We start from the raw sequence: 72,089 nt of genomic DNA on the forward strand, positions 1-72,089 counted from the left end.
ATTATTAATTCATCAGTGACCCATGCCTTAACACGGCTAAAAAATCTATGTGTTTTGAAAGGGGCATGTTTGTCAGCCACTGTTTTAACATTTTTATTCAGTTTCTCACATGCTTCATCAAGGTCATTATAATTATTATAATATGACCAAATGTCTAAATTCCTGAGGTCCTTCAGAAAAGTCTCTTCACTGAAGTTCTTGTAGCTACGAACCTTGCATGTTTTAGGTTCTAATTTTGGCCTTTTGAATTTTCTGATCACATAAACTAAATTGTGATCACTGATGCCCAAATCGATGACACCAGTTTTAGAAATACAAGAACTGTTAGAAAGTATCAAGTCTATAAGAGTGCTACTATTTTCAGTAACACGAGTTGGCTCCGTAATATGTTGTTTTAGGAAAAGAGCGGAGCATAATTCCTTTATTTTGGAGGAAAGAGCATTTTTGAAAGAATGTTACAGTTAAAATCTCCCAAGATAAAAACTTCTTTGTCTTTTGGGAGCTTGTTAAAACACTGTTTAAAATGAGTACACAGGTTTTCGGTACTCTGCAAATCACTACCTCCAGGTGGCCTGTAAACCCTACACACGTAAATAGGTTTAGTTTTTTTCAGGCACACTTTCACCCATAGTGATTCAACATTTTCGAAGTAAAGGTGTTTCAAAAGGTGGCTATCCAAGTTTTCTTTAACAAAAATCAGAACACTCCCACCTCGTCTATTCCGATCATTCCTATAACAAACATAGCCATCAATTTTAACGTCATTGTCAGTGATGGTGTCATCAATTTTGGTTTCACAGATGGAGAATACATCAAGTTTTGTTTGATGTAGCAGAAGTTTAACATAGTCTAGTTTGGATGACAGACCAATAATATTGAGATGGGCCATTTTTAAGCCCTTTCCATTTCTGATTGCCTCAAAATCAAAGTTTTCATCAATAGTAATATTGATGTTGTCCGGAATTTCGTCACCAAATGACTCCTCATTAGCAAAGGGCAAATTACGAGAAAGACAGGGACTGCACACGAAAAACAGTTTATCTTCAGGAGTCTTCATAAATTGTTGATATTTTCTATCAGAAATACGCTCACATTTTTTATGAGCCCATAATCCACACTCGTCACAAGAAAGTGCTTTGTGTGTTTTTGCCACAGGTTTTAAGCATGAAGCACAGGGATACTTAACAGGACCTGGGTTGAGGCAGATGTCCCCTCACAAGAGGATTAAAAAATAGAAATACTTGTGCCTGCCTGGCTTAAGTTTTGATAAAGCCATTAATTTTAATTGGAGAGTGAGCTGGCTTTCAGAAACTCTATTGCAGGCATCAAGTGAAGAGATAGAAAAGAAACTGTTGGGTAAGTTATTTTTGAACGAAGGTTGTGTATTGCTCAAAAATACAACGAACACAAAAATCAGTTTTAGCGTAAATGTGGGGTTTTCTACCTGAGTAAAGTTATTTTTAAGTCGTAGGGAGATCATTCTACGGTTATGTGCTCTTCCAAAACTATGTTTGAAGGATCTGAGGCAAGCCCATTTCCTTACGATGTTACACAGAAGCAGCAGCAGGAACCCACGATACAGCAAAGCTACCAAATTAGATGATAGATGGATAAAAAAAAAACTGACTGACTGGGATAAAAACAATTTATTAACAAAAGCAATAATTTAAAAACTAACAAAACAACAAATTAAAGAAATGAAAAGATATAAATGAAGTAAAGAAGGCAGTACAAAATGTAAAAATCAAAAACGACTTAGCCGTCAACGCAGGAGCTCTTCAAGCTTTAGTCTTCTTTCTTCTTTCTTCGACTTAGCGCGCCAAGACCGGAGCGTTTTAGATACGTCCGACCTCAACGAGAGCTGAGCACGAATGAATGATAAGAACAGAAGTCATAGGTTAGAGCTAGCCATATGGGATGGGAAGCAGGACTTGGAGGCTAACATTAGCTAGCTAACAGTAGCTAAGACACTTAAACTGGGAACACTTACCTAAAACTAAAGCTATTTATGCTTAGTAAAACACATATAAAGAGAAGCAATAGTAATGTAAAACTAATAACACTATAGTTCAACAAACCAAAGTTTTCCGTTTTTTAGTCAGCCAACAGCTTTATGTAGCATTGTGAAATTTAGGACAATACATTAGTTACGCGCCAGGGCACATAAATTATGCAACAAAACGTAAACAAATATGGCTACATACGCGGTAAAACATAAAACTGTGACTTTTCCTTGGAAATGCGAGTCTGCTTTCTCCACCGACATAAAAAACCAAACGTCTAAAAATATCAAAGTTCTTACTATTTGTGATTTCAAATCCACTTTAAACTCTAGCCTTTGTTTCCCACTTCCAACTTTACTTTACATTTAGCTCCACTTCTCACTTCACTTTTCTACTTCTTCACTTGGTCTCTTTTCCTTTTAAATATATAGCTATGCTTTTTTAAACCACTTTTTTCCTTTCTTTCAAGGTAAAGGGATCGTTCTTCTGTGCTTTTTTTGGTGGCCTTTAATTTCTACTTCTAATTTACTTTACTTCTCGCTCGAGGTAGCTCCACTTTCACTTCCAACTTCACTTTTCTACTTCTTCACTTGGACCTTTGTCTTTTTAAATATGCTTTTTTGAACCACTTATTTTACTTTTTTCAAGATCATTCTTTTGTTTGTTTTTTTGGTGGCGAGAGGACACCATTTTTCGAAAGTTAGCCGTTAAATTTATTTCAGCAAATCAAAATGAGTCGTTTTCATCACCTGATGTAAACAAAGTAAACCCGCTAGCAAAATGGACATAATTTTTTCGGCGACTTCAAAGAGAATTTCGGCATCATCAAAGGAAAATGACGATATCAACTTTGCCTGTCACAGACAGACGGACACACTTTGCGTATTATTATATAGACTAGTCGATAAGGCCCGTGGAGAGAAATACACTGAGGCAGAATAAAAATTTTGATGACGTCAGCAACCCATCCACAAAAAAAAATTAGAACCTTGTTTTCACGTTGCATCTATTGTGGAGAGCTTAGAGCGCTGACCAAGAAAATGTATATCATCATGTGCTTTTGATGGGCGGTTAATGAGATATAAGGGTTTAAAAATTTTGCTGACGTCAGCAATGGCCTGCCAAAACCTAAATTTTTTTTTTTAAAAAAGTTTGTATACCTGTTACCTTTATCGTATATATCTTGAAACGCTGATCAAGAAAATGTATAGAATGATGCACTTTTGACACACGGTTGCAGAGATATTGGGGTTTAAAAGCTTTTTGATGACATCATCAACCCGTTCATTCCGAAACGGATTCGGGAACCCAGGTTTGGGAAACTTACCCAAATTGGTCCCAGGTGGTCCCTAGTTATCTACGCGGTGAAAAATCATTGACGTCACCACCTTGTTTCCAAGTTATTTGGCCTAAAAGTTTTAAGTGCACTGTAACGGCTTCATTAATTTAATATAGGATATTGACGTTAAAGTAGTGTTATTGACGTCGCACCGTAACGTCAGAAAATTTAACATATTAGACATGCATTTTTCGGTTACTTTAAAGAAAATTTCGGTAAGATCAAAGGAATATGAACATATCCACTTTGCCTGTTACAGAGACACAGAACTGGCGTATTATTATATAGACTAGTCGATAAGGCCCGTGGAAAAATCCACTGAGGCAGGATAAAAATTTTGATGACGTCAGCAACCTACCATTAATAATTTAGAATTTTTGTTTTCACATTGGATCTATTGTGTAGAGATTAAAGCGCTGATCAAGAAAATGTATATGATCATGTTCTTTTGATATGAGCGGTTAATGCGATATAAGGAGAGGCTTAAAAATTTTGCTGACGTCAGCAATGGCCTCATCAAGATCGAAAAATATTTTTATAAATTTGTATACCTATTTCCTTCATCGTAAAAATCTTGAAACGCTGATGAAGAAAATGTATAGAATGATGTTAAGGATGTATTTATATAATTGCAGAGGATCGAAATTCATAAAAAGTAACCAATCAGAAACGAGCTAATAATTACAGTTAATTACGGTAATTAACATTTTCGGACCTAGATAGGTAACTACTTCTTCTGTAGGGCTGGTAACCAATTCTTAGGAAGTTGATACGAGATGCTGTTTATGTGTTTGTTTGTTACGTGCTACACTGTTGATGGTTTCTTTAATCTTCCTGGCCGTTGTTCTGGATTCTCTGTCAATGATTTTCTTCTCATCCCAATTAAACTGATGACTTCTGCTCCAGCTGTGGTCAGCAATTTCGTTTTTCTTCACATCTCCGTTTCTCACTGGGCGCATATGTTCTTGTACTCGTTGCTTAAACTTTCTTTTTGTTTCGCCTATGTACACTGCATCACAATCTAGCTGCCTATTTTCAGGGGCGGATACAGGATTTTTTTCTCCTTAGGCGGATTTGCGAAGCGAAGCGAAGCCCACGCGCAATTTTTGCGTAGCAAACATTGCGCGTGATAAAACAGCTGGGGGTCTTGGGGGGTGCTGTAAGCCCCCCAAGTGGGGTCTGGGGCGAAGCCCCAGAAGCTTTAGCTTATTTATCTATTTCAGCACTCAAAAATGCAGCAGACAGGACCTTCACATGTCCATTTCTTATATGTTATTGGAAAAAAAAACAACCATAAAATTCATAAATAAAAGCCAAATAATGTTTTCAGAAAAATTAAGGCTAAAATTAGCCAGGCAGCAAAATTTCTTCTTTATTCCAGATTCACATCCAGATAAATGAAATCCAAAAATAACATTTTTTAAAGATTAGAGGATTAAATTAATAATCCAGTCAAAATCTTCTTTCTTCATTCAAAATCTTTTTTCTTCTTTCTTCCAGATTATTATTATATAGACTAGTCGATAAGGCCCGTGGAGAGAAATACACTGAGGCAGAATAAAAATTTTGATGACGTCAGCAACCCATCCACAAAAAAAAATTAGAACCTTGTTTTCACGTTGCATCTATTGTGGAGAGCTTAAAGCGCTGACCAAGAAAATGTATATCATCATGTGCTTTTGATGGGCGGTTAATGAGATATAAGGGGTTTAAAAATTTTGCTGACGTCAGCAATGGCCTGCCAAAACCTAAATTTTTTTTTTAAAAAAAGTTTGTATACCTGTTACCTTTATCGTATATATCTTGAAACGCTGATCAAGAAAATGTATAGAATGATGCACTTTTGACACACGGTTGCAGAGATATTGGGGTTTAAAAGCTTTTTGATGACATCATCAACCCGTTCATTCCGAAACGGATTCGGGAACCCAGGTTTGGGAAACTTACCCAAATTGGTCCCAGGTGGTCCCTAGTTATCTACGCGGTGAAAAATCATTGACGTCACCACCTTGTTTCCAAGTTATTTGGCCTAAAAGTTTTAAGTGCACTGTAACGGCTTCATTAATTTAATATAGGATATTGACGTTAAAGTAGTGTTATTGACGTCGCACCGTAACGTCAGAAAATTTAACATATTAGACATGCATTTTTCGGTTACTTTAAAGAAAATTTCGGTAAGATCAAAGGAATATGAACATATCCACTTTGCCTGTTACAGAGACACAGAACTGGCGTATTATTATATAGACTAGTCGATAAGGCCCGTGGAAAAATCCACTGAGGCAGGATAAAAATTTTGATGACGTCAGCAACCTACCATTAATAATTTAGAATTTTTGTTTTCACATTGGATCTATTGTGTAGAGATTAAAGCGCTGATCAAGAAAATGTATATGATCATGTTCTTTTGATATGAGCGGTTAATGCGATATAAGGAGAGGCTTAAAAATTTTGCTGACGTCAGCAATGGCCTCATCAAGATCGAAAAATATTTTTATAAATTTGTATACCTATTTCCTTCATCGTAAAAATCTTGAAACGCTGATGAAGAAAATGTATAGAATGATGTTAAGGATGTATTTATATAATTGCAGAGGATCGAAATTCATAAAAAGTAACCAATCAGAAACGAGCTAATAATTACAGTTAATTACGGTAATTAACATTTTCGGACCTAGATAGGTAACTACTTCTTCTGTAGGGCTGGTAACCAATTCTTAGGAAGTTGATACGAGATGCTGTTTATGTGTTTGTTTGTTACGTGCTACACTGTTGATGGTTTCTTTAATCTTCCTGGCCGTTGTTCTGGATTCTCTGTCAATGATTTTCTTCTCATCCCAATTAAACTGATGACTTCTGCTCCAGCTGTGGTCAGCAATTTCGTTTTTCTTCACATCTCCGTTTCTCACTGGGCGCATATGTTCTTGTACTCGTTGCTTAAACTTTCTTTTTGTTTCGCCTATGTACACTGCATCACAATCTAGCTGCCTATTTTCAGGGGCGGATACAGGATTTTTTTCTCCTTAGGCGGATTTGCGAAGCGAAGCGAAGCCCACGCGCAATTTTTGCGTAGCAAACATTGCGCGTGATAAAACAGCTGGGGGTCTTGGGGGGTGCTGTAAGCCCCCCAAGTGGGGTCTGGGGCGAAGCCCCAGAAGCTTTAGCTTATTTATCTATTTCAGCACTCAAAAATGCAGCAGACAGGACCTTCACATGTCCATTTCTTATATGTTATTGGAAAAAAAAACAACCATAAAATTCATAAATAAAAGCCAAATAATGTTTTCAGAAAAATTAAGGCTAAAATTAGCCAGGCAGCAAAATTTCTTCTTTATTCCAGATTCACATCCAGATAAATGAAATCCAAAAATAACATTTTTTAAAGATTAGAGGATTAAATTAATAATCCAGTCAAAATCTTCTTTCTTCATTCAAAATCTTTTTTCTTCTTCCTTCCAGCTTGCACATCAGGTAATATAACCAACCATGAACAAAATGAATCTGTCATGAAATGAGTCAAATTGATCAATTGTCAAAACCAACCAATGAATAAATGAATGAACAACAATCAAAACTGAAAATTTTAAACTAAATTTCAGTACACCAGGTCAACATGAAGCATAAAAAAACATACTCCCTTATATACCAACTTACTTACCTACTTCCCTTACCTACTTACTATACCTACTTCCCTTACCTACTTCCCTTACCTACTTACTATACCTACTTCTCTTGCTTACCTACTTTCCTTACCTACTTCCCTTACCTACTTACTATTATCATTGCATTAGGGGAATACTCGCACCCACCAGGCTGACTTAAGACAAGTATTATCATTGCAGCTAGCTGTTTTGTTACCTTAACTTAAAGTATAACCGTCTTTAGACAAGTATTATCATTGCAGCTAGCTGTTTTTTTACCTTATTAACTGAATATTATTTATACTACTATCATGGATGTATACAGAATTTATGAAAATAGCCTAAATCTTATCAATCACATCTAAAAAATTTAACAATCAGATGAAAAGAAAAAGGGCGAGGGGAGGGGGGAGAGAGAGAAAAAGAGCAGAGAGGTAAAAAAGATAACGGGGTGGGGGGGTAACATGGTAAGTACTATCTATTAACATTTCTTTATCATTAGTTATATATCTCAAAACATGTCATGTCTTAAAATTTTAGTCTTCTGTTATCAATGGAAAATTTATTTATAACTTCATTTATATCAACGTTTATTTCTTTATGGATGTGGAGAAGAGCTAAGCCATTTAGTCTATCGTTAGACATAGTACTGCGGTTATAATTTTTTAATCGTCGTAGTGCAGAAAAGGACCTTTCACATTCACATGAGGTGACTGGTAATGTGCCTAAAATTCTTAGGGCCACAGTTATATTTTCAAAGCCAGGAAAATGAATTAATTTAAGTGTAGAGGAAACATTATCTGGTGCATCAAATCTGTACGAAGTCCAATATTCTTCCCACAAGTCCATTTCAGCTTCAATAGCTAAAGAATTAGGCATGTCTTCTTCGTAAAACTGAACAAAATTTCTGAAGTTATCCTTCCAAGATTTTTGGTGATGGTGATGGTAAAGAAGAGAAATCATGTTGGATGGAATTACTGCAAGACCAGCATAAGCTGCTAAGGAACTAGGTTCAAATCGTTTACTAAGTTCAGTGCTTAGGTGATCTAGAATTGGAATTGTTAAGCTGCGCAGGTAGTAACTAGATATAGTATCAGCTGATACATTACTTCTATGTACCTGCCGAGAACAAACTCTAGGTCTATTTTCTTGCACACGGACTGTAGACGCTAGGGAAACAGCCTCTTTGTACCAATTGTTGTGATAATCATTTGCAGAAGCTCTTATAGTTAAGGACATATTTTTAAGACTTTGTATAAGATGCAAGCTCGATAAATGTGTTTGTTTATTGTAGTGAACCCCCTTTTGTTTATTGTTTAAAAGCTTAATAGCGCTTTGTCACCACAATACAATTAATTTATTTTTAAACATTCCTTAGGGATTATCAACAAAAGTAAAAATAGATAGTTACTTCAAAGCGACGAATGCTTTCTCTTTTGCATACCCAGGAATAAAATGTTCAACACTGAAATTTCTGCTTAACAACTTTTTCTCAATCTTTCTCCAATGATCTAATGTTCCAAAATCAGGAAACTCTGTTATTTTATCTTTCAATATCTTATAAAGACTTTTACATTCGCAAATATCATTGCTTTTTACAGCAAGCACAACCCGATCCCGCAAGCTCCCATCAGAAGACATGTTGGATCAGAAAGAACTTCAGAATTGCAGTTGGCCGAAGCTGGCCGAACCCATTAAACAGACCGGCTACCGCAAGGCAATAACAATAGGAAGAGTAAATTATTCCTACGCACCCATCCCCTAATATCAATCTTTCTTTCACCGTAAATTTCGACTAAAGAGAGTCCAAAAGTCCACACTTCGGCGAGATTCTTTTTACGTCACAAATTCTTTTGTTTTAACCAGAGTCCAAAAGTCCACACCTCGGCGAGATTTTTCTCGACGTCATAATTCTTTTGTGTTTCTTTTGTTTAAGAGAGTCCAAAAGTCCACACCTCGGCAGCCGCCGAAGTCGACTGTTTTTACGGCAGAAAACAAAGGAATCGAGAGAAACAAAGTCAGCGAAATGCGGCAAAATGTAGTTCGACTACCGTAAGAACCATAGTACTTCGGCAAAGCACATCGAAGGAGAGTCGAGCCTCGGCAAACACTCCTGAGTGGAGATAAGAATATTACCTCGGATCCTGGGCGCAAAGGAATCTTATTAAACGCTTATAATAAAAATTATGCGTTGCTTTAAATCAATTTCTATATTTAGATACACATGATTTTCTCATTAGCAAAATTTCTCCTTAGGCGAGTGCCGAAGTGGCCGAAGTCTAAATCCGCCCCTGATTTTGATAAAAATAAGTTCACAAAAAGTTGCAAAGTATCAAATTTTTGTAAATCTTGAAGACTTTTTTCCATCAAAAATTTCTCTCAATGTACGCAAAAAATATCCAATCTGTATTCACATACATACCTGATTCCGTGTTGTAGTAAAAACTTCACTACTACAATGAATGAATTCACTGTTATCCGTAGACCTTCATATGTTTGCCATGAGATGAACATATTAGATTTGGCTTGATCCGAAAAATTACCAGGTCTGGTCTCGATAGATTCCTTCCATTGCTCGAAGTACGACAAAAAATTCTCCAACCAAGCAAATCTCTCATCATCTACCGATTCATATGGTCGTCAAAATGGTTTCCGTTTTAATGCATGCTCTGTTTTATTTTTAACATTTAAACAATCAAAGAACTTATCCATTTTCAAACAAAATTCTGCAGTGCCAGATGCTTCAGCTGGACCAAATTGGTTCAAAACATTTCCAACAGTTTCACTCAATACTTGGGCTGCAAGTCGGACTCTCATGACAGAATATGGTGTAAGATTGACATGATCCTTTTTCAATTTTGGCACCAACTTCAAACCACTTTCCAAATCTTCATAATACAAATTTGAAATGTGTGACCAAAGAATAAAACATCCATTATTCCACATGAATCTTGTTGCTCTACCTGAACCAGAATTTGAGAGACAGTTTGTAGTTGTTTTGATAAGATGTGGAGTGTCTGCAAAAAAGTAAATGAAACATTCCTCCTTGCTAAAAACATTTTTTGTACGATAAACGACATCTTTTCCGGTGTTTCTAGTTAAATTCTTGTGCATTCTAAAAATTTACGGTTATATGAAGCACCGTAAGCAGTAGCAGCAATGACTTTCAAATTTATACCTTCAAGATAACATACAGCTCTCAAAAATATTGGCATTATTTGGGCAGATGTTGCTCCAGTTGTTGCAAATGTACATAAACAATAAGACAATGGGTTGACAATACTTTTGACAAGAAATACCAATACATGAGATGCAAGTTCTTGAACATTTTGTAAGGTAGCAAAGTTAGTATGTATATCCCCTAGGTCAACAAAACCTATAAGTTCACCGGTATGTTTATCCCACACTAAATCTTCCTGGATATTCATTTCATCAAATAAAAGTAAAATATATCTCTCAGGATCAGTAAAGTTACCAGTTTTTTGTGTTAACTCTTGAATTATAGCAGAATTGAAACCACGTGTTGGTCTAATGTAATTCTTATAATCTCGAAGTGTACGTAAACTTGGTAGAACTAAAATCCCAGAGCCAGTTTTCGCATCATATCGCAGGTCATTATAAACAGAAGATGACTTTACGGCTAAGTTAAGACAATATTTTATTACCATGGGATGATAACGAACACTACTAGCACACGAGGAATTAACATAATTTTGTTGTTCCTCCCAAAACAATTTCATAAAATCAGGAACTTCTTTTTTGTCAACACCAGAAAATAATGTTCTAAAGTCATTATTCAATTCATTACTAATTGACTGACTTTCTTTTTCCAATGCACTTTTCATTCTGGTCAAATCTTGTTCCAACTGCTTACAATGCAATCGCTGTCCTTGAATATACAATTTCAAACGTTGATTTGAGGTGTGTGTTATCGGAGCATTTAGTTTGGCCGGTTGGTTTGAAACAACAGATTTTCGATTTTTTTTATAGGTTATATTCATATTGAATGACTCACAGTTACCATTTGGATTGCTAAGATTTACCAAAATGTTACAATTGTTGGAACGATAATACTGATCCTGATGCAACCTTGATTTGAATAAGGATTTCTGATAAATGTTATATTCAAAATGTTTTGGGACAACATGTTTCTGAAAGTTTACTTCTTTGTCAGGATCTGGTGTTTCAATACCATGACATATGTTGTAACTATTCAGCTCAGCAATAAGGTTTGACAGGGTGACATTATGAAAATGACCGGTCATTCGATAAATAAAATTGACGCTGTTCAGGTAACATCCAACCATAAACTCTTAGAGAATATGATAGTGATGTATCAATAAAAATTTCATACTTCGGTAATACATGACAATCAGAGGTACAAATTACAGTAATAACATCTTCTTCACATTTGATATTCCAGCAACTAGCCAAAGATAATTTTTTGATTCGATGTGTGAAGTCAAGAAAATTTTTATATACAGACATGGGTGGAGAATTAGGAGGAGATAACTGTTGTAAAACCATAAATTCTTCACGTTTCTGAATTGATGTTGGAGATCTGATGGATGATGTGAAGGTACTGCTAGAGCTCACACTTTTTTCAGGAAGGTTCAACGTTGGTAAAGCTCCTTCTTTCAATGCTTTTCGTGTTGGATCTAAACAGACAGGAGAATATAGCAAGTTAAGTACAGCAGCCCCAGCACAAATGTGCATTTTTGCATGCAAGTCTGTTGGCAGAAGGTTCTTTTGCCTGCAGGGAAACCAAGGAACAGCATAAAAAAGAAAACAAAATAGTTCTACTTACACACATAATAGTCGTCCTCCGTGAAGTGTCTTTCACATATATACAATTTGCGACTTTAATTGCGATCTCTTAGAGATTGGTCTATCTCTCTGTACTTCGTAATAACATTGATGAGATCTATCTTTTTTCTTATGACTATGTAATACATAATTGCAAATTGTAACTTTACACATATTTTGAAATTTCTAATTCTTTGAAAAAAGGAACAGTGCATAGAAATTATATATAGCGTATTCAAAAAATCAATAAAAACTGTAGTTTTTCAACTTATTATTTTCGTTACTTTCACATTTGTCTTAGGCTCTATCTATAAAATTGGATCCTGGAGACCCTTTTTTAGATCTTAATTAGATATATGTACACTATAAATGCTTTTAGCTTTCTTCTTCTGTCATTTCCCTTAATCATTAGTTTCAAAATTTGGTTAAAATTTGCTCAAAAGACTTACCCATACATTTTTTGACTTTATAAATCTTGTCCGAAATTTTTCAGCTAAAATAAAAAATAGTATCCGAAAGTTTTTCTACGGAAACATTTTTCCCCAAAAGTTACGTTGTTAATGTACATGACAACGACGATAACAAGTGTCCTCAAGGTTGTGGATACATAAAGATATGCATCCATAAAATCATGTCAAAGTTACTCAGTCAAGCATTATTTCGAGTCTATTTCAAACGGAAAAGGGTTATTCAAGGCTAAACAATATTCTTAGAATTTGATTATTGTGAGCCTGAAAGTGTGCACAAATGTTGTTTTAACAAACAAATCTGTTATTGGTGCATAAATGCATCTGTTTTAAAACCACAAACGATAAGCCTCAATTGTCAATATCATTTTTGTGTTTGCTGGTCTTCTGTGCAAAGTCTTTGTAATCAAGTAAGCTCATGGCTTGACCATTTGGAATGATCGAATTTCACCATGACAAAAAAGTTCGTGTTCAGCCAAGATTTTAAATATTTTTTCTCAGTTTATTATTTACATTGAAAACAAATATTATGAAACTGTAAGCTGTATTCTGTGCACATATAACACTTTGATTGGCTAATAAATGTAATAAAACAGTTTGATTGGTTTAAAGAGTTAGACTTCAATGGCGTCATTGATGTGGACGTATTTCCTTATTAGATATTTAAAAGATTTTATGCAACGCAGTCTTCATGCTTCACGATTCTTCTCCTCTACACACACAAAGCAGAGATTTGACAGTAATCGAAATACAACATCTTAAAGTTCTTGGGGCTGATTCAGTATTGACTTAAAAGTTTATTTTTAACTTATTTTCATTAAAAAGTTATTTTAAGCTCAGCTTTTGTGACATGAAAATAAACACGGTCATTTTACTCACAAAGACAAACGAGTATCAATTTAACACCTGGTTTATACGTGCAGAGAAGAAATTTATAAAAAATATAACGAAACACGTCACGAATTTCCTTTCCAAACAGCTTATTTTATAAACGTGTGTTGTTCGATGTATGCGAAAGTGTTTTATTTCTGATGTAACTTTATTACGCATGTTTCTCTTGTGAGATATGATTGTAAAATATTGACGAACATGACAAGTTGTCATAAGCTCCTCATTACATTGATTTTTGTCACCTAAATGTCATTTTAGGCCAAAATTGTTCCGAAAATTAAAACTACTTTATTTTCGACAAAATTTGACAAAGTTACCAAAAAGATTACGCCGCACATGATGGTGACATCAAAATTTTGCTTTTTGTCACTTAAATGACATTTTAGGTCAAAATTGTTGCGAAAATAAAAAATTACTTTAATTTCGCCAAAATTTGACAAAGTTAACAAGAAAAGTATGCTGAACATGATGGTGACATCAAAATGTTAACTTTCAACTATGAATGATAGGCTGTATTTTTTCTTTTTTCTAGTAATATGGTTTTTTTAACTAAAGCTATTTCCTTTTTCGAACAATTAAGATCGTATATTATTTTTCTTTATTTTGCTTTTTCTAACTGAGTGACTTTCTTATATCCCGTTTTTTTTGTTGTTGTTGTTGTTGTTGTTTTTTGTTCTTTTTTTTTTTTTTTAGGGGGGGGGGGGGTTACTGAATTACTGGAATTCAAAAATTTTAGGTGGACCTTGTGGTCTTTCTTCTTCCTGTCAGTCAGTTTACTCCAGACTGACCTAACGAAAATTGAAATTTTGAGGAACTTTCTATCAAACTTTGTTGGCGAGCTAGTTTACGTATATTATACGTCTTGTTATTACTATTTAGCGAACCAACTTACCTCAATTGGAGCCAACGACCTCTGTTATCATCGGATAATATAAACGCCTTTATACTCTTTCTAACAAATTATAAATTCGATTTTTTCTTTTCCTACAAAGCTGGACAATTTTTCGCCAATCTAGGGAAATTGAAATGAGAACATTTTTAATGCGTGTTACAAAATGAGAAACATCCTGCTACTTTGTCGTTGCGCATAAGTACAGATTATTAGCCTGAAATGTGTCAGTTAGCATTATGTCCTCTAAAAATAACTTAATGGCTTGTCAAAGCTATAATTTAAGACGTTAACGCTAAAAATTCAAAAGGTTGGACAAGATAATGTTGGCATTTCGCCCAGATATGTGGTGTGGTTATGGAAAATAGAAAAAACAAACATTTAATTTTTTTTTCTATATGCACACGAAACAGTTTTGAGTGTTGTCTTTCATCAATTTGGAATGTAAATACAGCAACTGCAAGTGGAAACCGGTTTATGTTGTTATTAGTTAATCGTTAGTATATAAAAACCAGCCTTGTTTGTGGTGTTGAAAGTCAAATATTTGGTTTTGTTCACGAATGTTTAAAATAATTTGAAAAAGTTTAGAAGAGATTATTAAAATATTGTTGTGTTTTACCTATTTCAAAACTAGTGGAAATATAAAAATGGCGCTGGAACCAAATCCGATACATGGAACTAACGAAAGAATATCCAGGGCAGCCATTGAAGTTTCATTCGATGAGAATTTTGACGATATTTACAACAGAAGATTCAAAAAGTATTGCTTATTACTGGCTAAGGTATATATTTTTTTTATTTATTCTAGATCAGGTCAGAAATACATACAGTCTATGCGATCCATGTGACATTAATATCACTTTTGTCTTGTGTTTCATATTTCTCAGTCAAAGAATTCATAATAAAGCTAAAAATTAACATAACAATTAATATTGGTAGAGCAATTTCTCTATAAAATCCTTTGGATTTGGAAAAAAAATATGGTGGTTGCTTTATGCTCACGTAATATTTAAGTCATGCAGGGTTCTAAATTTTGGTTTTAGTATCAACCGCACCTCAAAACGCCAAACATTTTAAAATAATTGTGTTCAAATGGCACATCTTTCAAGAGAGCATTGTATATTTCTGTTAGATTTTATCAAAAACTAAACATTTTTTTTAATCAATACATGTTTCGACACGTTCTATTTCATATTCAGTCATAGAATCGTGTTAAAGGTAAAAATAAAAAGTTATTATCTGTTTCAATTCCTGGCATAAACAAATCTTGTCACAAAGAACATTAAAAGTTAATAATTTAACCAAATGTCTATTTGATGTTGATGCGTCGTGTAAAAAACTGTTTATAACAATTGATAAATGATCTTAATACAATCTGACTGTATGAAGCTCTCTCTCCATATATATGTTTATAAGCTTCACTGCACTGCACATCACACTTAGGTGGAGGATTTTTTGTAGTTGCATTATATGCTAATGAGTCGGCTTTTTTAATGTGAAAGCGTATAACACGTGTGTTGTCACCTCCTGGAATGTTTTATTAGAAGTCTCCTAGATAGTTTTGTTTTGGTTATACTAAGACGCATCACATAACAACCTTTTAAACTTCTAACGTGTGCATAGATAAAACATTGGAGTACTTTGCGTATTTTTAATAAATTATGTTTTTCATGATTGTAATTTTTAGATTCACTATTCAATTTGTTATGGGCGCAATTACATACAAACCCCCCCAAAAAAATTTATTTTTCAAACTAACAAGTAGGCTAAAAAACATATTTTTATACGCCAAATGAATTTCCATTTCTTTCATGCAGCCATAAAAACAAAAAAGAGACTGTGATCAATTAAAAACTTGAGACAGAAAAAGTTTATGCTACGGATAAATAATAATAACTGCTCTGGCAAATCTGGACCCTTATTGTCTGTGTTTACAAAAGCGCAACGAAGTTGATTTATAAGATTAGCGACACAATATTCAAATACTTCAGATTGTAAGAAAATTTGACAAGAAATTTATTTTAAGTTAATATTTTGCTTATAGAAAAATGAAATCATAACATTTGTGATTCTTTGCGTTTTCCTATTAATTTCAAAATCATTTTACAAAGCTATTAACCATTCGGTTTGATTATTTTTACTAGCGAACCTAAAAGTAATTTTTATTCAGTTTTATGTAGAGAATAAATACCTTCTTCACCGTTGAAGCAGTGAGGAGAACTAAAATTAAGGAAAAATTCCATTTTTTAAAAAATATACATCGTTGGCACTTTACACTTTCATTTTCTGTTAAACTACTGAGCATATTTCGGATCCATGACGTCATAAAGATTATGTGATTTTTTATTTATTTATACAAAGTATCGGTTTGTTGCTGACGCATGTTTACGTTTTCTCTCTAACCCTATTTATGCAAAGATCAACCTAGCATACTTTCAATAACAACATTAAAGACGATCAGTTTCGTCCTGTGAGACAATTTGATTCGCATATTTACCGTGTAGTGGACAATGACAAAATCTATGATCATGCGATAAAAACTGAGCAAAATTCCAGTGTAGAAAAACACCATTTTTGATGACTGAGAAATAAAAAAAAACACAAAAATACTCTCAACTGTCCTTAGAACGTCATAGACTGTTATCCCCCATAATTGGCTTACCACATGCTTGTCCCTTAAAGTTGCAACAAGTTTCTATACGCTCTTAAAGACAGTTCGTGAGCAAGTTTCTACTGCTGTGGGATATGTCACTATTTCTTTGCTGGCGTCAATTTACGTCGATGACATTTACTTCATTCGTAGAAATTTTGCGAGTGCGGTTTTGCGGAGAGATGCTTTCAAAAATGTGGTTTTGCATGTAGAAGCTTTCGCTAGAGTGGTTTCGCAAGTCGCAACTCTAACATAATTTTTATCTTTGAAAATAGATACTCGAGTGTGTACTGCAAAAGCCATGAATTTTCTTGAATTTTTCTGCACTGTGTTAACTTACAAAGATATGCAAGGCTTACAAATTTTCTATGCGATAAATATTTGACACAGCGTAACTCATTTGGAAATAGCGCCATTATGAATAAACTATATAAATGGTAAAAATGTTTGGCGCATTTTACAAAAACTTTGTAAACACTTTTCGTGAAAGGTCTGTCCTTCGTCCTATATATACTAGAGCAGATATCCTGGGGTAGGAGTGAGTTTAACCAGCTCAGATAAATTTTGAATGGCTCAAGTTATGTTAGTGAAACTTGATAGTACAGAGTATGGCACAAAAGACACTGACTAACGGATTTAATTTTTAGAACATGAGTTTTTATCGTTCGCCACTGTGTATCGACTAGATTGGTTTGCACATGAATTATGTGCACTAAACTATCCTATGCCATTAAAAATAATTCCTTTCGACACAATACAGAAGGTGAGTAAAAGCAATGCTAAAGAATAACGGTCTTTCATGAAAACACATTTAGCAACACGGTTCCTAAAGAAAAAAATGATAAAATTCACTAGTTTTAAATTGGTGTTAGAATCCAGCCACTTCCAGTTTATAAATCGGGTTAACGCTGCGTCAATGTCCATGGTCTGTTCCATAGAATGTCTTTGCCAAGTGCCTTATCTGTTAGTAAAACGATCCTTCTGAATACCACTCATCCATTTTGAAGAGATATTTTCAAACGCTTCTGTTTGTATATGTCTTGGAAATTATAGTTTTAATTTTTGTGAAATACAAATCGTTTATTGGGATGTGATCAATAGTTTTATGATAATTTGGGAAACAAACATACTAAGTTATCAAGATAAAAAACCATTTGTGGAAATGACGTCAATATATACTCAACATAATAAAAAGCTGAGAAAGTTCCAAGGGAATACTTTCAATAAAGTTGCTTTAAACGATTGTTGGATAAGTAACAACTCGTTAAATCTTAGCGATAACCCAAAATAGTCACTAGTTTAAATTCCGCCCGGTCCAAGTTTTCACTTTTATTTTTGAAACATGGATTAAGAACAAAAAAAGTATAAAAGCAAAATCTAGCAACACCTGTTGATATTACATTTCTTTCGTCTGATTTTGCTTTTTCCGGAATATGTTAAAATTAATCGTTGCATATTTTCAGCGGTTAAATATTTCAAGTATGATGTCAACCCCGCCTTGGTGTCTCTTTTTTGCATATCAGACAGCGAGACGAAAGTTCATCAATAAGTGCAGCGCGATAAGAGACAAATAGCCCTTGGAACGAGGTTGTTATAGTCCTGTCGTTGTCAAGACCACCGGCGCAAACTGGTGGTGAAAATTTTGATGCATATGAGTTGAATCAAAATTTTTATCAAAACTGAAAAGAAAAAAAAAAGAAAAAAATCGATTTTGATGGATTTTGATGAAGTTTGTTCTCAAACAAACTTTTCATCAAAATAGATTTTAGATTTTGATGCATTTGAGTTGATTTCATCAAAATTTATTTCTTATCCACCGCGTTGAGTGCAAAAATATGTAAGATGGAGTGTCTTTCGAATGTTTTACATTCGAAAATTCGAAAGATAAAAACAAAACAATTAAATTTTACTACAGCTTTATTGTCAAAAGCAGTCATGTCGTCTTCAGATAACGTGATTGTGGAAATCCAAGAAATCCTATCAGTAATGGGAATTCATTTAGAAAGAAAAATGACCTGAAAAAAAAAATCCCTCATTTGGTCTTCTTTTCACCCAATTTCGAGTTGGTCATCGAGTAGGCTTTTCGTCGCCTAAATCAACGAGCTCACTCAACAAAACCAAAGTGGCTAGCTCCGCCATCTTAAATTTTAAAAAGAATGAAACACCAATATTCCAATGTTTTTATCAAACTCATTTTGATGACATTGCAAATGACAAATTCGATTTCAACAAAATTTCGGATTTTGATCAAAATCTCATCAAAATCGAGTATCTTGATTTTGATGAGATTTTGATGCATTTGCGCCGGCCTATCTTAATTTACTGTAAGTGATAGTCGGTAGCACTCCAAGTTTCTAAACGAAATGGACTCGATTAAAGGAGGATATTTTTGTGGTGATAAAACAGCCTCATAGAAAATGTTATAAAATGGTTCTTGTAAAATTTTAACCTTTTGTTAATAAACTGGATCTTTCAAAAAACAGGAAATTTAATCGTCTTAACAAAAGTTGAACGAAGTTTGGTGTCGTATTTTGGGAGCATCAAAGGAAGATTTATTTCAATAGACTGGACTCCTAGCACTAACAACATTCAACTGTATTACGTAAAGCAGTAGCTTTTATAAGAGAGTATCAGAATCCAAGCAAAACACAAAAACAGTTTCAGAAGTGCGTACTTTGAGATATCCAATATTGGAATTGAGCACATGCTACTGTAGATATCTTTTCCAAATAAATCTTAATTTTTGCAGATTGTATATTTTTATTTTTTTAGGAAAAAGAACTACTGCGACGTATGGTAAGATAATCCTGCAATTTTTTTTATTCATAATATAATAGAGAAAGTAAGAAGGATTTGACAATTTTATAAAGAACACGAATGTCTTACTTTTCATCGCGATTAGATTTTAGACATTACATTTTTTTTCAAATCCAATAATCGACATGAGCGTATCTCAAAAGAAGTCACTCTAAAAAAACACGTTTTATATTAAAAAAAGAAGTCTAGGTTACTTAATTATTCGTGATTTAGGTTTAAAAGCTTCTTTAAAAGGGTGTCTTATCAAACATTAAGTATTTAGATTGCAAGCATCATTTATTTTTCTTAACATGTATGCATACTTAAAAAACTAGTGCCATTTGCGGTTAATGCTTTCTTTGAAATAAAAGGGGATGGGTTGGGGTGGGGGTAAGGGTGTTCTCTGTATTTTAACTTTCAATTATTCTTATGTGCTGGTTTTACTTCTCACTTATACTTTTAGGGAAAAGTTCGAGTACGAAGTTCTACTGTGGGACCAAAAGGTGTGTATTTTAGAAGCTCAGTTTTTATTTCTTTTTATAAAACAATTTAACATTATGTAAAAGATATTTGAAACTTTGTAACAGCTATCACTTTAAATAAGAAGAAAAATAGACACAATCCTATTTTGTATTTTGTAAACGTATATTCGACAATTTATTATGCGTATACATGCGTCTTTTTTTTTTTCATTTGTTTGTTTTTACAATATTTTTTCTTTTTTTTTTTAAACTGGGTCAATAAATACAAATTTTTATGTTTTTAAAAAGCAGTGGTTGTTTCACTGTGTCTGGTATTCCTTGTGATAGAACAAGCAAAATGATCCTCACTCAATGGGATTCGGCTTCTATGAAGACAAAGGGTAACTGATCACATCAGAGTGAAGATCACCCTTTTTCTCACGCATATTATGACAACAGACAAATGTTCATTTCTTTTATCAGCCATCAATCCACTAAAAAATTAAAAAATGATCTTGCTTCACGTCCATTACCACCCAAGTGCTAAATACAAGGGACGTGAAGTAACTCAATGATGCGTGGAGCTGACGCCCGTTTCTTTTCTTTCTTATTAAACGCATATGCTTTTTTCACTTTCACGTTTCGATGATTACACAGCCTAAAAAATGCTTCTGTTCAGAAACCCAAAAACTTTATGTTCGCGTTTTGAGTTTAAAATTGCCAGACTTGCCTGATCTATTATTGGAATAGCAAATATTAGTTATGCCACATGGAAATAGAAACAGGAAGCAATTTCTTCGTTAACTGAAGTCATCTAAGAGACGTTAGTAAAATCTTTTAAAAACACATGTTAAAATTATATTTTTAATTTATAAAGTAGCACGAAGCTTTTCGTAACTGAGTTGAGGACTTGAAAATGTAACTCAGCTACGAAAAGCTTCGTGCTACTTTATAAATTAAAAATAAAATTTTAACATGTATTTTTAAAACTTTTCTTATTTATTTGTTGGCTGATTTATCATAATGTTAGTAAAATCAATACAGTATTACGTGCTAGCACAAAATGTCATATTACTGGTGGTATATGGTATATTATGTATCTTTGAATTAAAAAATGTCAACTCACAAAATCACCAATAGGCTCAAACAATAATTTTTCAAACCTTGTTGAGAAAATAATTAGTACTTCACTTAAGTCTGATTTTGCAAGGTGTAAGGTTCTAAATGATTATTGGTTTTGTTTGATCACAGGTGGATTTTATCATTTTTCTACTGCAAAACGTGTTTTAAGGAAACGATTCCAAGAAATCTTGTTAAATCATGTTCCCATGTTTCTCTCCTTTTCTACAGAAAATGATTCATCACCCTTGGGTGAAATAACAGAGAACAACAATACGGAAGATCCACTTCAAACGCGACCGTTACTTACCGACGGCCGACGTGCAAGCTCTCTAAAAGACATGCGACATTTAACGCCTCCGAGGGCCACATTAACGTCTTGCCGTCGTTTGTCAACGAGTTATGAAGAACTGGATCCGCTGCCATTTAACGAAAAAGTAGGCGAAGAAAATTACCCACAATCCGTTAGGCATTCGTCAACAATAAGTCGGAGAAAACCGGCAATCCCTCATTCTCACAGCTGCGAAGGAATATCCTCAAACGATCAAGAAAAACCTGTCAGATTAAAACACGCGGAAAGTTTCGACGACGTGGCTGTTGGTCAAATGCTTGCACAAATGGTTAATCCTGACAGCAACGGCTTACGTAGTTACGACAGAGATTCGTTAAAGACGTCATCATCAAGAGATCTAACAGACCGGAATGTCAGAGACGTTGTGAAGGAATCTAAGGTATGGCTATCAAGTTGGAGAATAATATAAAAAGAAAGCAATTGAGATTTCAGTTTTTATATACATTGTTTGCACTTCTTCTTGTCAGACGAGTATTCACCTGCTTATTTGGTTTGTTGTTTTTTAAGTTTGCTAATGTGTTTATCTGCAAAACACGTCAAGTAAAAATGCTATAAAAAAAGACATATTTTAAGACTTTAACACTTTTTCAAAGCTAGCAAAATAGTAGTCACTGTGAGCCGCTTTTAGCTTTTAACTGTATCCTTCCTTATGTTTAAAAGTGTGCTCTAACTTTCTTTTACAAATTTTTCCACAAAAAGTTCTTCTACAACATTCTTTAGACATTACGCTCTTCCAGTCCATCATTAGAACGCAGGCTAGCTCAAGCACGCTTAAAAGCTATAAAACGAGACGAAACAATGCGCAGACTGGATGACGACTTTACTCGAGCAAGAGAGATCATGAACAGATACAAATCAACCGAGTCGTTAAATGGAGGTTTGTCAGCAGAAGAAGAGGACGATAAAAGAAGAACCTGGAGCAAATGACGAAATAAGAAAATTTTCTGCTCATCAGAGTATCGTTTAACAGAATTTATAAGTTTTTGCATTAGCTATAATACGAATTCAGTCTATAAGTTTTCAGGTTTTTTTAAGAAAATCACATTCTGAAATAAGGAGAATTTGCAGATGATTGAAAAAACTTCTTTGTTTTGCAGTATGCTCTGTTGGCGTGAAAAGAGGCCAACGTTAAACAGGAAAGCACATGGTTGCTGATCAAGCTTTTCGCCTGCGTCTCCTAACATAAGCATTTGAACAAAGTACGTGGTTCCTTAATAAAAAAAGGTATATTAAACAACTCAAAAATTAGAAATGTATAAATTATTAGAAACTAATATATCTTACATCTTTTATTAGCATTTTTATTTCTTTTTACTTATTTTCAAAGAATACTTGTGCTAACCTGTAATAAAAAAGTAAACAAGTATCTTAATTTTAAAGGAGAGGCGAACAAAAAATTATTTTTTAGCAAGATGAAAAAATTTATAGATTTCTTAATTCTAAAATCTACTAAGATAACTACTCTAATAAGAAATAAATATTTTTCACAACTAAGTATCCATATATCTTCCTGGCAACAATTTTGCAGAATTTCTATGGCTCTATGGGGTTGAAATAAGTAGGTTTATTTTGGATGTACTTACCAGTACACGTCAAGAATAAGATCTTTGACTGAAGATAACCAAGAATATTTTGCGTACTATAGTAGTAACAGCATTTTATAACCTTCGTTTTAACTTCTTTGAACTTAAAAAATATCTGTCATGACCAACAACAATATTTTTTTCATATTTTGAGTCCCTCTTCCACAACATTACTACCAACTTCGAAAGATGAAGTTTGTTATGATGAAATTGCGCCAAATCTGAATAAATATACAGACCGGACATATTCAACGACAAATCAAACGCACAATATGGAGGCTACATCTATATATTTACGAATCTTTATTTTCCCTATCATTTTTACTCACAAATTTGTTCAGTAAGTTCAGCATGTTGTTCAACATTTTTGCTATTTTGATCTTTAACTTTACCTTGTTTAATTATTTTGTGCGTATTGACTCGTGATCATCACAATAAGAAGAAATATATTCCATTGTTTTTTCATTTAGTCCCCGTTTAGCAAATGTGTAAAAATACTCAATTATAAATAATTCAGCACTCACAAAGATGTAAACAAAACTGGTATTTGTAACAGACTGATTTATATTTTAGGTCTAGTGCGTTGTCGTTCTGCAAAGTTTTAGGTTAAAATACCTTCTGCGAAACTCTGCAAATATTTTCATTCTTGGTCTTTGTTTCAAGACTTTCTTTTTTTTATGATGGCTGTAACATGTAAATTAATTTATTTTGACGGTCTGCTCCATAATAAATCAATCGGTCAAGCCAGTCGGTCTGGTCTTCAAAATCAACATCAACAACAATCAAATCATGAATTCTTATTCAGCAGCCTTGCCGTGTGCAGTTCGCCTTGCTAATGTTAACACGTTTTACCCGACCTCTTGAACCGACCTCTGTTTAACAATATTGCTTTTACTAGCCGGGAAACCCGGCGTCAAACCACCGGGTTAAGCCACAAGTAAAGGTGTGACCCGGTGTTGAACACTTTCTGGAGCGCTTAATAACAGCCGTAAACTGTGCCAAACGCTCAGATGGAGTGCTTTAGTGCAGGTATGCAGTATGTCGTAAATTGAGTGAAACGCATACACCATAATATTTTAAAAAAAGATAACTTTCCCGCAATGATAGCTTAAATAAAAACAGAGTTTAAAAACCGTTGTTACTGTACAATAGAAAAACGATCAGTCAGTATTACTTTATTTTGTGGAATAAAATTTTGTTAAAGTTAAAAATTTATTCGTGACACCGGCCTGATCGCTTAGTACAGTTAAACAGTGTTGCACAGCATATAGGGATAATACCGTTTTAAAATTTTTTTCTCGCTGACTCCCAAGACAGTTTAAAAATTAATTGTCACATTGGGCTGACCTTAGTATATAAACCGTGTTGCACATGCACATAGGCGTAACAGCCTTTTACAATAAAATAGTCTGTTTTTAAAACTGGACTAACCCCTTAGTATAGTTGAGCAGAGTTCAACAGGCATAATATCCTTTTCCAGAAAAACTTCATTGCAACACAGTTTAAATAAAAACACATGGAACAGCCTGTCGTTACCCATCCTAAAATAATCGCTCAGCCATTTTATTTGTAGAAAACGTTTTCAGGGAAATAATAAAAGATGTAGCTACCTAGCTAATTGCATTTAGCATAAGAATTATTGCTTAAGAATATTGTTGTAGCCACACTGCATCATCTTTATATATACTCTCACTTTTCAGCCAAAGATATGAGCTAGCTAAATGGCTACATCCTCGATAAAAATCTCTTTTACCAAATAGAATAGTAATAAGTAAGGCTCTAGCTAACTACCTAGCTAGCCTTAAAAATATTCGTTCCTAGCCAAAAATCCTAAAACTGGTGCGTTTAAGATCTGTATGTAGCTAAAAAACGTGACAATACTTTATCTTAACACTTTAGAACATAAAAAACAAGTATTGCAACAATAAAGAGCTTATAGAAGACAAAAATGTGAAAAAAGATCTACAAACAACACTTACCACCATCATTTTAATAACTAAAATGGCCGTCATGTTTTGTTCCTCATGTTTTTTCTTTGGCATGCCCAGGCCGCGACAATCTTGGATTTGTTTCAGTAAAACCGTCCTATTTGTTTTCTGTGGCTCCTGAGCGGAATCGGCGATTAAAGTCACGGGCGTAAATTATTATTAAAAATGGTGTATTAAAATAATGTATTCATTTTAATCTTGAATTAAGGCTAAAATACACGGTAAGTTTAAACGGACCGTTTAGTTGTAAGAAAAAACTTGTAAGTTTCGTTGCAGGTAATATACCTGTCTACACGCTAAGATAAAATGTATAATTTTTTAAAAAACTCTCTTTTTACAATAAATACCAATAATAAATACTGTTGCGGGTATTGTTATAGCAGCAGCAGGGCAAATGCTGAAAAAAAGCGGTTATGATTTAAAATTAAAAAAAATATGAAAAATATGCTCAAATCTTTAGTTTAAACAACAGCTCATTAATCATTCTGCTAATTTCAACAGAAAAAAACATAGCAAAAATTGAACTTGTCCAACTTTTAAAAAACTTATAAAACCGAAAAAGGTTGTGCATCTTTGCTGTTTAAATATACCGCGCATATACCGTTCCACTGTTGCGACTGTTACATATTGTTGAAGTAATTACTTTTCCAAGATACCTGAAATAAAAACAGAAATTACAAACTGTTGCAACTTTATCATAGCAAAAGCAATCGATGAATATTATTTTATTTTGCGGCATAATTTATTGCAAAAGTTAAAAAAAAAATAATCGTGAGACTGGGCTGAGCGCTTAATACAGTAAAATGGTGTTGCACAGGCGTATATAAATAATATCCTTTTTCTCGCAGACTCTGTTTAAAAAAACACATGAACAATTAAACATAGTTGAATTGACACATAGACAATAGTACCCTTTTCCAAAAAACGTTTATCGCAAATTCGGTTTAAATAAAAACACAAGAAACAGTTTGTCGTTACCCGCTCAGTTAAAAGTATCACTCGGCCATTTAATTTTGTAGAATAGGTTTAAAGTCATGATACTAACAATGGGTGAAGCTACCTAACTGCATTTAGCATAAGAATTTTGTTGTAGCTAGGTAAAAACTGTATTTGACTATACTTTCACTTTTTAGTCAGAGGTAGCTAAAAGAGGAGCCAGCTAGCTAGGTAGACCCAACTTCAACATAAAAATAAATAGCAATAAACCAAACTAAATTAAACATTAAAAGAATAGGGATACATGAAGATACCATACCTTTAAAAGCAGGATGCTGCCTTAAAATCTACGTTTTTAGCTAGCTAGAAACTTAAAATTGATTTGTTTAAGATTTATACATGGCTAAAAAACGTGATGAAATATTCAACTTAACATGTAAAAACACACAGAAAATAAATATTTTTATAGATACAAAGTATTCGGAGGGAAAAGTATCGAAAGGAGACCTGCAAACCTCACAACATCACTTCCAAACCAAAAATGGCCTTCAATCATGTTATCGTTGTTTATCCGATTCTGGCGTGATTCTGAAATTATTCCGAAATTAACCTGCGTTCAACCGAAAAACGGAGGTCCGTAAAATACGGGCCCCGAGATCATTTTCCAAAAAAAACAACCAAAAGCAACCATTTTGAACACACAAAATACGGCTATTATAATAGAGGATACCGTCTTTTACTTTTTGCTGGATTTAAGTCATATTAGTAGGCGGTTTAGGGCCGATTCCACCCTGCAATTTTTCGAATATAGCGCAGGAAGCTCAGAAGAATTGATAAGACTATTTTCGTGTTTATTAAATTTGCGTCCCTGCAACGTCGATGCAACGTCGTGCTGTATAAATCTGACGTCGGAAATTGCGACCTCTAACCGACGTCAGTTTAAAGTAGAAATGCAACGTGGAAATCGTGATCCAGTTGGAAAGAGCTTTCCAACTGACACAAAGACGTCTCCATTACGTCAAAAAGACGTCCTTCTATGACCAGGTAAAACGTTATTACGACGACATGTATTTGCTATAATTTCAATAAACGACGACGTCATTTACTGACGTCATAAAGACGTCTTTAAAAGGCATCATATGTGACGTTTTCAAGACGTTCCAATGAACTTACACGGCGGGCTATTTCCCGTGTGAAAATGCTTAACTCGTATTTTTCAAACGGCCTGGCTATTTTGTCAAGGATTGTTACATGGAGTTTGCGCCGCAATTCGACACTCCTTCAATTGCAACCTAGGTTTTCACAATAGCAGGTACAACAGCAGCGCGATGGAGAGATTTGTAGAAAAATAAAAATGGCTACCTGGCTAAACACACTGAAAGGTTGCTGCAAGTGTTTAAAGTTTTGATTTGGTATATAACGAGTAAAAAATGGATAAATTATTGTTATTTTATGGCTTTCGTAGCTACCGTTACTCATTATTGCATATAATAAAAAATAAAAAGAAGATGGGATGGAGGCAGCACAGCTAGCTAGCTGCCAGAACACACAGGACAGTCAAACAACAAAAACTACTTTTGTGACACATTGTATCTCAATATGAAGCAAATAATAACACAACAACTCTGTTTAAATAAAACATATGAACTATGAAAACTTTTTTTTAATAAAATATAAACTATCATATAGCTAGTGTTTTATAACATCTATTCACAGAAAAAAATGATGATGATCTAGAATTTGTTTTCTTTTGCAAGAGAAAATTTGGCATTGCCATGCTCATAAAAATAAAATATATTTGTATAAAATACATATTCTTTGATGTAAATATTATAAATTTTATGCTGTAATAGTCACCATACTTTCTATATGATTACGTCGTAAACATTTATGTACCAAATGTTCTGACAAAACATTAATTCACACACATTTATATTAAAAAATTGATTTCTTTGAGCTTTCTAATTGGGAAAATTAATATTCATACTCTTGCGAAAGACACTATCTCACTGATTCACAAATATACATTGCAAATGTTATGCAAACAAAAAGTATATAGCAGAATAAGGAAATAAGGAAAATATACATCTAACACGAACTATCAACATACTGAACTTTTAAACAAAAAACGGTGTCTAAATTTCTAAATCAGAAAAAACCTTTTTCATGAAAGCACTCTCACATAGTTGGCATTTCAAGTTATTTCTAACAAGCAGCAAGCAATGTTCACAACACATATCTCTCTCTGGTATGTAATCAGATCCTCTTGAAACATAGTGCAACTTATCGTAACCGTTTTCTCTCAGATGCAACAATTGTATGTACTCGTGACGGAAAATTCTTGGCCAGCGACATTGGAAAGTGGTATTGTTAGAATACTTTACAATCATCTGGTGCTTTTGCTCCCGCCCTTCCATACTATTACATCCAATTCCGAAACCGTAGCACAGCAAAGTACTTTCAGCATGGAAAGGTATGCAGTTACATAAAGTCCATAAACTGGGTGAGACGCTTACATCATACCAACAGCTTGACTTGAAAAGTAGTTTACATTGCTTCTTTAAATCTTTTAAAAGTTCCAAATTGAAATTCTCTACACGTACTGATAGTGAAATAATTTTTCGCAAACATATGAACTGAAAATGGATTTGATGCAGCCTTATTTTCATTTGTTCACTCTTCAATTCATTTAAAATAAGTAAATTTAATTCTGGGAAATGACAAAGAAAGGCTTTACTCTCCTTTCCACGAAAACGAAAAGTGAAACTACTTTCATTCTTAGAACTGCTTTCATTAAACCACCGGATAATTTTTTTCGACAAAAAATTACATCCCATTGCTGAACGTATAAAATTAACAAATTTAATTAAAGCATGTGAGGAAGGTATATCTTTAAATGCTTTGTAGGAATTCAATGGAGCAGTTGCCAAACATAGATTGAATAACTTCATGAAGTGCTCTTTGACGACATTGTTCTTCAGATGAAGAGGTTCGCCTTTTGCTTTATCAATATAATGGCCAACCAAGGGGACTTCTTCTTGTCTACCTTTCAAAACTTTAGATATATAAGATGTCAAGTTACTACGTTTCGTTGCACTATTTCCTTTGCATTTAACTTCGATTTCTTTTTTTTTACCTTCAACCTTTTTGGCATCACTTATGCGTTTGTGATAGTTGAAGGGCATCCATTTGTCACTTTGCTTGGTTCCGTATGTATATTCAAATTTGGCTGAATTATCTTTATTTACATTTCCGAACGTTGAAAAGTAGTAGGCTGAATTTGTTAGTTCCCCAGCCAAAAAAGCCAACATCTTCATATCGTTAGGTAATTCACCCAATAAAAATTCAACTTTGTAGGCAACTTCATCAACATAAACAGTGAAAACCTGACTTTCCAAAAACTTCACGTCCGACAACAACTTGAGAACATAATTGCGTACAACAGTAGAATTTTCCTCAGTATCACCACCAAAAATTAAAAAGTTTTCGGAGCTGCTGCATATCCGATTACCAACATTAAGAAAAGAGACTAAAAATGACATACCACAAATAGGAGCTCCATCCCCACCAAGAGCAAATACAAACAGAAAAGATTCAAAATCTTTTTTTTCAAGCATATTGAATGTTTTTAGTTTGTCACTCCGTTGACGATTCACTTTTAAATAGAATTTTGCCAATCGTAACAAAAATTCATCACACGATCTATAATTTCCTGTAACTGATTTTGTTTCATCTCCAAAGGTTAGAGTTGGATGTATGTCATGTAGTGTTCCTATATCAATGTTATTGATAATGGTTGCTAAATGAGGATACTGAATATAATTAACCACTGAATTCTGTTTATTCTGGGAAATTCTATTTGCCTTTCTAATTGCCATGTATTTAGCTTTCCCCATGACATTGTGGCTGTAAAAAACATTGAGAGAACGTAGTTTATTATCTTCTGAATTGTAAAATTCTTCATTTGCTATTTTGATGGTAGTTTCCTTTATCTGTTTTACTACAGATGATTTAGCATTCAATAAACTTTTTGCAAACATTTTTGAGGGGATTTTCGAACACAATGTGTCAATCATACCAAACATAACCGGCTGAACAGATTCCTTAGACCCTCCGTGAATGGCAGAACAAGCTTCAAATGTTTCCAGACGACGTGTATCTTTTGCTGATCTATTTAAATCACTAGATGATGGGAATTTACTACGCCTCTCAGCTGTTACCTTGCTGATGCTAAATTTGACTTCAGAGTCCACTCTATTCTTACTACACTCATAGTTTAGGTGTCTAACACGTTTTCTTTTTCTAGCTAATCTATTTCTTAACTTATCAACATCCCTTTCAATCAAAGTTATCTCACTGCTCAATGCTGCTAATTGTTTTTGTTTTTCCTCAATTAGGTTACTCTGATTTGAAATTTTCAAATCCATATCGTTGATTTTTTTTCTGTTTGATGTATATTTTCCTAACTGGGAAAACTTAATGTTTTGTGCCTTTGACTTTCCTTTAGGAGGCATGGCATAGAAATACAACAAAATAAAAACATTTAACTAGGATAAAAATCCAATTCTGTCAATAACTACATACCATACCATATTGATTGACAACTTTGTACGATGCAGTTATATTTAATGTCTTTGTTGACACTTTGTAATGTAAAATACATTTTTTTTCATCGTCACATATTATATCACCGACGGCATTGCTTTTAAACTTCTTTTTGAATATTTTATTGATATCAAGGCTAGACAAGTTTGATAAATGGAATTTCAATGACCCAAGATGGTGAAAAATAATACTAATTTCTTTAATGATACCACTTTTGTCTTTCTTAACAATCAATTCTCTACCGTAAGCTGTGCGGAAGTCGCGAATGGCTTTATAAACAGCTAAAAATATTTCGGAATGGACACGTTCATTAATGACAACTTTGAAGGGATTATACAAAGTTTGTTTTGCTTGAATTTTTCGATTAAGAGATGTTAAAATTGTATCGAAGTGAAACTTTATTAAATTGATGACGAGGATATTTTTTTCGTCCAACTCTGCATATGAATCAATTAAATCTGACATCATTATACATGATCTAAAAACATAGGTAATTATAAATATATATATTATATATATATATAGAAAAGAAAAGTTATTATCTGTCATTTTAGAAAAAGAAGATGAAAAAGAGAGGATATTTTTATTTACTATCTTAAGTGGATAAATTTTGGAGAGTATTTAATGGTGAATGACCAAAATGGAATACTTGGCGGGGATTTAATTTTGCGAATGATAAATTTTATAAAATTTGGCGAGGATTTAATTTGGCGAATACAAAAAAATGTTTATTTTAACGGAATTTATTTTGGCGAATGACACAAAGAAATGAATTTTTATGTCTTGGAATGTTTTAAAAAAAATAAGAATAAACGTATATATATATAAACACAAGTTCGTTATTTATAGGGAAAAAACATTTTTCTTTTCTTAATTAAAAAAAACGGTATTCCAATTCCAGCTCCTTTTAGATCGTTTATTCCTTAAATATATAAATTAGTGGAAATAGTTTTTCTTATGTGGTCCTTCTTTTATTGCCTGTAAGAATGCGCGTACATATACAGAACTTTGTAAACATTCGCTCATCTATACACAGAACTCTAGCTAGCTACGGTTTAACGCATCTATTTTGCCTAAAAACCCTAAATTTTTCCTTGTTACTTGTGGATGAATGAAAACTTGCGAAAAAATTAATACATGAGAAAATTTAGTCAGAATAAAGCATAGCTAGCTATAGCTATACAATGGGACAACACATCCACAAAATATTTAGCTAGCTAGCTAGCTTTAAAGACAAGTTTTAATTTTTTTTATATGGATGGGTTTCTTGTATATATTGTGAAAAATTGAGAAGTCGGCTATATGAGACCTAAAATATACTTATACTCATAGGACATAGCCAGATAGACCATTAACACACCTTAGTTTACAGAATATAATAAAAAAGAAACAATTTAAAAATGGCCGCCATTTCTTAATTCCTGAGACTGCCATACGTAGCTTACTACAATTTTCCCATACTTCCGTTGCTTTTATTTACCAAAAAAACTTCAAAATTAAAAAATGTAAAACAACAGAATTGAAGATTCGTCTTACAACTTGCGTTTTAATGCCTTCAAATAGAAAAATAATACCATTTAATACTATTCTATACCCAACAAAGTTTGTTACTGGAAGGGTAAAATTGAAAGAGGCACTATTTCAAGACAGCTAAAAAGACATTCCACGATGTTCAACATAAGCATGTTTATATTCGATCGAAAGAAAATTTATTCGACTTTCAAATTCTAGCGCTCGTAAAACCATCAGACACGTTTAAAACACATACCAGATAAAAGTATGGTACCATGTACCAAAGATATAATACTTACGGTCCTCGACCGTTTTTAAAAACCTACGGGCCGAAAAACGCGGACGCTTTTGATAAGCATTTCTTGGACCGTTTTTACCCGCCGTGTTAATGTTAAGTTTAAAAATTGCTAATAACTGCAGGGTTGCGGGTGATTCAGTGATGCCAGAAAGCTTCATTTTTTCAAACACTTTTTTACCTTTCAGGCCGTGCATTAAATAATTTGGCAACACTTCATCAGTGCTTAACTAAAAATTATACAGTAATTGATATAAAGAATTTCAAAATTTATAAATAAATTATATTTCAAATGCTGCCTTGTTCTCCGGATCTGCAAAATTCAGTCTATACAAATATATTCGGGTTAATTACAGTGTGAAAGTAATTCTGATGGTCGCTCTGACGTCCCTACCATCGAGTGTTGATGACGGCTTCAACACTTAAAAAATGATTCATGTGAGATGAATTATGTTAAGTTGCGTTGCAGACAATACAAGTCCTTTGGCATTCATTTTTAATCAATTTTTTCCGGATAGATAAACTGCGATGAGTTTTGGAAAAAGTGTATTTGCAGATAAAAGTTAATTCTCCTTAAATTAGCAATGCCTTAATGACCCATCGCAACGATACCTAATGAGTTTTCATAAAAGTAATCAGAAACATGCGGGCCAAATTTTTAGGTCTCATACCTCCTAGAGCGCCAGATATTTGATATTACTCTTAAATTTTTTATTCCTCTATAATCAGTAAAATATAACTTTTGTTAGCACTATGCTCAGAACTTGGAACTTGCAACTATTTCATCACAAAGAGTCATTCTAGAAAAGTTTTGAAACATTATAACCTGATTTCCCTTCAAATTTTCGGTCGGTCCTAATTTTTAGGCATTATGTCATAAGATACTTTTATTAAACTACCACAGACTTTAAACAGAATCTTAAAATTCGTTATAGAACTGGATCAGAGCCCGAAAGAATCCTGACATTGAGAAAGCTTACAGAAGTTATTGAGAGGTCAGGGGGTTAGGGTACGCAGAAATAAAATGAAATATTATTAGTTCTTTAAACTTGCGACCTTCCGACTTTTTTTTTAGTTTCCAATTCTTCTTATTTGTACATACCTCTTTCTTCTCAGAACATCTGAGTTTTAGCTGTGAACGTACTCCTAGTAATATTTTAACTGAATATACGAAAAAAGTAAATACACTTTGTGAATTGAGCCTCCCGAGCATAATGTTTTTTTACAGAGCACAATCATTAGAAAAATTTCAGAATTATATATTTGGCATAGTTTGGGAATGTAAATAATTTTTTTTATGCAATACGACCTAGAGCAATGCTGTGAAGTGATCAGAAAGGCCCTTGCATTTTAACACTTTAATACTAAGAACAAGGAGTGTAAAGTTCAACTTGTCAAACACACTAAGAAAGTTAATTAGTTAATGTATATCTTTATTCTGAATTCACATATGTGTAAAATGTGTGTTTTAAATACTGCTTAAACTACCCTTGTTGTCTCACTTCTCTCACTTCTTTCATTCCGACGAAAAATATTTTTAACCGTTTTTGTTTCTCAAACATCACGTGCGTGGATTGAGCGAAAACATTTTTAAAATGTTTGCTATGAAATGACAACAACAACAATAACAAAAAATGATGTCGATCGAAGATGTTGGACTTTATTTGGAATGTAGCCAAACCCACTAACGTCAGCAGGTCAACCAGTTCCTAGACTCTGCCTGTGTTTTTGTAGATAAGGCGCTCACTATTGCTATTGCTTAGAAAGTCAACAACATCGCTATTGTGACAGTGACAAACATTTTTAACCAGTTAGCTTGCTATCTAGCTAAAAATGTTAGTAGTGAAAGCGCCTTAAGGATACATGATAACACCTATTACCCATATGGAGATACTGACTAATTTTTTCTAAACTTCGAAAAAAAATATAAGAAGGAATATACTTTCCGAAAGCCAGATAAATTTTCCATCGAATAGTGTTATTTTGTCATCAAATAATGAGCTTGGAAGACGTAAAGGCCAGGATACACTTGTATAATATCATTAAATATTAAGTAGATATACAATAGGTAAACATAGGTTATTGAGATTTATTAACCCGAGGTGATTTATATTCAACGACGCGCAGCGGAGTTGAATATAATATCACCGAGGGTTAATAAATCCAATAACCTATGTTTACCTATTGTATATATGTTTTATTATATACCCAAAAGAGATTGTTATAATTAATATTACTTATTTTGTTTTGTGTTTGTTTTGTTTTCGTTTCATTATCACAGTTAATTACGATAAAAATTAATGAGGCGGAAAGGATAAAATCAAAACATGCGTTTACGAATGTTTTGTCAAAACTATTGTTACGTCACAAGCATTGAATAATACGGGTGGAATACGATTATTTATTCAATGGCTGTTTTTGCTTACGGGTATATAATAAATTCTATAATACAGTTATAATTTTTCTACAATATACTTATAATTTGTTAAAATATCGTTATAATTTCATTTAATTTCATACCATCGTTGCCACAACAACGCTAGCAGATAATAGATCTATTGTCACACAAACTAAAGGCATTCGAAACCAGATCACCACCAATATTATTAAAATCAAACTCGTTTGATTTTATTCAAGTATTATAGCCATGCAGCAAATTACGAGGTTATGACGCACATGCCAGGTGTTGAAATTATACATATTATAGCTATATTATAAGAAATTATAACCATATTTTAAACATATTTTAAGAAATTGATATTATAAGTAATATTTCAGTTATATTGTACAAGTGTATCAGGCCCTTAAAATATATTCGAACAACTTTTTCAAGTTCTGGTTCCGGAGCATAAAAGGTACATCATTTAAAGCATATCGTATAAAAAAATCACACAATTCAAATCTATTTCATTGAGTACTAACACGTTGTCTCGGTTTTGTTTTTTAAGGTCTAGTTTCGAATTTCTAGCTTCGTGCTTTTTTGTTGTACCCTTTAAGCAGACAGTGTGTGAGAGTATGCTGCGACCTTAGAATCCCGCTCACTGCCAGGCAGTATGTTAGTGATGAACAAAGTAGTTCTTCTTCCATGTGACTTACACGGATTATACTCGTCCAACGATCGGAGATCCGATCGGTGTTGAACATTTCCTGTTGAGAATTAAAAATACGCTCACTGTCAGGCAGTATGTTTGTGATGAATAAAGTAATTCTTCTTCAATATAAATTAAATTTTATTGAAGAAACTGAGAAAAAAATGTTGGTAATTATACATTTCCTCCTGCTAAAAATTTATATTATATTTAAATTAAAAAGATTTTCAATGATATAAAAATAAAAATTTTGTTTCATGTGTATTTAACACCAATAGCACTTTAAAGCACCTTAACGCTGTTAACACTATTAGTGTGAAAAAAGCCTAAAAAGTGTAAACTGATGGTGTTGATGTGGCTGGTTTTAGCGAAGCTGTAAATCTAGCTATAAGTGATTATTAGAAGCTGTTAATGTTGTAAAAGTTGTTGAAATTGTACAAGGTCATTATTAACTCAGTCTCGCTGATTTAAAAGTTTTTTTGTCACATTTTGTGACTGCAATAAAAAGAAAATTGCGACAAACCGCACAATTGATTGCTGGTACAATAATTGGGAAGTTATCCTTTTTTTTCTAAAACAATATTATAACTTCCGACAACAAAAAAAGATATAATAACTGCCAGGTAATCACAATGCGCAAGACTGTGTGTCTGATTTAACAATTTTCCGTCGAAGGATGAAAAGTCAACCAATTTGGACATTTAAGGCATTCTTCTTTTTTCCCTAGATTCAATTTCCCGAAACTTTTTACTTGTATTGTTTATGATTGCTGCGAACCATGTTATTCTAAAATAGATTAGCTTAAGAAAGACAAGACATTCCAAACAAGTCTGAGCTGTAATGTGAGAGTAAAGCGGTATTGTAACTGGCTAATATATTATATATGTTTGACATATATTTTGTAACAGCAGCTTGCTAGCTAGTCAACAGAAGTGAACGTATTTTTAAGGGAGTGGTAAAGTTTACATTGGGGCGTACATCGTCGTGCATTTTTCAGTGAGGTATTATAGTTAAAATTTTAATTGATTATACCACTTTTTAAGGAGAGATGATTGGGTGAAAAATAGTGAAAAAATCGCCGATACAGTACCTTTTAAATCGAATCAATAGCTTACATTATCTTATTTTCAGTGCCGTCGGAAGCTTAGCTCTCCTCCCTAACCAGTAATAAAAGGTAAAAGAAAGAAAATAGTTGTTTTCAACCTCTAACCCGCCCTACATAACTGCCTAAGAAAAATTTTCGAAATCTTTCGGCTGTGGACTATTTGTCAGGTGATGTTTTTTTTGACATGCCGAAAAATGGCTAAAAAAACAGTCATTTTGAAAAATTAAGTACAAGATTGGAGCGAAACATTTGGTTTCTGTTATCAATCATAATTATAATAATTTATATTTCGTATAGTGTTCAAAACACCAAACTGAATAAACAAAACAATATATATAACCCTTTATACCTTGGCAAAACTTTAAATACAACACCTCAAGATATTGACTGACCATGATTTTTTTTAAAAAATATACGAATGCCTAGATATCTTTCCAATCTCTTTCAAATAGCTTAAAAAGGGCGACGCAAGTTAAATAAACACAAGGAATCTTTAAGAACAAAAAAAATAATTCGGCTTCCCATTTGGCGGTTCAAGGAAACATTCAAAACAAACATCATACATTGTAAATATTTTTTTCCTGAAGGTGAAATAATTCTTCTTATAAAAAAACGTGCCAACACTTAAATTGTTTCAATAACCAACACATTTTTGTAAAATAATTCTAACAAAACTTCAAACGAAATTTTGTTCCTAGCAACAAAACGCCTCAAATTGTGACGTTACAATAGACGTATCAGGTTGTTGCTATAGGAACTCTCACAGTAAGTTAATTCTATGTTAGATATGCTACAAACGCTTTAGAAATCGATAGAAATTAAGCGATCTGATTGGCTCTTTTGGTTGGATTTCTTAACTCAACATTTTTTACGATAATTTGTCATACACGGGTTACCACGACTTTTATAGGGATAGTGATAAAAAAAAGTTAAAATTTTATTATTATTATTATGGAATAATTATTTTTATAGCTTCACCATTGACTTCACTAAGGTAAGGTGTTTTTTACAACACAAGATGTATAAAAACACATCCTTTCGTACATTCGTATTGTTTTCCATTCGTACTTCTCTGTGGTAACATCAAGCATTAATTGATCCAGCGTGACTTAAGGTCTCAGATCGGACTTCATACCATCAGTTGTAACGAGCAATTATTCAGGAATAAAACTTCACCAAAACACGTTTACTATGGATTAGATTAAATTTAACGAATCTTTTTAGTAAGCACAATTTTTGCGTTGTTGTTGTTGAAAGCAAGTTCAAGCGATAACATCAGGACTTTATCTCTTTCTTTGCTAGCTGCTTCGTTTACTATTTCAACCATCATCATCTTTTTTGGTAAGAAAGATGCCTTCGAATATGCGATATATGTTTCTGACAAGTTTAGTTGTCTCCTCGACATATCTTTACTTCTACTACGCACCTTACTCAAGCATTTCAGTCCATATACATACAAGCTCATCATGTGATGAGTATTTGCCACCTATGCAATGCTTAAAAGAATATAATGATCCATGTCAGACGTTCATTGATTGGACCTTAAAGTCAGACAATAAAACTCTGCATACAAAATTAGAATTTAGCGAATTCATGTTTGACATCAAATCAACTATGGAAAAGAGCTACATAAAAATTATTACTTACAATAAATTAAATCAAAGCAAACTGATTGGTGGAGACTTCTGGTGGATGAATGTGGTTGGTCCATCATCATTTCATGTTGAATTGAAGGATAACAACAATGGAACGTATGAAAGTTTTTTTAGTTTTGTAGAACCTGGTAATTATACTGTCACGGTTGAGTTGATTTGGAGTTTATGTGATGGTTTGAGAGACCCTCCTTCGTGGTGGTTTAAGAGTGGTAAGTCATAATAAACCATAAATAAAGATCACTTTTTAAATTACTTATTTAGTCTTTTTTAGTTCCCCTACCACAATCTATGTAGTTGTAATGTTATACCCGGGATCCGATATCCTGACAATGATACCCGGGACCCGAGACCCAATACCCTAATACCGATACCCGATACCCTGATTTTTTTGATTTTTTTGATTTTTTTGATTTTTTTGATTTTTTTGATTTTTTTGATTTTTTTGATTTTTTTGATTTTTTTGATTTTTTTATTTTTTTTCAATGATGTTTTATTTTAATAAAAATCCTAATTTTTTCTTATTATTTTCTGGCTTTTTAAACGTAACAGAGATGATACGTTGGTTTATTCGAAGAAAAGCGCACGTTTGATAAGTGAATAATTAATGAGACGTCCAACCTTCAACAACAGTGAATAAAACCAGCACCACCTGTGCCAACAGATAACGGTTATGTCTTGTTCCTTCTCAACTACACCCACAAAAATGTATCAACTTACTATGGTTGTGGAGGGAAATTTCAGTCAAATATTCCATCGGATATATACAAAATTGAATCGTGGTTTTGAAAAGCAAAAGGAGTTATTTCGATCCTACATCAAAAAAATAAATATTATCTAATGAATTTAAAAAAGTCTATTATCAATTTAATCATGTTTAAGCAGACAAAATAATTTTTTTGATGCTAGTTGAATTGTAGTTCCTGGTGATATAAAACCATTGTTGAGCCAGCAGCATATTCACATATTACGTGCAACAAATATTCCCCTATTATAACGAAGAAATATACATATCAAAATGTGTTTTTATATCTTTTATATTCAACAACAACAACAACAAAAATGATAATAAAAAAAATCAGGGTATCGGGCCTCGGGTATCCATATCAGGATATTGGGTCTCGGGTCTTGGGTATCAGGTATCGGTGTCAGGGTCTCGGGTATCGGATTTCGGGTCTCGGGTATCACATAGGGTATCGGGTATCACTTTTCTCATATGCCGTTATGTACAACAAAAAACCACCTACGGCTAACAGGTAAAAAAAATGGAAAGGAAGATATTATTAAAAACCCATAGTCTTTTTATATAAAAAACGATAAACATAGTCGCTAACCTAAAGGCCGGGGCAAATCGAGGCACCTTTTTGAGCAACACTACCCGTCAACATTTGTTAAAGAACATGTTGACTCGATTTGCTATAGCCATTAACATTTCTGGCAACATTTTTCAGTATTTTCGAATTATTTAATTGCAAATTCGAATGTTCTAGCACGAATTTGAATGTTTTTGTTCGAGTGTATACACGACTTGTATGAAAATAAGATCAAAAAATAGAGATTATTCACTTTGATAATGGCGGAAGTCACTACTTCAGCTGATCCTGCAACTACCACTGCTGGTAAACAAAAATTTAAAAGGAACGATGAATTATTGGAGAAACTGCTTGACCTGTACGAAGAAAGACCCCGTCCGCTTTCTTTTTTTTTCATCGTCATCTATTACCAATGCCAGCAATAAACATGCTGCAGCTTCCTTCTCCGCCATTTTGAAAAAAGAGAATGAATGGCCACGTTTCAGTAGAATGTAGTTGCTCAAAATGTTGATGAGAATGTTAACAAGGGTATAGCAAATCGTATCAACATGTTGCTCAAAATGTTGACGAGAATGTTGACTGAGAATGTTGATCGATTTGCCCCGGCTTAACATATGTTTTTCACAGGGGATGAGCAAGGCAAATTTCAGAAGCGGGGATCGTTGGGTGTCGACACATACATAGGTAAAAAAAAAGAGTTCGCATTTACTATATCAGAAAGCAAAACAAAGAAAAGTTTGCATAACAGAAAACGAAACTTTGTCAAATTCAAGAGAGAATGCCAACCAATCAATTCTCCTTGTGGATATTGGAAAAACCATCAGCAATTTATTACACCCTACAATCCTAACATCGTTTGTCAGGATAATATAAAGCCTCCAGAGAATTCGACAATTTGGTTTTATGGTGATTCCATGCAATTGTTGACGTATCGTTACTTTGTAAACAAAACACTTTGCAAGAAATTCTTCAAATGTGGTGTTTCATATAATTGGAACTACCCAAATCCTCCTTCCAAGGGTATTTTTGATAACAAAGACTTCAACAAAAGCATTATCTTAAACTCCATTGGGGATGTCTTACTGCAAAAAGATATGAGGCAGCGTTCAAGCGTATTTTATGTCAACTTTGGTGTGCATATTTTAATGGCTATACCTTTTAAACAAGCTGTGGATCTGTTACAAAGTTTTGTAGAACTTGTCCAAACTTTAAAATCAAAGTTTGGTGAAAATTTCCCAAGGATAATTTGGAAGACAACTACTCCGCCATTTCGACGGGAGTATTATAAGTACAACGAAGATTTTAGAAGATTTTTAACAAAACAGGTTAGTTTTTTTATTCCTTACATTTCTGACACGTTTCGTGTCTAGGTTTTTACAGCATTCTTTATATATAAAATGGTCAAAATTTATAAGCGCTTTAACAGAATTAAGTTTTTGTTGTACAAGTTTAAAATGTAAGACGGAAATTCAAAACTACACCCTACTCCTCTGCACACAATTCCACACAGACACAGTTGGTTTTAGCAGAAGTATTTTTAAACCCTAAGAAAATAACAATGCAGCGGGTCCATTGCTAGTTTAAATAGGTGTGCTTATAAACAAACGAACGTCGACGTTAATTTGACGACAGCAATTGTTTATGTCGTGAAATCATTACGGTAACCGTTTCATAAAGTTTTGCTAGTCCGAATTTTTACTTTAAAAATTTATGCTTCAAAACGAGGTCAACGTCAAAAGTTGTTAGTTGCATTTTCCTTTAATTTGCAGCTCTTACATATCATTTACCTCAGCGATCCTTCAAGAGGGAATTCTATAAAGTCTATAGGAGCTTTTCGAAAACTAAGAAATGCACGAACATCTAAAACTCAAAATCACCGCAAATTTAACTTTTGGGGTTAAGCAACTTAGAAAATGAGGTTAGATTACCGCAAAGGTTTATTCTCTGTTATCAATAACGGTTTTGAAATTGACAGAAGAGCAACCACCTGAGAAATCAGTCCCATTTTCTTGTTGAACGCTAAGCAGAAAGGGTTAATTCACACTTTTATAGTCTCTGGCATGACTCGACCGGGGTTTAAATCAAATTCAGTCCTGGAAACGAACGCTCTACCACATGGCCGTCAGTCGGTAAAGTCTTCTTTCTCAAGTTATTTGGAGCAGAATAACTATTTTCATTTAAAAATGACACTAATGGATACTTTAGCATAAATGTTTGCACTCTTCATTATTAAAACCTAATTTTAATTTCAGAGAATGATTTTATGGAACACATACTGCAAAGAAATGATGTGTCGAGCAAATATTCCTGTCATAGATGTTTATTACGTCACAGCCTCGTTTACACTTGGAGCAAAAGATGGTCTACATTTTGCTGATCATGTATACGAAAATGCGATGTCAGCATTTGAATCTTATGTGTTGAACAATAATGGTTACGTAGAATGAACCAGGTTTGACAATATTCAGCTTAAAGGACATATTACTTATAGACAATTTTACAATTCATGGTACATATTTAAAAAAAATATATAAAGTCCATTCTTCCGAGTTGTTATTATATTGATTTAAAATAATTTTTATAAGTAATTATGAATTTAAAGAAACCCAGTTGCAGCTAGTTTAGGGTGTCACGATAACCACACTTTTCCAAAAAAACACGGTCAAACTCTCATAAACAATATCATACACAATTTCACAACTTTTCGTCACGCCTCATTGCACAAAATTCCGCTAATAATCATAAAAAAATCATCATACGCAAGTGGAGTAAAATCCCTAATAAGCGGTGCTTAGTCATGCATATCAAGGGTAAGTCCCTAACGCAAGTGGAGGGAAATTCCCGGCTTGCTCAGTAAAAAATTGAGCAAATGCCAAAGCACCATATTTTCAAAAAAACCGTGTATAAAATAAAGATGAGTTGGTTTAAGAATGCCATCAGCAAACTATATAGCACCGTGTCAGCACCAGTGGTAGCAACTCGCGACGCCCTTGCGGATCGACTACAGAGTGTGTGGGATACCGTTGCCTTCTACTACAATAAGGCAAGGGAACGAAATTCGGGAGCGAATCGCTTCACGACGAGATTGAACAGGAGGCAAGGGAAGACTACGTGGAGGATATTGAATATCAAGGCCCCGAGGACGATATCCAGATGTTGGAGGATGGAAATAGGATTAAATCATGGCGTTTCAGCAAGCATCTAAACGAATCTCTAAAGGACGCGATTATCCAAAAAATTACACCACACGTGGACATGCGCGTTAAAGTTGTGTACAGCTTTAGCTTTTCGCTGTCAAGTATAGCGGAAATCGAAGCGTTCGTAGAAGATGCGAAATAAAGCGCCTCGATCTGGAGGATCACGAGTTTTGGACTAAGGCTTATTTATCACCCATTAGGACCACCGAGACCCCTGGGGCATATGCGGGAAAAATTGTCTTCGATCACGTACAGATCAAGGTGATAAGCACGCGTGTATTCCTCTTCGGATGCGGCCCTCTCCCGGATTGGTTGCGAAAAAAAAGGTGCATTTACGCCATGGATGGTGAAGATGCCATAACGGACAACCTATGCTTCTGCGCTAAAGGAGCGGGTGGATGTAGTAAAGGGAACAGAACGTCTAACAAAAACAGCCCCGCCTAGCCCGAGAGTACTACGAGAACCCTAAGCTCAAGCGTAAGGGCGTGCGCCCCACAAGGCTGGTGGATTTGGAGGGCGTTGCCAAACAATTCAAGATCAACATCAGGGTCTTTGAACCCAAGACAAACTCCGAGAAGGCACCATGGCGACTCGTCTATAGGCAAAAGTAGTACAAAAAGAATTATATGGCATCAATCTAGGTATGCTGGACGGGCACTGTTTCTACATCAAGGATTTAGACATGCTAGCCTAACAGAAATGGAAATGTGAGGTATGCAAACAACTGTTTACCAAAAGCAACCGCCTCACGCGACATAAAAGGAACGAATGCGAGGGCGTCAAGACGACGATCATTTGCAAAGGGGGGAAGGTCAAACGTATGCCGGGAAGGGTCGAGAAGGTCCTTTACGATGGGAGTTTTAGCTATGATGCATCAAAATGGATAGGATACATGTCAAAACAAACCGGAAGACATATTCATCATGCACTCTGTAGACATGGTGGTTAGCGCGTTATACGCGATGGTAAGAAGGAGTGGAAAGTGGATGGGTATGAGCCTATTTCAAACACCTTTTACGAGTACAACGGTTGTAAGTGGCACGGATGTCCCTGTTTGTCCGACAGACCAAAGCGGACAGGGCTCATTACGCTGCTACCCTGTCTAAGAAAAGGATGATACGGGAAAAGGGCTACGGCAAGAGGTACTTTTAGAAGGAATTTAAACCCTACCCCCACTACCTGGTATTTGAAGCCCTCCTATCACCTTTAAATTACCTGCAAACCTTTGATCTGACGTATCTTTCAAGACATGTTCCGATAAGTTTTGGTATTGCCGATAGTTTGAATAGTCACCCGACGTTCATCGGTCACGACGACCTCAAGATCCTGGTTAAACAATCTGTGGAGGAGCTGGAAAAGAGGCATGCCCTCATTGTGAAAGAGGTCGAGAGAATGTACCCGAAGCCTGACGATTTTGACATGCTCTCCAAAAAGAACCAGGAGTTGTGGGATGAGTGGGTAAATCAAGTAGCTGTAATTGGGTTTAATTCCAGCAAGTACGACATCAACCTGATCAAGCAGTATTGTGTCGAAGAGATTGCGCAAGGCGATAAGATCAAGGTGGCGAAAAAAGACAATGACTACATGTTCCTCACTACCTCGACCTGTGGCTCACGAGGAGTTTTATAGCCGGCTAAGTGGGAAAAACACAGTCGAAGAATACGAGACATTCCGCGCCGAGTTTTGCAGTTTTTACTGGTTGCGTGAGTACAACCTAGCCGATGTGAAACCTTTCATTAAAGCCGTGGACAAGACAAGGTTGCAGAATTACGATGACGAGATAGATATTTTGAAGGACACGGTCAGTATTCCGTGAGTGTCGATGCGCTACGTATTGAACAAGTCTCTACGGCTGAACCCAAAGTTAGAGCTATACGCTCCGGGAGACCCATGCAGACATAGGTGTAAGGACTCTTGTTATAGCAACACTTGTAAGCCCTGCAAGAAGGTACGGAAAACATGTGAAAAATGTACGAGGAATGAGGCCTACGAGCTCCTATGGACGGGGATGATAGGTGGTCCCGCGATCGTATTCTGTAGATACCACGAACGAGACGTGACGGGTATCAAATCTCACGTGTACAAGGAAATGCACAAGTGCAAGACCATTATAGGGCATGATGCAAACATGCTCTACCCGAGAACCCTGCTGCAAGACTTTCCGGTATACCAACTCGCGAAGTTGTGCATGCTCAAATTTTACTATGATTTTCTCGACAAGTACGTGGATTGTCGAGACTTTGAGTAGTTTTATATGGACACCGACAGTGTGTATTTTGCCATCTCTGGAGATGAGTTGAGGGATGTCGTTCGCTCCAAACTGCTTGACGAATATGATGAGGATGTAAAAAACTGGATCGTCACTGATAAGTACCCAAGTCGGACAGGAGGGTTATTTAAAGCGGAATTTATTGGGTTTCGGATGATTGCCCAGACAGCTAAGTGTTATTTCATCGAGGGTAAAGAAGGTAATAAATTCTCATGTAAGGCCATGTCAAAGAGCCAAAATGCTGTGACCTGGAGTAGATACCTTGGTGCGCTGTGGGTTTAGACATGGCCAAAAACGTAGGTTTTCGGGTACATGAGCAGGGTATGATGACGTACGAACAAAACAAGCTTGGGCTCTCGGCGTTTTATGACAAGTTGGTTGTACATGACGATGGTGTAAATACCTCTCCGCTTGTGGTTTAAGCATTTTTGAATAACGAGGTTTTCCAAAAGCTGACCAAAGTTTTGTAAAGGTAGTACTTTACAAAACAAAAACAATATGGAGGGGACCAGGAAATGCACGAACTGTAACCAAACCCTACCACTATACAAATTCCAGGTGATCCAACGAAACGGACAACGAATGAGGACATGCATCCCCTGCCTCGATATTGACAAGGCCTCAAGGGAGCGTACCAAATGCCCACATAAAAAACGAAGAAAACAATGCCCCATATGCTATCACCCTGCCTATCAGTATAAGATTATTTTGAACAGGGTTCATAATGCCGTAAATTATGATATAGAGATTCCCAGGAATATATAGGGTGCGATATTATAACATTCATAAAGCACATCTAGGCCCAGTTTAAAGGCAGGATAAACTGGGGAAACAGAAGGCAGTGGCAGTTTGATCACAAGGTGCCACTAAAGTACAGGGAGAACGGGGTATACCCTAGCGAAGAGGTGCAAGGTTTCAGATAACCAAACGAAGGGCCATCGTTATATTTCTGAGTAGAATGTAGCCTACCGCTGTTGATCAAACACACTTGCTATCAATTGAGGTGTGTGTAGTAATTGCTATACTTCTACCCTAAGCCATGATGGCCTGCATACTTTTTAGCCGGTCAGGCTCGTCTCGTACACAATCCTGATCGCCATGGGGGCTAAGAAGGTTTCTAGGCCAAGGGCCAAGATAGACCTGGAGGACGGCCTTAAACTTGCCGGATATATGATGGCAGCGATCTTGTCGCTGTCGCTGATACCCCCAAAACAGACCGAATGATAAAGTTTCTATATCTCCTGGAGATATAGAAATATGGAGGAGGCTAAAAATTTTTCCAAGTGTTTAAAATCTCTCCCCTTGAGCCAGTTCAAGATCAAACGAGACGGCCAAACAACGAGTACATGGATCTGCCCGAGACGCCGCATCTATATGCAGTCATTACATTACTTAATAATTGTACTCCAGGATCATATAAAGGCCCAGTTCTCTGAAGGGTACAGATGGGAGAATTTCGAATTACATGTACATCATAAGACACCCTTTATATACCAGAATACATTTAAATCTCCAACTCTTGCCGAGGTGGCGAAAGCATTACAGCAGGCCCTATCGCAGTAGTAAATGGAGAGCAAACGTTGTAGAGGATGCAAAAGACTACTTCCCCTGGATGGGTTCAAGATTAGGGGCAATAACCGAACCAAGACCTCCTTGTCATTAATAGGGAAATTAAAAAGATTAAGCAGGATAATAATTACTTGCTTTTGCATACCCTGCTCACATACGACATTATACCCCAGTACGCCGAACTCATCGGAGAGAGCGCGGCAAAGGTACTACTAGCCAAAAGGTACCGCAATGCATTGCGGTGCCTGCAAGGAAATTTTATGTATACTCCACTACCTCTCGAAAACCAGGCTCGAAATACCAAGCTATGCCCTGCCTGCCGGGGGTCTTTGGTAAACAATCACTGGGATGTATGGATTTGTTCCGCATGTGCCGTGATATACCCCAAGATTCACGATCGAAAGTGGTCGAACTATTGAATAAAATGTTGGATGCTGTAAAGGACCCGCACACAGCAATCTTCACAGGGCCTACTTCTTGCGGGAAAACACAGCATGTATCGGATCTACTGGAAAATGAGTATAAAAAACACTTCCACAATATTGTCATTTTGTGTTCAACTATACGGTGGAATACAACATCCTTCATGACATGACATCCTTCTGGGGAATGTTGGGAATATCGATGTGCAGGTCTGCATTCTGGTTTATCGTAGTTGGTATGTGGGATATCTGAACCCTCTGTTTTCTGTCTTCGTTTCCACATAGGGATCTAGAATGGTTTCGAATGCATTCATATTTATTATATAGGGGAATCTTCTAATAAAATGGCTGATAATCCAGTATTTCCACGCGAAGTGGAAAAAAGGCAGGCATGATGAGGATGATAATAAAGATAACCAACAATCGACGCAACATCTCCCCGGAACGCAACAACTCCCCGGAACATCGGGACCCTCAACATCAGGACATACGGTAAGAGATGTACCTAATGAACTTGCGGGAGATAAACTAAAAAAAAGGTAAGCGATTTTTATATACATCTTATTGATAATTGGAACATGAAACCTCTGAATGAGGTTAAGATAGATATAAACGCGATTAATGGTAACTTCGAGTTTGAAGGGGAACAGCTTTTTTTCAATGGGAGAGGGGTCGGGTTCCTAGCATTAAGTACATTATAAAATTATGGCCTTACGGCTCAAGATATCCGAGATATGGGCTTCACTAACTATGTCACTACGCCCAACAAAATGGAAGCGGTCCGGAAACTCGCGCTAGAGTTTATGTTATTGTTATTGAGGGTGAAGAGAAGGACCCGGGCGAGATCATTCAGATGAAAACTATATATACTATAAGGTGGGTTGTACACGATGTGGGAACCCTTACAGATGAAACTTCATTCACTAAAGTCACCGAACGCGAATTAACTGGACTTGACCTTAATCTTCAAACCTATCAGGGTAACATTACAAGTCTAGAACATAAGATAACTTCATATAGCGATAAGATTAAGAAGGCAAAAGACAGTCTGAAACGGATCAAGGATCAGGAAGATGTGTCATACGACGGTGAGATTTCCGAAAACGCTAAAGGAGCCGTAGAAAAGCTGAAGAAAAACAATAAAAGTATGAAGGATGGAAGGAATGCCTTACAGGAAAGGGTGAAAGAACTAAACCGTAAGATTTACAGCCAGCTGAGACATATCAAGGATACGCTATTGAAAATCTCCGGGGATAACACATTCCTGCTTGAAAAGCTTAAAATACTCTTGAAGGAGTAGGGTCTGACCATAGGTAGTTTCGTCTCCGCTATCGGTCTGCTGGTTTCTACCATTGTACTTGCCGTTACAGGAGGAAGCGCAGCGGCAGGTGGAGCAGGCGGAAGTGTGGTTGAAAAAGACTGGTGGTGAAAAAGACTGGTGGTTTTGTGGAGAAGCAACTTGAAAGGCTGGGAACGTTCCTTAAATATGTGGCAATAAAAGGCAGGTGCCGCATTACCGGGGATCATCGGTACAGTAGTCTCCTTCTTTCTGAAAGTAGCGTCAACCATCGTCGAGTATGCAGCTAGGCATCTGTACATGGCCATTGCTACAGCCTCCGGTTTTGTCGTTCTCCATATCAGGAAATAGTTCTATTTTTTAAGCCAGATGTAAGCGATTATTAGGCCTACTCCTGTCGCGATCAGCAATAGGCTTGTTATTTAAATCAATCCGGATACCAATGATTACATTGGTGGGCGCGATCACAATGTTGTTGTTATGCCCTTCAATTTTGTCTATCCTAAGTTTCATATTGGAAGGTAGCATGTACACGCTATGCATAACAGCAAAATTTACAGGAGTTCGGGCATATTGCAGCACCTTTTGGAATTGGGTGATATCATGGCCTACATTCTCCTTACGTTGTACCATGGCTTCAAATTTTTGTAGCAAAATCTGCTTTGTCGAGTAGCTGTCTGCACCGGACCCGATTAAGGATGCCTTGGCACTTGCTTGTGATCCCAGCAATAAGACCACGTAAACCCAGATACTTTCGCTTAGCTTGGTCAGACGTTCCGACGTTAGGCCTTGGCTCGTTGGCATGATGAATTTGGCCCAATCGCCGTCAACCAAAGGCCACCACGATCCATTGGTTAGTGATGACATGACAGCATTGCATTTGTACAAAGCATTAGGATCTGCACCATACTCGCAACATACCTGTGCATATCCCGAGGTGGAATAGGGGTTTTTATACTGCGAGAACCCATCATCATACGACATGGGAACCTTCATTCTTGCCAGAACACGACGCATGTGGTAGTAGACGTGGAATTTTGAAGATCGAATTGATAATGGGTACGGAACCCGTCATGTGCTTGGCACAGATGCCTAATGCGGTAGTTGCGCAATGGGTGGAAAAAATTACCTGAATGTTCCAATAGCCCAACGCCTGTCCTGCCCACCACAGTTGAACGGGGTCATCAAGGTAGGTTGTTGGAACTTTGATGGCATACTTTGTAAACTCAGGGAATGCCACAGAAATATGCGAGTCCGTCGATACGTACAGGTCCTGATGCTCCAAGTTGGTTACACTAAGTGGCCACTCTTTCCTGTTACTTTTGTACCTTGCCCTAGGGTTGTATGAGTATATATTCAACTTTGTTTTAAAACAAAGGATGAAACAACTCTATATTACTGATATAGAAACAGGATAGGGACAGGATACGAGAATTGCCTTGAAATCGATAACTTGCATGGCTGAACCTGTACAGCAATAACGACTTCACGATCCGGAAAGTTGTTCCCGACCAGAGAGTGAGTCGTATCGAGATCATGAACGGTTTGTACAGGATAGAGGATATCGTGACTATCGTCAACTCTCAGGCAGAGAACAATATTAAACTGTTTGTCTTGAAAAATGGACTCCGTGTCAGTGACGGGTATACGGTGGTGATTCATAGACCCCTGCTGGAGCTTTTGGGCCTACCCTACGACCCCGCAAAAAAGTACTACACGAGCGGTGACCACGATGCCTATTATAGGACCGACGTGTATCAAAGATTGAGACTCGTTTGTCCGCAATTAGATAAAGACGACTGCCTACTGGATGGTAAAAAGTCTAAAATTCTGGGCTTCCGTTTACCTCTCCCTGAAAGGTTTGACTGACCGTCTGGAGTTCATGTTAACGTACGTCTACCAAAATGAAAAGAACGTTTCGTTCACCGGCCTTACGATGCATTTGCTGATAGATTAAAGGTGAGCGATATCAGCAAACTGTGTCCGAGTTTGCCGAGTGCACCTGCGCAAGGCGCCGATATGCAGGAGGAAAGCCAGATTTACAGACTCAAAAAAATTGATGATATTAAAAAATACCTGCAAAACGAGATCAAGTAGCGACACAAGCTTGCGAAGAAGTTTAAGATGCATGGGAAGTGGGTATGCTTCTGTGACCACGGACTGCTTGGTGTGAGCGTAATTACATCTGGGCTTGGTATTGGGGCCATAGCCTCGGGTCTAGGGTTACCCCTTGCTATAGCGATGGGAGGGCTCACGATTGCAGCTAGAATAGGGCAGGCAGGCCTTAGAAATGCTTCAAAAAGGCTTGGGGTTAGGGGCAGGAAGCGTGAGGGTATCAGGCTACTTGCCGAAAGTAAATTAAACTCTATCGTCGACCTTATTAGCAAGGCAATGGAAAACGGTGTGACTAGTGACTACAATTACAGCCTGATTAGTAGGGAAAAGGAAAGGTATATGCTGTTAAAGGAACAGATGCGCCAACGCTTTAATCGGATCGTGAATAGCATCAACGAACAAGAGCGTGCCCAGCTAGTTGCGAAAGGCCGGGATGAGGGCAGGAAAGAGATGCAAGATGAAATTTTTAAAAAAGTTCCACCTGCGCAGTATGTAAGCGGTGCCTAGAGTCTCCACCTGAGTATAAGTCTTAATTTGGTATATTTTGTAGGTCATACAAGACCTATAAAATATATGGTTTTAATCCTCGCCCAGCAACCATTCCTTCTTAAAGTCCTTATATCGACATTCTGTGATGTGTACCTGAGGGTAGTAGTTTTTACCTTGCACATACACCGATGAAATAGCCAGGATGGCACTGGCTTGGCAGGGCTCATCATGGAGTACCGGCATACCATAGAATTTAGTCGTGATTGCATCCTTGTAGTATTTAAGCTTGGCGTTGACATAACGGTCCTTTTTCACAGGCTCCGTCGTCAATTCAGAAATCAACAACTCAATCTTGGACCAGATTTGACGATACTTTGCAATCCAATCGGGGTACTTTTCAAAATCAAGACTCATTGCCAGTACTGCATTGGCGTTGTACCGGGTGACGCCATGTGGGGAGTAGATTTTTGGTGTTTTTACCTTGAGGGCTACCACAATGTCCCATGTATGGTATCCTACTATACATCGTTGATCCTTATCCCCGTTAGCAGGAATGGGATCCGACACTGTCAGGTAGTCCGCTTTGATATCATTGATGTTCGTAAAGGTAGCAGCAAATGAGTGAAAAATTTTAGTGTTGACAATTTCTTCTTCAAATTTTAGCATCTTGTTTTATTGAATGTTTAAACGACTGCAGAGAATTGCATGTCATCGTACATAAGCAGTCACCCCTATTATATGTAATATGTTCATGGTAGCAGCACCAGCATAACATTTTACCGCTTACCACAAACCTACGTCCACAGGTGCACCTGTCGTACGCATCCAACATACGTTCACAGTTGTTTCAATGCTCCATTTTATTTATCACAGTTACAAGGACGATCATCTTCTAAGTCATCAAGACGTTCCCTCAAAAGCCTCGAATGTCTCATCCATTCATTCATTCACCCTCCACTTTGATTTTTCTAATGCCAGTGCCAACGCTACCAGTGGTAGGGAGATACAAACGCCAGCCATAAAAATACCGGCTACCGCACTTCCAAATATATTAAATTTTGCTTGACAGCTGACGCACATTTATTTAGTATCTTACAACAAGATTGTAAGATGACTTATTTCACATGTTGTCGCGCATGTCTCGCTACACATATTTGAGCACTTCGGGATCCTTTTCAACGGCTTTATTGCACATGTCTTGTGTTTTGAACCAGTCCGATACATATTGGAGCATTTAGGTTTTTTTTTCAACAGCCCCATTGCACATGTCTTGCGCCCTGAGATGATCCGGCATATATATGAATATATGGGGATGTTTTACATGTCCTGCGTCTTGAACTTGTTGGGGACATGCTCGAGCACCCACGGCTGCTTTTCAACAGCTTTATTACACATGTCTTGCGTTTTGAAACAACTCATTTATTATAGTATTATCCTACAAAGTCTGAAGATTGTAGAGTAAGTTTGGAATTTCCCTTTTTTACTCCGCGTGCGTTGATTTTTTTAAGATTATTAGCGGAATTTTGTGCAATGAGGCGTGACGAAAAGTTGTGACGTCACAAGTGAAATTGTGTATGATATTTTTTATGAGAGTTTGACCGTGTTTTTTTGGAAAAGTGTGGTTATTGTGACACCCTTAACTAGCTGTTACTAAAACCTGCAGATTCATGAACTCGCGCTATTCAATTTAAATTTCACAGGTCTGGATTTATTTTGCGGCCGCATTTTATCCGCTTTCATATTATGCGGTCGGGCTTTATAAATATTTCTGGTCCTTAATTTTGCTTACAGAACACAAATAAACGTTGTTCGCATATTTTTCTTCCATGATGGTTAGGATGGAGACGTTACTACAGAGTAACGCAACTGGCGATTTAGAGGACCTTATAGTTTATTATCACGAGGTTCGTCCAACATTTTAATACAAAGAGAATTGCTCAATAATATCCTCGTATCACAGTTTCAAAAGTACTACGAATTTAATCATAAAAAATGTGTTGCTTCGGCTACCATCTTTCATAGTCTGTATGTATTCCAAACAAAGTAGATATTAACAGATGCCGTACTCATACCCTCATATCCGTGTGTATAACAGTATTAAAAATTAAGTCCTTTTTAAAGAATAAAGGAGTATCAGCAAACGATTTAAAAGACATCATTATCTTGTATTGGGTCAGTCATTATTTACCTACCACGGCAGAAAACTACAGAACATAAATGTACAAAGCACGAAAAAAAACGTGTTACATTTCATAAAAATATCAAAAAAACATTTAATGTATAACTATCTTGGTACAGTCCATTGTTGGTTTGTTCACTTATTGAAGTCATTGCTAGCTCCCTTTGGCTTGTTAAGGTTCGGTGCTTTTACGCAATCATCCAGAGTTTTTCTTGCTTCGACCAGCATCGGATGGTTATTGATTAATTCATTTGCACCTTTGATCGTGTCTTCACATGCTCCTCTTGCTTTATCACATTCACCTTCAGAAAGAAGGCAACAGGATAACATTATCTTCACATAGAACTCGCACTTCGCTTTTTCATGGTAAGTGCGAAGATTGATCACGTGGTTCTGTTTATACAACAAGTAGTAGTAGGGAGTGATTATAGGTACTTTTTTCTCCTTCCACATCTTTACCCCCAAAAACCCCGCTTCCACCACTTCCACCACCACCTCCATCCAAAATCGGTAAACCCGACGTCATCCGAAAATAAAATCCGAGAAATACCGATTCCGATAATACGCATGCGCAATAGCGACTAAAGGAAATAATGCTGACATCAACAAAAAAATAGAATTGAATAAGGGAAATTCCCCAATTATTCAAATATATTGGCCAAAGGCCATGTCTGAGTACATACAAAAGCCATAATGTCTGATAAATTTTCAAAAGCCGTGCTTGACAAAGCGAAAACATTTTATACTACTGCACTCCAGGCCATGTCTGAGTATGTGCAGGAACCATCGGAGCAAAACCTGTACACATTCTACAGGTGCGGTAGTCAAAATATTTCATCGGCGGCTAAACAAGTAAGGTCATACGATGAGGGAACTTTGGTATTTAACACGTGTGTGAAATGCGGGAATACATGGCGGGATGGATAGATCATAGAATTTGAATAAATGACTGAGTATTGTGATGAATGTGGGATTGATCTTGATAAATATGACAGATGCGAGAAGTGTGGACGGAGGCTAATCATAAAAGGAAGGGTGCTCTGTTGGCAACACTATATTATGTATGTGACATACAATGGTGGGTGGTGTACTTGTGAAAATTCCTAGTTGGGGGTTCAATTTCCATAAATAAAGGGATGTTCAAATTTTATGGAAATAATATTGAAACCAGGGATTTTTACAGAGAACCAACAGTACTAAGCATCAAGGAGGTTCAAATTGAGAACATTATACTAAGCGATTCCATCCAAGCCAACAAGGGTAAGGATGAACGGTTCGTAGTAGGCTACAAGAATGACAGTAAGATATCATCGTTATTGATTCGAACACCAAATGGTTTATATAGCAATGGTGCCTCGCGCTATATTGATGGCTCGTCGCTTATCATGTCATTTGACATACATCAACATCCAGAATGGTTGGAGAAGTATCAGAGCATTCTAGCCAGGATCGAGAAACTATATGGTAGTGAATTCACAGCCTCGTCAGTAAAGAATGATAGGTATCCAAACACAAAGGTCAAGGAATGGAATGGGGAGGTAACGACCGATTTCTATGATGCTATAGTATCAGTGAAGCAGCCGTGTGAATGTACGGCTATCTTCAAGCTATCCAGCATTTATAAGCAAAGCTCCAACACTATCTGCAGGTCCTACTCGAAGAGTGCAAATACAAGCCGGTATCTGTAACCGTAAGGACACGACATCTTATTGATTCAGATAACGACGAGGAACCATTCGTTGTGGTGTAATAAACATGAACGATCTAAAAATAGAGGCAAAGTCGTTGGGTATTAAGGGTTATTCAACCCTCAAGAGAGCTGATCTTCTCGCTGCGATTCATAAGGTAAAATATAAAGATATTGCAACACAAACCCTTGGCCCTCATTGCAAGCCATGTCTAGAAATCACAGCTATGAAAATACTAGATGAATATATCAGAGGCTTGGACGTAAAACAAAAACGAAATATCGTCTATGACGGTAATTTTATGATCGATAAAGATATCGGTGAAGTGCTTGGTGTAATTTAATGTTATATACAAAACATTAAAATTATGAATATTTAGGTGGTGCCTCTAGTTATTTCTTACATATTGTGCAGACTGCAAGTTTTTTAGCAACTCAGCCCTCGCCTCGTCGCGACCTTGCGCGACTAATTGCTGCCTTTCTTGTTCATTGATAGTTTCTACAATTTTTTTCGTGCGTTGTCGAATCTGCTCCTTTAGCAGCATATATTTTTGCTTCTCTTGATTTATTAGTAAAAATTCATAATCACTTATCACTCCATTCTCGATGGCTTTCGAAAACAAATCAACGATGGAGTTCAGCTTCGTTTCCGCTAATAATCTTATACTATCATTTTTTTTGCGTTTGTAATTCAGCTTTTTCCCACCTTGCTTTAAGGCTGTTTGTCCTAATCCAACGGCTATGGAGATTCCTCCCATCGCGACGGCCAGAGGAACTCCGATGCCGGTGAGCAACTAGCGATACCTACGCCTGATGTTATCACGCTTATGGCGAGCAATCTATGGTCCATATAATGGATCCAGGTACCATGCATTTTAAATTTTTCCGACAGCTTTTCACGTTTTTTGACCTCGCTTCGTAGAAACTGCTCAATCTCTTCGATTTTTTTAATCTATAAGTATGTCCTTTATTTTCTTGATCAGGTGCACTCGGTGGTAAGCTCGGGTAAAGTTTAGCTATATCTGTCATATTTATTCTATCAGTAGATGCATGTTAATTCCAACAAACGAAACATTCTTATTGGGGTGATACTCATCCGTCAGCATGAATTCATGGCGATCCGTCGAACCTTTCAAAGGAAGGTATACAGGGTTATCGGAACTCCATGTCAACATGTCTTCCCATGCGTGTAGCTCTTTGGTGGAAAGCATGGCTGGGATTTTTGATTTTTTACCATCCAGCAAGCAATCATCCTCATCTAACTGAGGGCAAACAAGCCTCAGTCGCTGGTATACATCAGTCCTATAAAATGAATCGTAGTCACCCTTCATATAGTATTTTTTACTGGGATCATAGGGTAGACCCAAGATCTCTTGCAGTTGTCGATGAATCACCACCCGTCATTAACACGTAGCCTGCACAGTCCATTTTTCAGAACAAAAAGTTGTACCTTGCCCTGTGCTTGACTGTTGACGATACTCGCTAAATCCTCGATCTTGTACAACCCATTCATTATTTCAATTCTAGTAACAGTCTGATCGGGCTCTACCTTACGGATAGTAAAATCGTTGTTACTGTAGAGGTTCAGCCACGTAGGCCTGATACTGATGGATTTTAAAGCGATCCTAGTGTCCTGCCCTAGGTAGTCCTCAAATATCGTAGGTTTCTCTATATCTGTGACATACAGTTGCTTCATGTTTCTTAAAAGAAAGAATGAGTACATATTTGTACAACCCACGGGCAAAGTATGCCCCTAATCATGGCAGGTATTTAGAACGGCTTAAAGGCTCGGATCTCATAGTGCAGGATATAGTAATAGACGCGAAGGGCTCGTCATTTAAAGTAAGGGTTCCCGATATCTTTGTGGACTATGTTTTCCATGCTAACCCTCCGGTCGATGAATATAGGACTCACCCTTTCAACCTCTGGTTTACGCAGTTGAATTTCTCTGTATTCGCTGCAACATTGGCTTGTGGTATCAGCATGCAACATCTAACGTCTCCATTACCCCTTGTTCGCTCTGTGTATAGGTTCCATGTCTATTTCCAAATTCGAAAAATACTAGAGGAGCTTGAGGTATCGTCGCCTGGCTCTTCCCGCTTCAATATCTTGAATAACCCATTCAATAATCAAAAGCTTCACGCATTGACACGTAAATTTGGAGTATCTGGCAGTGAGCAAGAATGAAAAAATGGGAGTATTTTCAGTTCGTCGCAAGCCAAACGTAAAGATTTTCCTGGCAGTGGGCCTTCGTATTTTAATGAAAATTCGTGGAGTAGGTGGATAATCGAGAAATCAGAGGGTCTTACACGTATTGGCATTGAAAAGTTATCACAAAGTGTACGATATTACGCGTATTTAATACTTGAATGCCAGGCCAACGCGCGATCAGGAATTATTGGTAATCAAGGCAGTTCTATCGACGCCCAACGGCTATACCTCACTTAGTGTACATATGGCTCGAAAGCCTTTTTTTAGGTTATTTCCATATGTAGTACTTCATATCTATATGATCTATTACGAAATATATTACTACTACTACTACTCACGACCTTTGAACAGCTGGTTATAAGACCCGCGTCGCTGGGTAGAGAGATCAGTGAATTCGAGAACGTTTTGAAATATGCGAGGTCAAAGGTAGACTTCTCGGTAGCATATGGGGTTTACATGATCCCCTCAGATATGAACCTGAGGATCGGGAATGTCCAAGGATTTAACAACAAGATCCTGATCAGTCAGGACCATTTCAAGATTGGTATCAATCCCAATATTAACGCTCCGCATGCTGTTGTACCAAGGAAGCAGGTACATGATATACCCCTCCATCCATCATCCTCCGAGGAAGCTGCTGTTCACGAGGATACCAAAGCCACGCTGGTTACGGTAGGAGTAGGACTTATCCTTGCTTTCATCTGGATGAAGAAATAGGTCTAATGTGTTGAACAACATACTAGACTCTTCATCGATTCTTACTCCTCCTGTTACTTACATACGCAACAACAATACCCACGGTGGCAGCCAAAGCCATATACAAGTGCTTTGCTGCGAATTCGACAACTCTCGCTGCAACTCTGAAAAAGAACGACACCACGCTGCCAATGATCCCTGGTTATGCGGCCCCAGCCTTGCCTGCTAGATATTTCAGGAATTTTCCCAGTGTCTCCAGCTGCTTTCTCACAAACTCTTTGCTACCACCTCCTCCTGTACTTCCTACGGCGCCTGCAATTTCTCCAGTGACGGCCAGCACGATGGTAGAGACCAGTAGACCAACAGCTGAGACGATGCTCGCGATAGTGAGCCCCTGCTCTTTGAATAAAATGGTCAATTTCTCCCGTAGGCATGTGTCATCTCCAGCTATTTTCATGAGGGTCACCTTAATCGCCTTCGGCTGATTGTGGATATCCTTATCCCAAATTTTTTGTTGCTCCTCGGATACACCTGGTGTAGCTTTCTTTGTCTCTAACCTCTTCAGTTTACCGCTGAGAGTCTGAAGCTCGCGGTTAAACCCCCTTCTTTCACGTTCGTCTAAGGCTTCGGTAAAGGAAGTATCCTCCATCAGGCTCTTCGCATCATCTATTACATTCTCTAGTAGCGGCAGCATCTCGATATCACCAGGGTTGTCATTGATGGTATCAATATCATTCAGGAGTTTTTGAGTTCTCATTTTACTGCCTTTGTTGGGTGTAACAAAGTCGGCAAAAGCTAAGGCCTTCAGACGCGTAGGTCCTAAGGCCGTCTCTATAGCTGTAATAGCTCTTAACTCACCGGTCGTAGTCGTAAGGAATATCTCTTTATAGTCTTTACTCTCCAGCGTAATTGCCCTAAAAACAAGCTTTTTACCTTCATCGACCCTAAAATAATGATAATTTCTATCGGTTGACAGCCTTAATCCTAAATACTCGCTAAGTTTGCCATAAAGATCGTCGATGGTTTTCTCTAAATTCTGTTCCCCCAGCCCCACATTTAATCGCCTACGCGCACCTCCCTGCTGTTGTCCTGGCGTTAGGCTGACATCAGGCTCGGGCCGTAGGATCTCACTCTCGCTACTAAACTCCTCGGCTTCGTCTTGAATATCTTCCTCTGGCGTAAAGTCATCTTCGTATCCTGGATTATCAGCCATTTATTTCAACCATCAGCCTACCTAAATAAATGAGTAAAAAAAAAGTAAAATAAACCCTTATCAGGAAGTCAAGACTACCCTCGCTGTCAAAGGCAAGAAGCAGCGGGTTAAAGTGAGTCATGTACCGTCCACGATTGGCCAGAATGAGGATCTCTATGTGAAAATGCCGAACATGGGTGGGGATGATGTTATATTTCCTGGGAGTATCAGACTACTATTTGATATGGAATTGACCGGCACAAACACGAAAAGAACGATTGTTAGCAATATTGGGAAGACCCTGGTGCGTGACCTACGTATTACTTTGAATGGGAATGAGGTCCAGCATATTGCGGATTATAATGTATTCAGTGTCTACCGTGATCTCTGGATATCGAAATTTAATAGGGAGAACAATCTGATTTTGGAGGGAATCAATCCAAATGACGGGACAACTCGCGCTTTACAGGTAAAAGCGTCTGACCATGTAGGAACAAATGAGGAGCGTGCTATAGCCGCGGCGTATGGAAGCACCTTTTGTATTCCGTTGGGGAAAATGTTCGAGTTGACGAGAGATTTATCAACATGGACTCCACGATAGGCTACAGTTCGTTCTACATTTCGCTTCATACGTTCAATTCATCAAGGATGCCGGTACACCAGCCGCGGGCTCAACCGCAGCCAAAGCTTCGCTTCAGTTTGAAAAATTAGTAAATGAGGATCTGGCGAGCGCTATGATGTCGCGTTACAGCCGCCTCGCCCTACCATACGAACGAGTATTGAGGAGTGGTAATTATGAAGTAAAGTGGTGATTATAAGGAAAAGTGATACATCCTACAATCTCCAAGTCGATACCCCTGCTAAATCCTTGGTAGGTATAATACTATTATTTGTCGATCCTGGAGTATCCAAGGCTTATGCGGGTGTCAATGAGCAATTCTACAATCCCAAAATCGAGAAGATTTCTGTCACGGTGGAGGGTGAGCCCAATGAGCTGTATTCACATGCTATGCTCCCTCGAGATCATTTGCAGCAGATCGTTGAATTATTTGGGTACCATGATAGTGAAGTGACCATAGGTCAATTTTTTACCGAGCGCTATGCGCTATTCATTGATTTCAGGGCAACACCTGATCGCGGCCTACATGGTAGTGGGCGGCCTCTGCAAAGGTTATCGGACGGTATAACCCCGCACATGACGAAAAAAGCGGATGGCAATGGAGATATTAGGTGCTACGTCTTCCTTATCCAAGACGCGTAATTAAACATCCTGGATGGCAGGTTCCACACTGTAGAATACTAAGAGCAGTGGCCAAGCCCGTGCCCGCGGGCAAACAACAACAACATCAACAAAAAAATGGTCATGTGCTACTGGTGCTGCAAAGTTATAGATAATGATATTAGAATACATTGCCCCCTTAGGTATAACCCCCCACAAAAATTTAAAGTATACGATGCCCCGAGGACAGATGATGATAAAAAAAGTGATTGCTAAATCGGTGTAATTCATCAAAGAGAATATGTGTCGTGATAGTGGGCGTGGTTATTACGATACATATGGCTGGTTTTGTTCTAATAGGTGTTGCTGCGCTTTCATCACGGATAAAAACGGGCATGATGGTAGATTTGAATTATCGTTTTTGTTAATGCGGGAATATTACGATGGCCCCGCAGCCCCGCATTGGGATAGATTAAAAGAATTTGCAGGGCCATTGACAAGGGAAGAGTGGTAGAATGAATCAATTTCAGAGGACGATTCCATTCGTACGCGTATTTATACATATCACCACCCACCGGCTAATCAATGTGCTCAGGTAGAATAAATGGCAACAATTGGTGTGCTTGTAGCAGGTGCAGCGATTAACGCATTGGCCTTTTCGGGCTCTAATTTCCTATTCAGTAAACTCTCAGGTCATGGTGAAGAAGAGCAGAAAAGACACGATTTAGCGGTAGAAAAATTATAAGCTGCCCAAGCTCAATGGGTGCGTGACAGACAAGCAAAAATTGATGCGTACAATAAGAGAAGGGAGGAACAAAGGCAAGCTGGTGAAGATTTGAAGGAATTGGACGAAGGAATGAGAAAGTATTTCATTGCTACTATCGATAGGGCCCCAAAGCTCTTAGATTTTTATACACCCTCAAAGCAGCAAAAAGACGGTGAACTGACGTTCATTCTTGGCTCCTTAGCCCTTTTGGGTTTTGCGGCGTACAAATGGGCGTAATCGTTTTTGACATGTATAATAAACATGTCAAAAGTAAAGCATGTTGTTTCCGAGAAGGAAGCGGAAAAACTAAGCCAAATCTACTATTCTCCAGAACAGCTCTGGACCGGACGTAAAGCCATCAAATTGCTCGCTGAGAGCTCTGGTCTTTCCAAAAAGAGAGTTATTCACTGGCTAAGTCTCCAGCTCTTGTGGCTCAGACATATAAAAGGCCCCAAGCGCATCAATTACTCGCATTTCAATATCACGAAACCCAACGAAATGCACCAATTCGACCTCCTGTACATGCCGCATGATAAATTGTATAGCAATACGTACAAATATATCCTTGACGTGGCCTCGAGGTATAGGGTGGCAAGACCGCTACGTAGCAAGAAAGCTAGTGAAGTAGCCGACATGCTCAAGGACATATACAAGTCCGGACCTCTCCGCTATCCTCAACAATTCCAATGCAATAATGGGTCAGAGTTTAAGACTGATGTGACCAAGCTGTTAGAAGCCAAAGGTGTCAATATTAAAAGGGCAACTACTAAATATCACCATACGTTCACAGCGTTCGTGGAGTCCTACAACAAAGTACTCGCACAAAGGCTCTTCAAGCCCCAAGACGCCCAGGAGTTTGCATCTGACAAAACCAGTACTACATGGGTCAAACACCTATACAATATTGTAAAAACCATAAACAATTCCAAGACAGCTATGATCGGAATGAAACCTTCATCTGCCATGAAGCTTGAGGATGTGCCACTTGCAAAAAGCGAGGAATGTCCCGAGGAAAAGCCTTTGCCTGATGATGGCCTTTACCTCTACCTCTTGCAACCTGGTGAGGAACATGGTGATGCCAAAAGACGTGCAACGGATGCGTGGTGGAGCAAAAAGACGTACAGGTTGGATCGTATCGTATCTGGTACCCGTCTCCTATTCTATCTCGACGGAGGTCCCGATCGTACTTTCGTGGCAGAGGAATTGCTACTGGTACCCGAGGGTGTTGAAATACCCCCACGAGCATGTGAAAGATTGGTAGGGCTATTTCACCGGTTCCCCCGTAGCGGGGGAACCACTCAGTTGATACTTAATGTGAACTAATGGTTCACATTAATACCTACCGAGCAAGATCCCTTTTAATCATCAATCGGGTGAAGTCGTGTATAATCATAAGGATGTAGGGTGTAGAATAGATAGCCATAGACGATTCCCTTGATAACATTTGGCTCGCTGCCCTCAACCCTATCACCTTTGCAAATGATCATTGTCTTGATACCTTTGCATTCGTTATTCTTGTGTCGTGTGAGATTTTCGGATCTGGTAAATCTTTGTGTACAAACCTCGCATTCCCAATGCTGCGTCAATACATCCATCTTCTTGATATAGAAACAATGACCCTGCAGCATACCAATATTGATCGTGTCTAAGTTTTTTTTGTATTGGCTTGTCCATAGACGAGACGCCATGGAGCCTTGTCGGAGTTTGTCTTTGGTTCGAAGACTCTCATTAATTTCAAATCCTTTAGCGATGCCCTCCAAGTCCACGAGCCTCGTAGCCCGTACATCCTCCCTCTTTAGATTATGGTCCTCGTAGTACTTGCGGGCTAACTTGAGGGCCTTTTGCGTAATATGTTTTTCACGTTTCTTTTGATTCTTGCGGTAATGAACGGCCAAGCATGTCCAAAAGCAAAAAAGCATAAAAAGAACGGACAGCTCGTTCTATCGTATGTCTTGTCAGAACTATAAATGCACCTCTTGATGCGCAACCAGCCTGGCAAAGGTCCACATCCAAGTAGGGGTTCCCTCGTAGAAATTATCTTGATCTGAACGTGCTTGAATATTATTTTACCTTCATATGCTCCTGGTGTCTCGATAGTTCTATCTGGTGGCAAGTAGGCTTTCGTCCAAAATTCGGCAACTTCCAGATCCAGGCGCTTCATCTCGCATTCATCCATAAAAGCCTCGATTTCATGCTTAAGAGTGACCCGGAGCTCTTTGTTTTGTGGTACCACATCTCCACCGCATCGGTAAATTTCGCAGCTAAAGCTGTATACCACCTTCACACGCATGTCTACGTGTGGTGTGATTTTTCGCATAATGGTCTCCGTCAATGTCTGGTTAAGGTTATTATTAAATCGCCATATTTTGATGCGGTTTCCGTCTTCTATCATTTCCGCGTCATCATCAAAAATATTATAGATATCCTCAATTACATCAGTATTGGTGGCATGCTTAGATTCTTTCCCGAACATGTGTTTGAGGTCCTCAATTCCTTGGTATTCATCTTCGATGGTGACCCGTTGAACCTCATCGTGGAGAGTTGGTGTTCCTGAAAATTTATCCCTGACCCTGTTATAATAGTAACTAATGGTATCCTTCACGCTCCTTATTTGGTTAGCGAGAGCTTCGCGAGTTGGCGCTACTGGTGCTGATTCTGTATCATATAGTTTACTGATTGCATTTTTGAAAAAAATCATCCCTTTATTATAGGTACATTTTATTCCAACCAGAAAAATTTTTGATTTGGTCAAGGATTGAATAATTAGGGAATTTCCCTTACTCATATTCTGTATAATATGAGTATAAACTATTGCGCATGCGTATTATCAGAATCGGTATTTCTCGGATTTTATTTTCGGATGACGTCGGGTTTACCGATTTTGGGTGGAGGTGGTGGTGGAAATGGTGAAAGCGGGGTTTGGGGGGGGGGGGGGGGGGGTAAAGGTGTTGGAAGAAAGAAAAGTACCTATAATCACTCCCTACTACTACTCAACACCTGACCTGGTATTTTATTTTTGGCGAATACAACAAGTGCTTCTTCATATTTCTTTGTATTAATTAAACATTTTCCAAAATAATATTGACTAATTAGCGCTTTATGATTTCTCTCTTCTTTTCTAGTTTCCCTTAGAAAGATTTTGTGAGCTTCTTGGACCTTACCAAAAGCTAACCAGCAGATGGCTCGATTAACTTCTAATACTGGAAAATGTGGTGTGTTGGCACCATACGATCTTGTCAAAACGTATATGCAGTTCTCATACATTGAGTGCTAACGTTGTGTTTTTGATCGAAATTTTTTCTCAAACAGGTAACCCACTAATTATAGTTGCTATCTGTCTGCCTTCCATACCTTGTTTTATCAATTTATGGACTTCGTTGACAAGGTCTTTCCTTCCAGTGAAAGATGGTAACAAAGGAGCAACATCAAACCAAATTGAAATCACAAAACAACTTTCTAGTTCCTCTAGCTTTATTGCTAGCTCTCTGTTATTTTGTTCTGATGCTGTTAGATTTACGATACTCTGCTCCAACAGATGTGCACCGTTTGTATCTAAGTTCATTTTTATAATATTGTTGATGTACTTCCGGGTATAACCGAGCGCTTCCATAGATCGTCCGACAGAGTCCAAATGCTTTCGAAAATCTGCCTCTTTCTTCTTCAACCTACTATGCAAAAGTTCGTTACGAGAAAGATGTATACGAACCACGAGCGCAGATACAGATTGGTCAGTTGTTAGTGGGTAACTATACCAGCCAGTTTTAGGACGTGGTATCTTTATCACTACTCGGAGTAAAGCATACAACAAACCAACATCATACATATCCGGATCTGTTGCGCCAATTGGAGGATACAATATCTCAAATTAACTTAACTCTGATTATGGACTTCCAATACCTTTTCAAGAGGCTGCTTATTCTGAGCCAGTTGGTCCAAAAATTATTGCTTTAAGAGGTTGGTGGATTCGTCCAAAAGTTTAAGCAATCTTAAACCTCTTTCTTCTTTTTCGCCTATCAAATTCATTTTCTGGGGAAACTGCTAAAAGAATACCAATTGACACAATAAAATAAAAACATTGAAAAAAAATTTTAATGGCATCAAGTGCACTGTCGTCAAGGTCTCTTCGCTGCATCATGGCACCTTCTGGTAATAACAGATCGTAGAACTTTTTTTGGATTTTTACAACTTGTTGAATTTGAACTACAAAAAAAATCTTTTATTTTGTCACCATTGCATCAAATTTTTCAGAGCGCAGTTACTTACCCTGAACAAACTTTAACTGTGTACAAGTATCTTGATGTAATGAAAACTTTTCACTTTAGTTTTTTGTGTTTTGAAAAAAAAAGCTTATTTTGTCATAGTTGTTTTTCAGGAATTATGCCACGTTTCGTCAATCAAACTTGTGTCGTATTCTTTAAAACACAGAATTCTAATTTGAAGTTTGCTTTTAATTATTGCTTATAATTATTGGTTTTAATTATATTAACATAATGTGCCAACTCTTCTCTGTTCTAGCCATAAACTTATACAGTGTTACCAAGGTAGTTTCTAAGAATAGAAGTTAGAAAAAAAATCGATCAATTAAATTCAATAGAAGTTTAAAAAACAAAAGATCGACCAATTAAATTTAATGATAAAACAAGGACGACAGAGTGTTTTTTTTTCAGATAATAGTTTCAGCATACGGCAAATGCGGGACCCGGGATCCAGTAACCCAACATGGTGAAATCCAGGAAACAGGGCAAATTTTTTATAAATAAAAATATTACGAAGAACAGAATGCTACATACGTAAAACATGGCGAACACTAAACTTTGTTTTATACAGTGTTTAATTAGTAAAAAATATAATTATCGATACGATAGTGCCAAGAAATTTACACACGTAGGTAAAAATGGATAGACTTTTTTAAATCCACTAAAAAACAAACAATGGAGATAGCAGTGCAAAACGAAAAACGTCGAAAGCATTAGTGTAGCTAGTTTTACATAAGATTGTTAAAAGAGATTGTTTTAGCTGGACAGGGTAACGGCTGTTTTCTGTGTTTATATTTAAACTGGAATTGCGATAAAGTTTTTTAAAGAGTACGGGTATTACGCCTATAAGACCACTGATGCAAGCGCCTTGTACACAGATCTTCGACATGGTTTACCTGTATTAAGTGCATATCTCAGTGTCAAGATTAACTTTCGAACTTTCACGGAAATTATTCCGCAAAATGAAAGAATGCTGATCAACTGTTTTTACTATGGTTGGTTTATTAGAATCTAGTTTATTTGAAAATTGGACTACCTATTTTGGCCAATATTTAAGAACGCAATAAGACCAAAGACCAAAGAAATTTTTTATTATAAACGGGACAAAAACGGGGCAGCAGAATCACAACAAGGAAACATCTTCAATACTCGAAAATTCGAATTAGACTCTGCAAATTTTCGAACGATTTGAAAGAAACATTTTCCGCTCGATTAAACGACTAACTCGAAACACACGCTTTTTGTTTTCGTTTTGCGAGGAGGAGCTTTATATTTTTTAAACATTTTTTTCAGGATTAAAAATATTTTTTTAACAGGTAAGTTTTTCTTTTGTCGACATCATGTGTTACATATTTCTTGTTAATAGATATTAGTTTTGGTAGGGCTGTGCTGTATTCCTAAACTTCCTTTCAAAACAATCTAGTTTATAAGAACTTTGAAGCTAGATTCTACAAGAAATAAAGAACGTACGTACTCGGTCAACAATAATGAAATTTCCATAATAACTCCACCAAATATTCTCGTCGGGCAACTTTTTTTCAAGGGCTCTTTGTCGTTTTTACTGTGGGTCGTGCTGAGAGCTTATTTTAGAATTAGAAAAGATATATTTTGGCTTTTGTCACAAAATTCATTAAATTCGTGACAAATTTATTCATGCAATAAACTTGAAATAATGTGGAATGAATTTTCGCAATAATTTTGTAATGGAAATTTTAATGAGAACGCAAGTTTAATGTTCTTTCCGAAGTTTTGAGTTAATTAAAAGCAATTATCCTGGTTTTTACATAAGTAATATGTTGTTAAAACAGTATAAGCAATACACGCTTTTTATCTAAGCATATACTCCACAAGGATTTCAAGTTAATAATATTCTAAGAATATGATCAACTTGAAATTCTGATTGGGCTGCATAAATAACAGCACCTAAGGGGGGGGGGGAGGTCTTTCAATCTTAACTGGGCAATATCAGTGTTTTTTTTGTTCCAAATTCTTATACAAACACGTGTGCACCTTGACGTTTAATGGAATCATTACGGTGTGTGTGGACTGGTGTGAAATGATAAATTGATAATAACACGAAGAAAAGCAGAAAATATTATACAATATAAAATGTAAACATGAAAATTGAATAAAGAAAGCAATTATGTTCGTAAGGGTAGGGTAAACTTGATTCGAGAATAGAAACCATGTCATCATGATATCGATTAACTTGAAATGTGGTCGAAGATCCACAATTAAAAATTCAAGTTGTTTTTAATGACGTTTAAAAATTTAAAACAATAAATCTTTTCAGGAGCTTAAATAAACAATAGTAGTATTATTACCAGACCCCCATATCACAAATGTGTTTAGACACTTCTCCATTGATGTTATTAACTTCAAATACAGCGTAATGAGCCATGGGAGAAAAAGCTCAATGGCGGAGGGTGTAATCATAATATTAAAAAAGTTCAGTAACGTTTTACTGAAGACATAGGTGACAAAACGTACGGACATTTTCTAAAAGAGATTTATTTATATGTAAGTTAATAATTTTGGTTTTATTCTATTTTTATATAAGTTTTAACTACATTTATTTATATTTAATTACATTATAAATAGTTCTTACCTTTGATTTTTTTTAAATTTACCAAAATGGATTTTTACCCCATGAGCATTAAATATTTATAAGTTTTTTGTCGCATAATTTTATTGCAATTCACATTGGCAGTTAAAAGTTTTGCTTTGTGTTATCTCAACTAAAAACAGTTTGGCTCGCTAGTTAACTCACAAAAAATATTAGAGATTGAAATAATAAATAAACTTAATCGCTGGAGTCGAAAAGCATTTTTAGCTAAAACTTTTTTTATAAAAACTAGGAAAGTTGCGCTAAGATGTTTTTATTTTTATTTTTTTTTGATATTATTGGTATTTCTGGACCTTTTTAATTGTTTTAAAACAAATTACAAATAATTGCCACGTATAATCCAATTACAAGTTTCGCAAAATCGCAACAATTGATTCATTTATTGTGGGGGTTTTCAGTAAAATTTCAACCTCGCCATTGATCTTTTTTGGAACCTATTCTCCAGTAATTCTCAGCCTCATTTCTCTAATAAAATTATCCTTTTAAAAAGTGTATAATGGGGTAAAGCTTTATTGATTTTCAGAACAAAAAAAGTTTGTACATACTGTATTCCTTTTTTTGAAAACATTACAATTCTTATATAAAAACAATATGTACGTACTCCATTCTTCGCTCGAAAACATTTTTTCAACAGAACGTAAGTTTATCAGAAGGTCAAGGCTGAGATTTTGGCAAAAACTGAAAACATTTGAGAATATGCTCGACCTGAATTCCTTTACAGAAAAAAACAAAATGTGACTCTAGAGTCACCTATTAACCCTATTCGGTACGGGGTGGGGGGGGGGCGGATTCCGCCACCCCTTTTTTTAATAACTCCTGATTGCTTTCCTATATGGCTATGATACTTACTGAGTTTCAACATTTATCTATTAGACACCTGCATGCTAAATTTTTAGGTCCCATACCTTTCGGAGGCTTTGATATTGGCCATTACTCGAAACTACCTCTAAAATCTCTATGAAATCCTTATAATGGGAAAAATATAATAACTCCTGTTAGGATTATCCTTAAAACTTGAAACTTGCAACACAACTTTGTTTCATCAAGAAAAATCATTTTGAATAATTTTGACACGTGACTAATCCGATTTCCCGATTTTGTCGGATTTTACCCGAAAATCGGAAAAAACGGATTTTCGGGCAATTTTTGGCAATTTTTTATCCGATCAATGTAAAAACCGGAAGATATGTCAAAAAAATTTTATTTAGCTTTCAGAAACTTCAAACAGAATGTAAAAATTCACTCTAGAACAAAAGTAATTATATTTTAAGCAGATAGTGGCATTTCTAACAATTTTCAAGCTTCTGATGACGTCACATGGAAATATGCTGACGCAAGCAAAAATTTATTGCCGCCATTTTGTTCCTTTTATAACGTACTATAAGTGTGCCAAGTTTGATTCAATTTGAACAATCCTATGAAAAGTTATTGAGGGGGGGCGGGATCCGCCCCCCCCGGTCATAGTATGTTCGAAAAACCCCGGACCGAATAGGTTTAAACAAATATTTTAAAGAGTTCCATCTCTTTAGAAATGTAATTTTGTTTAATATGTTTTATTTCGCGCATAATGAAGTAGTCAAATATCCAAAGTTTTTGCTTTTTTAAAAAAGATAAACGAACAACCGAATAAATAAAAGAATCCCTCTTGAGGATAAAAAAAAACTGACCACTATTTAAAGCTTACCTCCTGCGAAAAAAAAGACGGATTCATATGAAAGACCTTGGAAAGTTGGCTACGGATATTTATTTTTTTTAAATATTTCGATCGGTCTTAACATTTTTGACTCAAAAGTTTTGATAATTATATTAATTAATGTATGACATCATCGATTAGAAAAAATGAGTTCTATCAAGGTATGAGGTGGTGCCAATATGTTTTTACCTATCCAGCTATAGGTATTCTGAAATAATAATTTACATGAATATTAATTCTTAGTTACCCTATTTATCATTCATACCAGCAATTGTTCCTAAATTCTTCCTAAGCATCTAATCGATGATGTCATATATATATATTTCCGCATAATTAATTAATTTTCAAGATTTATATCTCGAAGAAAAATAGCTTTTATAGCTTAGTTAATATAAAAACAACTTTTTTTTCACGGGAGGTAAGCTTTAATAATAGTATTCCGTCTGTCTGTTTGTGCCCGAGAAAAAAATTCGTGTTACGGAAACACGAAATGCGATATATAAAGGACGAGTGAGTGAACCCGTGGATTTCTACACGGGTTACCGACTAGACATAATTAAGTAACTCGGTTCCCAGAGCAATTTTTTTGTCGCAGCTTCTTGTGTACCGGTGTAGCAGATTATCTTAACTTCCTGTGTCAAAATAGAGAATAATAACTCCCCTAGAGTAGAAATAACCTAGTAAATAATGACTTCCCCAGTTAATAAACACTCCCCTTTTTTTAAAGAGAAGTTCAAAGGCAGAGCCACTTAGTGATATTAAAGTATATTTGAAACCAAAAAAATATCCAGATGGAAAATACAGCAAGCTTTGTCACTCCCCGCTGATTAACTTCGAAAATTGTTAAATTCTACTAGATCCTTTAAGTCACTTAAACCTTTTTTTTTCAATTCAGATTGCAAGAGGGTCATTAATGTACCCCGTCCAACCCATGCTAGCATGGGTTAATGTTAATGGGTTAATTAATGGGCATGCTAGCACCGCTAGCCCTTTCTTCTATGCAATTCATTTGTCTGTCGCATCGTTTTTCGCCATTTTCCCACCAAATAACGAAGTTTATTCTCCGTGAAAAAGTCCATAAATCGCAAACTATTCATCCAATAAAGCCGAGAATGATGATGATGATGAATTCAAAGCACAAATTTACGTCAAAAAATGCAGAAAGAGTTTGCTAACAAATGTTTTAGTTAAGGCAATAAATTCGGGGAAAGATCTTGGTCGGGTCATAAAGTCGGGTAAAATTTTGGTCATATAAATTTTAGTAACTGAGCTGACTTTCTATCGTTCTATCTAAAAAGAAATATAAGGGAGTCAAAATAAACTGGGTGAGTTATTAATTCCTAGGAAATGTTGACTCTATGGGGTAACAATTCACTAGTTTATTATGACTGGGGAGTTATTATTAACTAGTTTATCTTAACTAGGGGGTCATTATAAACTAGTTTATTATCACTGGGGAGTCATTATTTAAGGTAGTTAAGAATTTCGGTGACACCGATATTGCTGAGCATAATAACTGAAGAAAAAATTTGTAGTATGATTATGTCAGACGAAATGAGTTACGCATATCAAAGATTGAAATGGTTGAGCTCGTGACCATTAAAATTTTTATTGATGCAGTTTATTTATTATAATTCATTAACCAGGAGGAATCATTTAAATAGAAAGTTTTATTTAAAATTCCAAACTTATCACAGATCACAAATACTTTTTGAATTAATTCTGATAAAATTGTAGGAAGAAACATATTTTCTGAAGTGGTAAATTTTAAGCCTATCGCCTTGCACTATTCGTTATGTTGACTAATTAGTTACCGTAATTTTCTACGACAAAGATGATGTAATATTATATGACAACAAAAGCAAAGGATCACGACCTAGTGACATGCTTAATCAACTTGTCAGATAATCATTAATGCACGCGTTTTTTAAGAACAACTTTATAAGAACATGAGTCTTAAATTTTGCTGAAAAATAGACCTAAAATCTTTTTTTTTTTCATAGCTAAAAACAACCGAGCATTTTGACAGAAAATAATAACAATCTAGGAAGTATAGTTGTTTTTTTCTCTAACTTTATTTTTTAAGAATAATAGAGTACCATATTAATAACAAATAAACCTATTTTTTATATAAAAACACAAAAACTTTAGCGACAATTTAGGAAAAAATTCTGAACTTGTGTTCTTACCATAAACAAAATAAAAAAAAGCCTCAAAAATAAAAACAACCAGCCTCTGGTCAGATTATATAGGATCTTACAAAAAAAAACAGATTTTTACAAATAAGCTATTTTCAAACCCATGTTTACATAGATCACTTGATAAAAACGTTCCTGTCTCAGAAAGAAGTTTAATCATGTAGGTCTAATGGACTCAAATATCAAATTACTACTAATCTTTTTTTTTGTCCACCCCTCTAAAACAGCTCCCTTTGAAAAAAACCTTTGACACAAATTAGAAATTCCCAAAAGCTAAAATGTGTTTTATCACAGTTTTGCTTTTATTTGAAAAGTGTCTTCATTTGATGGGGTATTTCCTGTTCTCATTAAACACTGCGTCAGCAAGATAAACAATAGCGTCTTGATAATCTACTTCATCGCTGGCTTGTTTGCATTTACGTCATCATCTGTTAGGAGGCACTGAAGCAAATATAGACAAATTAGTCGTTAGCCCGTGGAAAAATCCACGGGTTCGCCGTCCTTTTTATAACGCAA

At 36.2% G+C, this 72,089-nt stretch overlaps 3 protein-coding genes across 3 annotated transcripts in view; all 3 read left to right on the forward strand.

Annotated features, from left to right (window-relative positions):
- Window positions 1-14,573: 14,573 nt before the first annotated feature.
- Window positions 14,574-23,728, forward strand: LOC130647309 (uncharacterized). The gene is made up of 5 exons (XM_057453108.1): window positions 14,574-14,818; window positions 19,459-19,482; window positions 19,946-19,985; window positions 21,294-21,793; window positions 22,135-23,728. The coding sequence occupies exons 1-5, from the start codon at window positions 14,684-14,686 to the stop codon at window positions 22,339-22,341; spliced, it is 906 nt and encodes a 301-aa protein (XP_057309091.1). The 5' UTR covers window positions 14,574-14,683; the 3' UTR covers window positions 22,342-23,728.
- A 13,703-nt stretch (window positions 23,729-37,431) lies between these two features.
- On the forward strand, window positions 37,432-42,041 carry LOC130647258 (uncharacterized). The gene is made up of 3 exons (XM_057453047.1): window positions 37,432-38,391; window positions 40,120-40,817; window positions 41,745-42,041. Exons 1-3 carry the CDS (start codon window positions 37,878-37,880, stop codon window positions 41,937-41,939), a joined length of 1,407 nt encoding a protein of 468 aa, XP_057309030.1. The 5' UTR covers window positions 37,432-37,877; the 3' UTR covers window positions 41,940-42,041.
- A 25,411-nt stretch (window positions 42,042-67,452) lies between these two features.
- The window catches only part of LOC130647315 (innexin inx3-like), an 11,187-nt gene continuing 6,550 nt past the window's right edge, over window positions 67,453-72,089 (forward strand). Inside the window, exon 1 of the mRNA XM_057453115.1 lies at window positions 67,453-67,576. The gene's annotated coding sequence lies outside the window, so the exon portion shown is untranslated. The remainder of the gene's footprint in view (window positions 67,577-72,089) is intronic.

This window comes from Hydractinia symbiolongicarpus, chromosome 6, assembly GCF_029227915.1.
Source record: "Hydractinia symbiolongicarpus strain clone_291-10 chromosome 6, HSymV2.1, whole genome shotgun sequence".
In the NCBI taxonomy this organism is placed as follows: Eukaryota; Metazoa; Cnidaria; class Hydrozoa; order Anthoathecata; family Hydractiniidae; genus Hydractinia; species Hydractinia symbiolongicarpus.

Excerpts from the sequence above, each read along its gene's own strand:
- LOC130647258 (XM_057453047.1), top strand. The coding sequence starts at position 37,878 with ATGCCTTCGAATATGCGATATATGTTTCTGACAAGTTTAGTTGTCTCC. Across the intron at positions 38,392-40,119 it reads TTCGTGGTGGTTTAAGAGTG|GGGATGAGCAAGGCAAATTT; the intron begins GTAAGTCATAAT and ends TGTTTTTCACAG. Across the intron at positions 40,818-41,744 it reads GAAGATTTTTAACAAAACAG|AGAATGATTTTATGGAACAC; the intron begins GTTAGTTTTTTT and ends TTTTAATTTCAG.
- LOC130647309 (XM_057453108.1), top strand. The coding sequence starts at position 14,684 with ATGGCGCTGGAACCAAATCCGATACATGGAACTAACGAAAGAATATCC. Across the intron at positions 19,483-19,945 it reads AAGAACTACTGCGACGTATG|GGAAAAGTTCGAGTACGAAG; the intron begins GTAAGATAATCC and ends TTATACTTTTAG. Across the intron at positions 19,986-21,293 it reads TTCTACTGTGGGACCAAAAG|AAAATGATTCATCACCCTTG; the intron begins GTGTGTATTTTA and ends CCTTTTCTACAG.